At 36.2% G+C, this 72,089-nt stretch overlaps 2 long non-coding RNA genes across 3 annotated transcripts; both read left to right on the top strand.

Moving 5' to 3' along the window:
* The first annotated feature begins 32,270 nt into the window (after positions 1 to 32,270).
* LOC141378757 (uncharacterized) lies at positions 32,271 to 42,908 on the top strand. The gene is made up of 4 exons (XR_012394085.1): positions 32,271 to 32,343; positions 32,488 to 32,525; positions 40,745 to 40,883; positions 41,426 to 42,908. It is a non-coding gene; the product is annotated as an uncharacterized lncRNA (long non-coding RNA).
* A 2,454-nt stretch (positions 42,909 to 45,362) lies between these two features.
* LOC137488227 (uncharacterized) lies at positions 45,363 to 54,560 on the top strand. Of its 2 annotated transcripts, XR_012394084.1 has the most exons (4): positions 45,363 to 45,397; positions 47,795 to 47,854; positions 53,908 to 54,032; positions 54,350 to 54,560. It is a non-coding gene; the product is annotated as an uncharacterized lncRNA (long non-coding RNA). The 2 variants fall into 2 exon arrangements; XR_011007180.2 differs by lacking the exon at positions 47,795 to 47,854 and having other exon boundaries at positions 45,365 to 45,397.
* The last annotated feature ends 17,529 nt before the right edge of the window (positions 54,561 to 72,089 follow it).

The following is a 72,089-nucleotide window of genomic DNA, read 5'->3' as shown; positions in this document are numbered from 1 at the left end:
GAATGCATAAATGAATGAATAAAACAATCAATCAATCAGTTGCCTGCCACCTCTTTACTTGTTTAAAACTTTAATTCCACCTTTACTGTTTCACTGAGCAACAAGCAGAGAAAATGGAAAGTTTCTCCTAAATGCCACACATGGTGCGACTTCTTCTCTGCATGGGTTAGATTTCAGCCAGGTGACATGACAGCTCAAGAAATTACTGTCCAAAATAACAAGGTTCTTCTTTTACCTTATCTTGCAGTATAACATAAATCTGATTTAATGATGGTTTCAGGCAAGATGCTAGTTGGGAGATTTTGGGAAAGTATTTACGGAATCCGAATAAATGTGGGGAAGATAGTGACTGTGAGAAGTCTTAATATTAATTCAGTCCTCAGAATTGTGAATGATGCTCATTTGTGTCTCTGCGTCAACATGAAATTGTTTGAGGAAACAGAATGAACCATGACATAAGTCATGCATTCCAAGCAGGCAATACCTTTTGTTCTTTCTTGTACTTAAAAGTTTCTCTGCTCTGAAAAGGTATCGCAGAAGACAAAAGCGTCCCCGCTTTTTTAATGTTTGCTTATTTAAAACTTCATTCTATTTCAGACACAATGGCAAAGCAGCTTACAAAAATTGATTTGCTGAAAAAAGCTGCCTTTTGTACAATAGGTATATATATATTTATTTTATTTTTTGTAAACAGATAGCACTGACTGTTTTTCACAACCTGTTTGTTTTTAAACAACTGTATCTCATTTTATCTAAATGTACTTGCATACCAATGTTTTCTATTATTCTGCACTGTAAAATGTCACTCATGGTTTCATCATAGATGACACGGTGACTAAGGCCGTACTCACACTAGGTACAGTTGCCTCGAACCGGGCCAAAGCACGCTTGTCCCCCCTCCCGTCTCCCCCGACGGCCCGCGCTCACACCATATCGGGCCTCTGCACGCTTACGTCATCGCTGCTGCGCTGTTCAGAAGCGCTCTCTATGGCAAGCCTTTTTAGCATTTAAATCTTTGTTCTGACTCCATAAATATATTTAGAGATATCTCTAATTATATTTTGACTAGTCATAATTATAATTCGACTAGTCAGAATAACAATTAGAGATATCTGCAATTACAATTGTACTAGTACGAAATCAGATTGGAGATATCTGCAAATATATTATGACTAGTCATATTCCTCCATTGACTTTCATTGAAAAATATTTGCAGATATCTCTAAATGAGTTTTGACTAGTCACAATTGTAATAAGAGATATCTCTAACTGAGTTTTTACTAGTCATAATACATTTGGAGATGTCTTTAATTTATCATATTTAGAGATATTTACAAATATATTTGAAGATCTCTAATTAATTCACTAATAGTCGAATTACATTTGTAGATCTCTTGAATTGGATTTTTGACTAGTCAAAACTCAGTTAGAGATATCTGCAAATATTTTTTTATATTTTTTATACACAAGCGTACCGCGCCAAAGCCCAAGTGTACCGCGCTCAGGCACACCTCTTCCAACCGGGCCAGGGCCGGCCAAGTGAACCGTGCTTGAGCGCGATTCAGCGCACTCACACTTCTCAAACGATCCGGGAAACGGGCCTGGGCACGGTACGGATGGCATAGTGTGAGTAGGCCCTAAGTGGTTAGCACGGTTGTCTCACAGCAAGACGGTCGCTGCTTTAAGTCCTGATGGAACCAAGAAGCTTTTCTGTGTGGAGTTTACACGTTCTCCCCATGTCTTTGTGGGTTTCCTCCGGGTGTTCCTTTTGCCCACCGACCAGTCCGAGACATGAAGTATAATAGTATAATTTAATTGGATGAACTAAACTGGCCATTGGGGCAACGCAGTGGCGCAGTAGGTAGTGCTGTTGCTTCACAGCAAGAAGGTCACTGGTTCGAGCCTCGGCTGGTTCAGTTGGAGGTTCTGTGGGGAGTTTGCATGTTCTCCCTGAGTTTGCGTGGGTTTCCTCTGTGTGCTCCGGTTTCCCCCACAGTCCAAAGACATGTGGTTCAGGTGAATTGGGTAGGCTAAATTGTCAGTAGTGTATGTGTGTTAATGAGTGTGAATGAATGTGTATGGATGTTTCCCAGAGATGGGTTGCAGCTGGAAGGGCATCCGTTGCTTAAAATATGTGCCGGATAAATTAGCGGTTCATTCCACTGTGGTGACACCAGATTAATAAAGGCACTAAGCCAAAAAGAAAATGAATGAATGAATGAATGAATGAATGAATGAATGAATGAATGAATGAATGAATGAATGAAATTGGCCATTCTGTGTGAATGTTCAGTGTGCGGGTTTTTCTCAGCACTCAAAATTGTACTCTCAGTGCTGAGTTGTGGCTGAAAGGGCATCCGCTGTTAAAACATATGCCAGAGTAATTGACAGTTGATTCTGCTGTTGAGACCCCTAATAAAACAGGGAAAAACTTGAGGGAAGGTGAGTGAGTGAGTGGATTTCAGCAAAGTGTTTGATTCTATTTTGATGACCTGCTTACATCATCTTTTAAAAGGGACTGGTACGTATCCAGCGGCTGCATTTACACTGCTTACAGCAAAGGCGCAATGACCCAGCAAACAAAGAGCAGGAGCTGATTCACAGCTGTGATAATAACAGAGTGTTCATTTCTCCATTTTGTTTTTAATGTTTGCAGAGTGTAATTATGATTATTTTCTTTCTGACAAATAGTTTTTTAACATGTTTAAATACTTGTGCTACATGCCAACATAAACTCTTTTTTGTCCTTGTATAAGTGATTGAAGGTTTGAGACTGTTCTGAAATGAAAGTGTCAATGTTTGTGAAATTTGTTGTGTGACACATTGAGAGGTGAAGATTCGTCTACCAGCTTACACTGCATACACGAATGGAAGTTTCTGATTCATATCAGATACATTTCCACATATGAACGAGGCCTGAATCTGATTTGAGTTTTATTCCTGCTTACACGTACATGGGCCATATCCAATCTGTGCCACATGGAAGGAGAAAAAAATGGAATTGGGTCACTTGAACCATGCAGTGTAAATGCAGCCTTTGTTACACTGGTGTCAGTATGTGAGTGAGGATTATTTGAAAGCCAGGAGATCTTTATCTTTATCTTTATTTGTTTCACATCTCCAACATGTTCAATGTGTGATTAGTTACAAAGTAAATACAGTAGCTACTGCAGTTAAATGTCATTTTATTATGGATTACTTTTCAATTTTAGGTATTTAACTTCAGTAATGCATAAATTTACTTCACTTAAGTGCTGTAAAACCATAAATAAATGCAGAGAAGCAGAATAATTGAATTTTTGTTTTCCAGAATAAATGTATTTCTAGACTAAGGAGGTTATGATCATCACAATGATTGCACATGCTTAAGAAACAATCCATTAGGTAAGAAGTTAGTAATGTATGAAATATGGTGGAATGTTTTGAAATGTTTCATATACAGTAAATACAATATACCATTTAATGACTTTATTTATCTTATAAACTATTTACTATTCATTCATTCATTGATTTTCTTTTCAGCTTAGTCCCTTTATTAATCTGACGTCGCCACAGTGGAATGAACCCCTAACTTATCCAGCATATGTTTTATGAGCGAAGGCCCTTCCAGCTGTAACCCATCTCTAGGAAACATTCATACACACTCATTCAAACTCATACACTGCAGAAAATTTTGCCTACCCATTTCCCCTATACCCCATGTCTTTGGACCAACCCGGGTTCATTGTGGAAACGTAGTCCCGCGGACGTTTCTGGAGACCGCGGAATACATCCCAGCGGGTACGTACAGCTGCAGTTTTTGTTTTTGCGAATCAGCGAGAGTCCTCTGTAATGGCACTTTTTCGCACCTCAGACGCCTCTCGCGAGTGCGGTTCACGCCTGCGCTGTTCTCTCGTGAACCCACCAGAGGCCGCTGTCCGACTGACCGGATGATTGACTGCGCGACCGGCTAATCGGCCGACCCGCCCTCCTCCTTCCCTGAACCCAACCAATTTTACCGATCGACCCGCCCGCCCTGATTGCTGGAACCGCTCTTCCCCGGACTCGATAGCAGACGCCGTAGTCGACTCCTCTCTGCATCTCAAGCCTGCCGACGTACACGGTGAGCTGAGTGGACAAACAGGTTGCAGCGGGGAAACCCTCCACAAGGAGGTAAGGCAGGCGCGAAAGGTAACAGCGTCACACCGCCCCGCAGCGTTCGCTTGAAAAAAATAAACGCAGCCATACGTACCCTCAGGGACGTATTCCGCTGTCTCCAGAGGGACTACGTTTTCAGAATGAGCTTGGGTTGCTTTGGACTGTGAAGGAAACTGGAGCACCCAGAGGAAACCCCAAGAATGCAGGGAGAACATGCAAACTCCACACAAAAATGCCAACTGACCCAGCCGAGGCTCAAACCAGCGACCTTCTTGCTGTGAGGCGACAGCACTACCTACTGCTACTAAAAAACTATCTTTTATTAAATTTATCATATTTTTGCTGACTATTGCTAACTAAATAATGTCATGTTTGTTATTCTTATGCTCAAGTATAAAATTTTGTAATAAAATTTGCTGTTAAATTTAACGTTAAATCCTTTAATTCATACAGTTTATGTAATTTATAGAGATTTTGAGTAGTGCTGCATCAATTAATGAAACTTTTTATTGAGTAATAAAATTACTTTCCAGACAGAATTTTGAAAAAGAAAAATCTAAATACTTATTTAATTATGTTATTAGTAATTTGTTATTATACATTCATTAATTTTCCTTTGGCTCGGTCCCTTTATTCATCAGCGGTCACCAAAGCAGAATGAACCGCCAACTTATCCAGCATTTGTTTTACATAGCAAATGCCCTTCCAGCTGCAAGTCAGTACTGGGAAACATCCATACACTCTCATTCACACACATACACTACGGCCACTTTAGTTTATTTAGTTCACCTACACTGCATGTGTTTTGACTGTGAAAGAAACTGGAGCACCTGGAGGAAAACAGGAAGAACATGCAAACTCCACACAGAAATGCCAACTGATTAAGCCAGAAATCAAACCAGCGACCTTCTTGCTGTGAGGCAATAGTTATCAATACTTTTTTAAATAGTCTACCCAACTTACCCTTTATAGGAGCACACATTAGCAGAGCTTTGTCTTCATTTATGTTGTTTTCTTTATCCTTTAAAAATAAAACTTAAGTTACTATTTGCTTTTGATGTTAACTTACTGTATGTGACTGACAGGTTGTGCCACCATCATGAATGTCATCAATGGAGAGGAGATATATTGTTTATATAAGAGAAAGTTATTATGATTTAAATTGACGAGGGCACATGAACACTACTAGTATCAGTAGTAATAACAAAGTCTCTTTAAGGCAGGTCATTCCACTCTGTGGCCATCTTTAATAAGCCTCTCGGGCAGTGTGTATTCTGTGGGAATGGGAAAACATCAAATTCTCCAAAACTGCTTGCCAAGTTTACGATTAAATTCCATATTATGAGTAACCAATAAAATTAAACAACAGCTGTCTATTTAATTTTTTTTTCTAAATGTTCCTATCACATAAAATCTGCAGAAACTCACAGCTGGTCTGAGCCCCTCCCCCAGAGAGTTGTCATTCTATAGCAATCTCTGATTGGCTCCTGTACTATAAGGCGGGCTTTATTCGCCATATAGCAATCGCTGATTGCCTACTGTACTAAAAGGCGGGGCTTCATTCGCAATATTGACTGTTACCCTTTTCCCGATTTAAAAGTGTACGAGTGACATGTCTTGTGTATTCTATAGTCTTTGGTAATAATAATAATGATGATAAATCATTGATAATAAATATAGCAAGAACTGTCAATTTTGACCGTGGAGACTATTTTTACCCTGAAGTGAACACCCAGATGCTTGTGATATAAAAAGTAATTGAAGGTGTTCAAATGCATGAATGATGATAGTAGTTCTCAGACAAAATCACAACAGTAATAAATCTGATAAATTCATAGGAGCAAAATCCATCATCTATCCAAATGCTGTAAATAAAGCGTTTCTATTCTGATTATCTTGCTATCAAAAATAAGCTATGAGTCATAAAAGCGCTTTGTTTCATCTGTTAGAGCTATTTCAGTCATTTGTTATCTTTCAGAATGTACCTCAGTTTCTCAGAAGTGAAGTCTAAACAACTGCAGTCGTCACGCTGCAGTGACTGTGACTGGTGATCGGTTATTAATTTTGCTTTAGTATGATGAGCAACAGAAAGAAATATGAAGAAAATGAGCTAGAGGAAATGAATAGTGTGATTCATTGTCATTCTACATGTGTCTCGCTAAAATTCCCTTTACAGCAGCACTAAGCATTGTCAGGAAAAAGTGAAGGAGATCAAAGATGCAGATGTCTCCACTTCAAACTCGCTCTATAGTTCAAAGAAAACAAAGTAAATCTGGAAAACACTGTTTGGCACCAATGTGCTTTTAATTAGTTTCCTTGTTTCTGATTCCTCGTAATGAGTTTGGCAGGTGGAGTGGTGATGTATCGTAAATGAGGAGGCTGAACTTTGGCACTAGATATTCTCACAGGTACCAAAACATGCACTTGAAAGAGAAGAAGGCACTTAAGATCCTGAAATTTCTGATTCATCAGAAACTTTGATGCTTTTAGAAATCCAAGTTTGCCTGATTCAGAGATCTTGTAAGGTAACTTAACTTAGTCAAAGGAGGTCAAAGAGTACAAGCTGTTGTTTTTCAAGGTTGTGAAAAGATGGGTTTCATTCTACTAAAAAAGGAAGACAAAACAAAGACATCATGTAATGAGATGCACTCATAAAAAGGACAAACCACCATCAAGCATACTTGATTTTTTTTTTTGTTCTAGCCTTGATGTTTTGATGCATTACAGTGTAATTCAGACATTGTAGCAGGCTATGCATTTGTTTCACCTCTCCAACTTTAAAAAAAAAAGTATTAGTTATAATATTAGTATTAGTTTTAAAAGTAAATAGTTACTGCAATAAAAATTTTTATTTTATTACGGATTACTTTTTTAATTGCAGGTAATTTAACTACATTAACACATACATTTACGTCCCTTAAATGCTTTAAAGAAAACATTCTATATAAATAAAGATAAATATAGATTATTCTTTATGGTCATTTTTGTTAAGCAAATCAAGTTTGCAGAAATAATGGTAACACTTTATTTTGATGTTCCATTTGAGTATTAGTTGACTGTCTGCTTAATATCTGCTGATACTGCTCCTTCAACAGACATTTAGCTAACTACAAGAAACTTTCTAAGTACATGTCTACTTACATTAACCCTAACCCCAAACAGTCTACTTATCAAAAGAAAATTAGTTGGCATGTCGATGCAATGTAACCTAAATTTAACAAGCGGACCATCAAAACAAAATGTGACTTTTATTTTAAATTTTTTTGTCCAATCAGTGTGTTACTCCTCTCAGTTTCTGTTAAATCTAAATTTTTTTGTCAATTTAAAATGCAGCATCTGTTAGATCAGGGGTGCTCAATCCTGTTCCTGGAGATCTACCTTCCTGCAGATTTCAGTTGCTACCCATATCAAACACACCTGAACCAATTAATTAGGACTTGAACACCAAGTGATAATTACAGGCAGGTGTGTTTGATATGGGTAGCAATTGAAATCTGCAGGAAGGTAGACCTCCAGGAACAGGACTGAGCACCCCTGTGTTAGATCATCTCAGAAAATATGTTCTTTATCTGACGATACTGTACAGTATGTCATGTGAATTGCACTTTATGGTAGTACTGTGAACTTTTAGTTACTTTCACTTCTGTGCAATAAAATGTATTAATCTGTAAATTAAGTGAAAGTTATATTGCAACTAAACTAGCCCATATAACTGAATACATGTTTTATTTAAGAAACAATTGCAGCTTCAGTTCCAACCAATGCTTATTATTGATACATTCCCCTTTATACATTTCTGGACAGCACGAAATATATCCCAGGAGGTAAATTCTTTTGTAGTTTTTGGTTTTTTTTAATCCACCATAGGCCGCTGCGTATGCTTTTTCAGATCCTGAACTTCTCTCATGAGTGCCATTCGTGCCTTCTGTTCTCACGGTAATGCACCAGAGGCCTCTGTGTACGCTTTTTCAGATCTTAAATTTCTCTCATGAGTGCCATTCGTGCCTGCTGTTTTTGCATAAATCCACTGAGGCCGCTGACAACTGACTGACTGACCAACCGACTGATTGACCCAATCATACCCAACCAAGAGTGTTTTCAAAAGTAACCCAGAAAAAGAAAAGCCCTCACTTTTTTTTTTTATATACCACGTTCTTTGATCTTACCACAATCTCACCATGTTTTTTATTTATTTTATATTTTTACCTTGTTTTTGTTTTACCTACTTTTTGGAACTGTTCTTGGCCAGACTCAAACCCCATCATTGTGGTCAACTCTTCTCTGCATCTCAAGTCCGCCAATGTAGATGGCAAGCTACTGGGCAAATTGGTAGCATCGGAAAAGCAGTCCACATGGAGGTAAATGGTCAGCTGGTCGACCAAGCAGAGCTGGTTGGACCAAGCAAAGACTGCAAAATCATTTGTGTCTTTGTAAAACTTTCACTGCCAACTGTGTGCTGGTTTAAATTTCCGAGACTGTACACCGAGAGTAATAACTACGCACACTGAATTAACTTTGACTGAGGCACCGGATGTACCGCTCAGAGACACGACACAGCACACAAGACACGCACATTTGTATGTTATATAAAATTAAACTATTAAGATGGTGCTCTGTGGCGCGGCAGAAATATAAAGTGTCCTGAATCGTGGCTGGGCGCCACGGACAGGCGTGACACTGAGCGACGCCGAGTGCTCGCACTTTCCAGCTGCACCCAGTTAAGGTCACAGGGAGCTTCTGTGACCGCGAGAAATACAAACGGCTGAAGTTTAAGGTAGACGCAACGTAAAGTATACGTTTGCAAACCTACCTAAAGTTACAATAATTCCGATTAGAGCGATCATGTGGTGAATGTTGATCTTGTGTTGAGCCCAATGAGCCTTACATCTAAAAATAGAGCTAGGGTGTTCCTTTGGTGACATTGCTTTGACTTACACCCTGAAAATGGCGGACATGAAACAACAAACTGAGGATATGGTGATGCGCACCTGTCAATCAATATGTGGGCGGGAGGACCGCACTCCTACATCAAGTTGCGGTCGATCTAAAAACCGCTCCAATTGGTCCATCGTTTTTATGTTGTTAAATTAAAAAAAAAAGGACTGGGTGTGTTTATATCATCCCAATATGACGGTCTACATGCTATACCTACACACATGTCTGTCCAAACAGCTTGAAAAGTAGATTTTTCACCATAGGTGCCCTATAAAGACAAAATGCAGCCATATGTTGCTCTGGCTACATAATTCATGCTTTCCTGGAATGTATATGGGGTACGTTTTCACAATAAGCCTGTTGTTCAGTTCTCTTTAAGAAAATGTACATCACTTTTTCCAAATCATTTTTGTTAAATTGGGTTGTAAATCCTTTGTGGGCCTATAACTTTGTTGCTTTGTTACTACTTGCTATGTTGCTTTACTTTAAATGAGTAAACCCATTGTCTTAAAAGCAACAAGTTGACTTTTGCTTAAAAAAAGTAAGTAAACCTTTTGTAATCTAGAACTGTTAAGTTAAAAACTTGTTTTTTATCATTACGCACATTGTTAATTTACTAGTTTTTTTTTTTTTACTTTTTATTTTTTACTCACACATTGTTTTAAAAGCAACACATTTACTCAGTTTTTAATGCAACTAATTGCTTTTTACAGTTTAGAAATTTACAATTTAGATAGTTTGACTAATCATACTAAAAGTAATACAACAATAGCCTTTCTTTGTGATCTCTTCTCCTGATTTATTGCATTTCTTGCATGCTGTCTATTTTTGTGCAAGCTCTTGTATTGAGTCTGGTCAGGAATTTCAGTCTTACAAGGAATGTAATCATATCTAATTAAATTTAATTGGCTTCTTATTGCTGCTTTCTTGGAAGTCAGTGTGTACCGCTGCTAGTATCTTTTCACACCATTCACATCACATTCACTACTGTTTCTGAAAGGATCTTGTACTTTGTTCTAACTTTTGGCCGAATGTATGTTGGTTGTGGTATTGGGTTACTTTGATACTTTGAAAGTCAGCGAGATGACTGGCTCTGGCTAGAGGAGATTGTGGCCTACAGGCATTATTAGAGGTGAAGCACTCACCTCTCCAATTCTTTTGTTGAAAAGCCCTTCTGAGTGAACCTAAGATTGCAGAGGGTACCGACATGAATCAGGCTGAAGTGCAGCAACTCACACAGGTCTCATATTGCCATCGAGGGAACAAAAGTTACAGAGTAACCTCCAAGAAATGAGAATAGCAGGCCTCTTAATGTTGTTTCAGAACTGATCCCAGGTTTTTTTTCTTCGTTACTGTCTCTGAAGTGCACTATAATGTGGGAAGTATTTCAAAATGGCACACCGGTGATGAGTCCAGTAGATGTCAAGCACATTAGAAAATGTTCATCGGAGCGATTCTAAGTCTATTCTTAGGGGGCCAGTTTTTGTAAAGATAAATCACAGTTGGAGAAAATTCGCTGTATACAGTGACTGTGTATCTCCCTTGGTGATGGTCAATAGGGCAATCGATGAATCACCAGATCTTCCTGTAAACCATGAACCATAAAGCTGCAGAATGATGAGGTGATACACAGGTTTTATGACCACCATTGGTACTGATAAAATGACACACAATAAGCAGGAGCAACAAAAGCACAGGATAATCTGTGCGCTATGAGCTCCACGAGTCTGTCTTAAAGAGGATAATGCTGGTACTTTGGAAAAGCTTTGTCTGTGATGTTAGCAGTACAAAAACTCTGAGGTTTTCGGTTCAGAAGAGGATTAGAGCTCAGAGATTCTGCCAGGGATGGTCTGTATTTTACTCGTAATTGTCAAGAGAAATAAAAAGCACTACAAGCCTGTCATCTGGGAAAAGAAAGTCTTTCTTTGTTCGTCTCATTGCAATTCCATCAACCCTTACCCTTTGGGAATTTAGTCTGTTGCTATAGAAATGTAAAGATGCAAAGATGTTTTGAGCTTGTTCTAAATTTTACTGGACTGCAATATTTTAAAATATCATTAGCACAATATTAAACTATATTGTGTAATTTATATTAATTCAGATTAATTGAGCTGAAGTACAGTACTATAGTTTCAGACAGGTCTTGATAGCAATACAACTCCATAGTCTTAACCAAATTATTCAATTCATTTTAAAACATTAACACAGTTGAGAAATGTACATATTCAGAAAATGAGCACATTTACTAAAGGGGCCATACAATTTGCTGATACGTTATTAAAATTAGTTCTCTGATGACTAAATTGATGTGGCTTAGGTAAGAGCAAATATTATCCAAAAATCAATTAGATGCCCAATTACAATTACTAATACAGTAATAATATCAGACTCATACAGTATGAGATTATTCATCGGTGATGGTAAATTGCTTACAATATAAATGTTTGTCAGCATGTTTTTCAACTGTTTGATATTGACTCCTAAGTAACCTGAGAATAAAACTAACAAAACTTGTCATAAATCAGTCATAAACATGACAGCCATGAGGACATTATAATTGTGTCATTATTTTCTGATAATTTTTTCAGTTTTTTTTTTTTTTTTTTTTCAGCTGTATTTGTCATAAAAATTAGTCATTAAAAGTGTCATTAATATTTAATGACATTTAACACCAGGTTGTAACACTGTAGTTGAGGTCAAGGAAAATATATAATTATTATGCTGTTATAAAATTCATGATATGATTTTAATGGCTTCATGACAATTATGTTTACGACATATTTATGACACGTTTTTTGTCTTGGTAATATCAAATTGTGACGACAAAGAGAAAAACCAACCCAGACTCATTATTGATACATACCCCAATATACATTTCTGGAGATTACGAAATACATCCCAGGAGGTACATTTTAATGTAGTTTTTTGTTTTCTTAAATCCACCAGAGGCCGCTGTGTATGCTTTTTGAGATCCAAATTTTATTCATGCCTGCCGTTCTCTGATAAATCCACCAAAGGCCACTCTCGACTGACTAACACATCCTCCTCCTTCCCTAAACCCAGCCAATAGTGTTTTTAACAGCACCAAAACCGACAGTTTTTAAAAGCAATCAAAAAAACAAAAGGCCTTGCCACATTTTCTCCCTGTTATTTACTTTTTTTATTTTATTTTTTGGCTTTTGTTTTTGTCTTACCTGCTTTCTGGAACCGTTCTTCACCAGACTTGAATCCAAACTGGTAACAGTGGAAAAGCTATCCACACAAAAACGATCAGGTGGTATTACAAAAAAAAAAAAAAAGTAATCTGTCTCATATATATGGTGTTCGTTTTAAAGACAAAATGCAGCTAAACGTAGCTCTGGGTACATGATAAAGGGGCACGTTTTCAGAATGAGCCTGTGTTAAAAAACAGGTTGTGAGTTTAAAATGTCTCTTGCCTTTAAAATGCCACAACTGAGCAATTAACACACAATGACAATTTGTCACCTTGGAAATATAAGGTTCTATTTGCATTCTGAATGATTTTGAGATATTGAGCTTTAAAGTTTTCGCAGTTCATTCATAACATTTGTTTTTTGTTTTTTTCCAAAATAAAAAAAGTCTTAAACTGTAAACAACTTTTTTAAAATTCCCATAATGTAAATAAGTTGTCAATTAATAAGAATATGTCAATAACTCAATTTTGACAAAAATGTCAGATCTAAACGTACAATTCTAAGGTGACTAATTCTTATAAGCATGCATAAAATCTCATTCATGTTCATAACATATGTCAGTCTTATGAACACCCCTTCAAGTAAAGTGTGAAACTGTTTCTAAAATAGAAATTTCGTGCATCAACATCACGTGTTGTTAGGACACAGTTATATCATATGATGGGCCTGTTGGGCCTTATTCTATGAGGAAAAACTAGCTACTGTAAATTTACAATATCATTTACTTAACATAACTGAAAATTTCATGACTGATCAATCTGAATCAAATATTCCAGAGGGCTGTGTAATAGATAGTAGTGACTTTGTACAGTAGATTTATTTCTGAGTCTTTACTCAGTCTTTGTTTGCCCAGGAGTTACAAACAAGTGTTGAGACTCAAGGGGCACAATCCAGTCTGCTCTCAGTGGAGAAAACGACACACACTCTCTCTGCTGTTACACTCATTATGTCCTCATCTTCACCTAATTGCTGCAAATGAACAGCATGAGACCAAACAAGCAAGCCAGAAGATGTTCAAAAAATACTTTCATGAAAACATTGCATTATTTTAATCCGGGAATTATATTCAGTTCAATAATAATCTTACTTTACTACAGATACATTACACAAAATAAAAGAATAAAATGTTTGAGTATTAGTAAACTGTCTGCTTGATATCTGTATACTGCTCCTTCAACAGACATTTAACTGACTATATGAAACTTTGCTAGTACATGTGAACTTACTAACCCTAACCCCAAGCCCAACCTAACAGTCTACTTATAATCTAATGAAAAGTTGTTGGTATGTAAAAATGTAATTTAAATTCAATAAACAAACCATCAAGATAAAGTGTGACTCATATGACTACTTAACTTTTTTCACAGGCTTTCACACATAATAAATCACTGGGAATATTCTAAGTCTGATAGGTGAAATTACCCACTGCTTGTACCTTTTTTTTCAATAAATTTAAGTTAAGTTGAGTTAACCATTTAGTTGAACAATTTCTTACTTGAAATCAAATTAATACTAACAAAAAAGTTAAAAGTAAATCAAAATATTACTTTATTACTGTTATTATTTATTGTTATTATTTATTATTGTTATTATTTACTGTTATTACTTATTATTTTTTCATTACACTTATTTTAACAAATGTTTAAATAGATTAATTTAAAACTAAAATAGATCAATCTAAAATAAACTCAAAAATAAATGTAATTACCAAAATGGGCATTTGCGAAAATATTTTAAAAATTAAACAAGAAAAAGAAGGGCAATATTTTTTTCTTAAGTACTAATTCATATTAACTACCGGTGACGGTGTACAAACATTTTCTGTTCTCTCCAGAGATGTTCAATATGATTTAGGTCTGGGCTCTGGCTGGGCCACTCAAGGACATTTACCGAGTTGTTGTAAAGCCACTATATTGATATTTTGGCCCCAGTCAGGTCAAGAGCAATCTGAAGCAGATTTTCATTCAGGATGTCTTTGTACATTGCTGCTTTCCTCATTCCCTCTATCCTGACTAGTCTTCCAGTTCCTGCTGCTGAAAAACATGCCCACAGCATGATGCTACCACCGTTATGCTTCACTGTAGGGATGTTATTAGCCTGGTGATGAGCGGTGGCTGGTTTTCACCAAACATAACGCCTGGCGTTCACTCTATAGAGTTAAATTTTAGTCTCATTAGACCAGAGAATTTAGTTTCTTATGGTCTGAGAGTCTTTCAGATGCCTTTTGGCAAATTCCAGGTGGGGATTTACTTTCGTCTGACATCTCTATCATACATGCCTGATTGGTGGATTGCTGCACAGATGGTTGTCCTTCTGTAAGGTTCTCCTCTTTCCACAGAAGAACGCTGGAGCTCAGACAGAGTGACCATTATTGATCATCTCTGTGACTAAGGCCCTTCTCCCAGATCACTTAGCTTAGATGGCTGGCCAGCTCTAGGAAGAGTCCTAGAGGTTCCAAACATCTTCCACTTATGGAACTTTCAGAGCAGCACATTTTTTTTCTGTAATCTTTTTCAGCCTTGTGCCTCGAGACAATTCTGTCTCAGAGGTCTACAGACAATTCCTTTGTCTTCATGGTTGGTTTGTGCTTTGACATGCACTGTCAACCCTGGGATCTTGTATAGACAGGTGTATGCCTTTTCAAATCATGCCCAATCAACTGAATTTACCACAGGTGAACTCCAATTAAGCTGCTGAAACATCTTAAGAGTGATCAGTGGAAACAAAATGTACCTGAGCTAAATTTAGAGCTTCACGGCAAAGGCTGTGAATATTTTTGTACATATATAGATGTTTCAGGTTTTGTACTTTTAATAAATTTGCAACAATTTCAAAAAATAATTTCCGCATTGTCATTATGGGGTGTTGTGTGTAGGATTTTAAGGAAAAAATTTATTTAATCCATTTTGGAATGAGGATGTAATATAAAAAAATGTGAAAAAAGTGAAGCGCTATGAAAACTCTCCGGATGCACTGATTAAAGTATGAACTTATTCTATATTTCAATACATAAACCTGACTACCTAACTATTAATAGTAAACTAATGAGCTAATTTTAGCTAATGGTTTATTATAGTGAGAATTGTACCTTAAGATAAAGTGTGCCAAAAACAGACAAAACTAATTAGGAATATGCATAACAAATTACTAAAGCTTATATTAAAATTAAATGACATCATATAAACTTAAACTTAAAACCTAATTCAAACTGTTGTTCACATTACACAATACTAGAATATTACTTTTGCAGACTGGATGAGATAAAAATATATATATATATATATATATAAGTCATAAAATTCTGTTGTACATCCTGGTGTTTTTAAAACTACAAACTGCATATAAAAGTGATTTTCAATTAAATGGAAGGACTGCAGTTTATGGTAATCCATTGATTTATATTTCAAATAATTATATCCTTTAGAGCATGCAAATAAACTATGCAAATAAACAGAGTCAGCCAGGATGTAAATACATTCTCTCGCAGAGCTGAACCAACAAATGCTGTAAAATCTTTATGCCATTGGAAATGGCTGGACGCTATTACATGATGCAAGTCAATAAAACCATTTGACATCTGTCTGTAGAGCCTAGCAGCGATCTTTCTATAAAAGTACTGGGCAGTTTTATTAGTTAAATGGTTCTCTTTGTACATTGTTTGAGTGTAATGTTACACCAAGTCATGTACCAAAGCATAATCATTTTTATACTTGTTTGCAATGCTCCTGAAACAACAGGTCATAAACTTCTCAGATAGCCCAGTTCAAAAAGGCAGCAAATGATCCTCTTGCACACAATGGCTTACAGGGGACACACCAGGATTGGTAATGGAAACAAATTCTGCGCAAACATACACAAAACAAGCTACATTGCCGATCTCATTTGTCCAAATGGAACTCCCCCCTTCCCTCAGCCAATTACCGGGAAATGATAAGCCTGGCATTTCTTCAGAGGTCACTGGGCAGAGAAGAGAGCTCATCAGAAAAGCAGGATGTGCTGGTGTTATGTATGAACCAGCACTGTTTTTTATTAGGGAACCAGCAACTCAATCACATCGGGTGCCCTCGAGGCAGAGGTTTGGCCCTAAATGACTTCCGAAGGAACATGAAAGTTGGATTGAAGTGTCTGACAGACAGAGATAATGACATTTTGTGTGCACAATGTGAAATGTACAAAATTAAGAAACCATACTAGGTTTCAAGAGGCCAGGCTCTGAGTGAGCTTTGCATGTTATTTTGGGCAAAACATACCGCAATTGAGAGGGCGTAAATTGAGGTTTTTAGACAAGGGCAAGCTTGATTGCCTTGCGGATTAATTCTGTTTTGCAGCTCATTTGCACGTTTAACACTAGATGACCTTACTTGGCTCCTCAAAATAATCCTTTGGCAACAGTCTAAAAGAGATTTTTTTCCCATCAGCCACTCTCTGTGTGGCTGCTCACCACCCATTTGAACTGATGACAGGTCTAATCTTCGAAAAGATTAAAGGAATTGTCTTGAATTTGCCTGGATCACCTTGTCAGAGCAGAACTAATTAGAGCTACTTGCTGAAGCTTAGATTTCAGAGTCTGCAACACCTTTATAATGCCACAAACTTCAGCATGTTTTTTTTTTAATGAAACCTTTATGGAAGACCGAGGAGCAAGTTCAGGTGGCAAAAAGACAAATTTTAAAAAAGTAATGAAATAAGACCTTTCCAGATGTATTTTCTCTGCAGAAAGCACTTTCTTGGTCACTGTAATTGGTGTATGATTAAATGACCTATATGTTTGAATACTTCAATGCGCGATCAGGTTTTTCAAAATTGACCTACCCCAACTTCTTACAGCCAAGTATACAAAAAAAACAAAACATGTATTTTCTCATTATATACTATTTTTATACTATATTTAAAATAAGCTTTAAGCCAAAATAAGCTAATTTCTAAATGAATCTCAAAACAATTCAACAGGCTCTATATAGTACATTTCTAGAGATTAGAAAATATGTAGCCAGAAGAACGTATGGCTGCATTTTGTCTTTAAAACTAATGCTACCGGGCGGTATGACACCATTCCTTTTTGTGCTTACCAGCAGACCGCTTACCTTCATATGGACGGCTTTCCCGCTGTTACCAGTTTGCTCAGTAGCTCGCCATGTACATCTGCAGACTTGAGACACAGAAAGGAGTTGATCATGACTAAGGGGTTCAAGTCTGGCAAAGAAAAATTGCAAAAAACTTACCTCCTGTGAAGTATTTGGCGCTCTCCAGAAATGTATATAGAGGTACGTTTACAGAATGAGCCAATGTTGAAAGAATTATTGGATTAATTTTAAGCCTCTTTTTTTATCCACTCCTTTCTGAGAAGCATGCTCTTTCCTAATTGGTTTTAGATTTTGATTGGTCTACCTCTTATAATGTACAGGAAATGAAAGGGCCATTGCTATATCTGACAGGTGTCTTACTTTCCTCAGCAATAGTAATCACTGCACAAAGCATAATTTTAAATATTAATATTAATATTGTATTATAAAATTACATAAAAAATGTAATTTAACTGTTTATTTCTGGCAGCAGGGGTTTAAAAAAGTTAAATAACGGCTATTAAATTACAGAAATTTACCGTAAAATAATAGACATTAAATTACAGAAACTTCCTTAAATTTGAATTTCTGGTAAATTTCTGTAATTCAACCTCTGTTATTTTACAGTAAATGTCTGTAATTTAATGGTCGTTCTTTTACGTTTTCCCGGCACTAGGAAATAAACCGTATAATTGTGGATTTTTTTTACAGTGTACATAAATCCAAGCCTGTGTCTGAAGATGAACCATTGGAACAACTAGCTTATCAACCAAAATCACCGTCACAAGATCTACATGAGCAGGACATTTCAACTGGTATGTTTTTAGAGGTAAATTTTAAGAAGTTTGTTTTACCTCTTAAGTCTTATGTGTAATAGGTGTATGTAAGCAAAGAGTTTGGATTTATGCTTGAACATGTTACAGATGTAAGTAGATGGTTTGTATGCAAGCACATGAAACATTGTGTATCAGTCTGCGCACATTTTTCTATGTTTTTGTTTGAGCATTCAGTAGTTTAACCATGTATCTACATAACATATGCATGTAAGTACCCCATGAATGTGAGAGGTTGAAGGCATACATACTTACAAATCCAGTAATCATAAACAGCAAGTTGCAGACATGATTCATGCATGATATTACCTTATATCAGTAATGAAAGCATGGTGTCCATTTTGAGATAAAACAAAGGCAATGGTATATTTTATGTTTCTTTCAATTGAAAAAGGGTAAATATGTTTTTCAAATGCAAAACCTAAACCCACAATTTTGACAACAGGGGGTGTCACGGTGGCACCGTGGGAAGCACAATCGCCTCACAGCAATATCCTCAAGGTGCTCCAGATTCTCCCACAAGTCCAAAGACATGCAATATAGATGAATTGGGCTAAATTGTCCGTGGTGTATGTGTGTGATTGTGTATAATGTTTCCAGTGATGGCATCCACTGCGTAAAACTAATGCTGGATAAGTTGGTGGTTCATTCCTCTGTGGTGACCCCAGATTAATAAAGGTACTAAGTCAAAAAGAAAATTAATTAATTAGTTTTCTCAACAACAACAACAACAAAAATTTGATTGTCACTGGCATGAGATTAATCTTGGGAGGGTTTGGGCTGTAAAGGATCCATTGGTTGAATCCGTCATTGAACGATGCAATTGGAGGCCCAATTTAAAGGTGCCTTTAAATAGAGACAGTGATGCAATCTGCCTTTTTAATGCATCCTTTGAAGGATGCAGCCTCTAAATATGGACACTGAATACATGTGCACATGTCAGCAATATGTTGCTGTTTGTAGTTGCTGTTTGTAGTTCACTTAATGGCCACTACTGTCACAAGGACTTCTGAATTCTACTTGCAACCCTTAAAGGTTCATGAAACCCCCCTGTTTCAGCAGGGTTTTTTCACACCTCTACTTTGGAAAAAGTCAGGAAAGAAGCAGTGTCCAGCTCTGTTTAGGGGGTAGTGTCAAAGGAGGGAAAGACGGAAGGTCCGTAAAAATTTGCATAAAAATGAGAGTGTCGGTTTGGGCATGCGTTGATTTTTACAGAGGCAAAACAAACACACAGACGCAGGAGAGAAAGACAGTGAGTGTCTTTTTTTATAAGGAGACGAGCAGCAAATCTGGATTTCACTATTTCCAGAAGAGAAAAGCTCTCGGGTAAAAAAAAATGTTCCTTAGACACATATTTCTGTCGAGAGTCATGTGTAGATCAGTCTAGCTGCGCTTTCATAGCGGGAAAATGAAAACAAAACCTTTACTGCAGCAAATTATAAAAGCAACACTGACAACCCGTATCTCCAAACAATTCTTCTTCTCCCACTTGTTTTAGCAACACAATGTAGCGTCTCTCTCTGCTGTCTGAACACTTTAACAGGTAAAAACAGTCTTGGAAGCTATCATGCATATTAATGAAGCTGCACCACACAGACGTCCAGCTTACACGTTGGAATACACGCCAAGATCTCATGGCAGTGACGCAGCTTCAAAAATTTGTTTCTTACCGGAAGTGTGAATTTGCTCAATATAACGCAAAAACAACCAATTTTCACTTTTTAGTCTAATATATGTGTCCTAATAGTGTTTTTAGCAGCATGGGACACATATATGACTGTCAACAGCTCAAAAAATGTGTTTTGGTGTTTTGTGACCCTTTAAAGCAGGGGTGTCAAACTCAGTTGCTGGAGGGCCGAAGCCCTGCACAGTTTAGTTCGAACCCTGCTCCAACACACTTACCTATAGGTTTCAAACAAGCCTGAAGGACTCAATTAGTTTGATCAGGTGTGTTTAATTAGGGTTGGAACTAAACTGTACAGAGCTGCGGCCCTTTGGAACTGAGTTTGACACTTGTGCTTTAAAGGATAGTTCAATCAAAAAATGAGTTTACTCAATATTTACTCATCCTTAATTAGTTCAAACCTTTGTAAGTTTCTTTATTCTGTTAATCACTAAACAAAATTGAATAATGCTGAATGTCTTTAGCCATCGACTTCCATAGCAGAAAAAAATATCAAAGTCAACACAAAAAAATTAAACGGTAAGTCAATTATTATCTATCTAACTATCTCTTTAAGATGAAGTAGATGTACATTATCTGAATTAAAAGCATGGCACAAATAGAAACTAGCTCGGTGGTGAGTCTTTTGTACTTAATAGTTATTTTTAAAGTTAAGTAAGAACTTTAATATGCAAGATTTATTTTTCCAGCACACTGAAGTTGTGTCAATTATAGTTTTCTAACAACAAAACAAACCTTGTCTCTCATTTCACCACCTCATTATTTTTTCTGCTCCAGACATACATGGTGGATAGATAATCAGCAGACTGTCAGAAAGTTATCAAGGCAGCTTATTGTTTTAATTATCTCTTTTTTCATGGCTATGGTTTCCCAGAATCCATAGCAAAAGCTCCACGAGCTTGAGACTGATTCTTTGTCTGGATCATTTTCCCCTGATTTACTCTTTGTCATGCATATTATGTTGTAATTTTCTTGCAATGTGGAAATTTGATTTAAAACAATTCTCCCAGCTGAGGCTCTGTTTCAATCTTGGTTATTCACATTGTTTAATAACATACTCAGAATGTCTAGATGTGCCTGCACACAATATCACTGTCACTGGATGTCATATGGAGGATATTGAATATTTGAATGCATTTCAAAAGCTTATTCCCTCTACATTTTCTTTTCATCAGCTGGTTTGTCATATATATGAATATGAAATAGATATGTACATCCTACAATATATTTCAGATGTTTAATGATGATCCAAAACATTATGACCAGTTATGGGAGAAGCAAATATCTATTTTTTCTCTTTCTTTCCTAAACAATCCTCCTTTCCTTTTCTTGGAAGAATAAATGGTAAGCAGACAGTCAGTTTTAATAATCAATATGTTTTGATGAAGATGAAATGGACAGAAATAAAGATCTAAGGACTTGGATAAGGGACACATTATTTAATCGACACCTAATGTCTTGCTCCAAGATAACGCAGGATACCTTTTGGGGTCGTGAAGAGTTCATGCCTTAGTTGGTTTCAGCAACAGGACACAGCTCTATATGAAAAGTCCTCCATTAGATTTGTTGTTTTAGCAAAGATATAATATCCATGTACAGTTGAAGTCAGAATTATTAGCCCCCCTAAATTATAAGCCCCCCTGTTTATTTTTTCCCCAATTTCTGTTTAAGGGAGAGCAGATTTTTATTCAGCACATATCTAAACATAATAGTTTTAATAACTCATCTCTAATAACTGATTTATTTGATTTTTGCCATGATGACAGTTAACAATATTTTACTAGATGTTTTTCAAGACACTTTTATACAGCATTTAAAGGTGAGATTTAAAGGCTTAACTAGGTTAATTAGATTAACTAGGCAGGTTAGGGTAACTGGGCAAGTTATAGTATAACAATGGTCTGTTCTGTAGACAATCGGAAGAAATAAACAGCTTAAAGGAGCTAATAAGGGACCTTAAAGGACCTTAAAATGTTTTTTTTTTTTTTTTATCAAAAACTGCTTTTATTCAAGCCAAAATAAAACAAATATGACTTTCTCCAGAAGAAAAAAATATTATCAGACATACTGTGAATATTTCTTTGCTCTGTTACACATAATTTGGAAAAAAAATTAAGAAAATAAATAAATCTAAATGGGGCTAATAATTCTGACTTCAATTGTATATAATTAGCAATTGTTTCCAACTGAACAGTGAAATTATATTTCAGAGAAATACAGCTGATAAAATACTGACAGTCTTGAAATGGCCTCCAACCGGAATATTAGGCAGTATGGGGTCACATGGTCTGAAAAAGAATAAATAATTAAAAGATGCTTAAATCTAAAGACTAAGCTGAAAGATGTCTGTTTAAAGCCAAGAACATTTATGTTGTAAAATGTCCATTGTTTTAATGGTGAAAAAAGGCTACAGTAAAAATCTGTTAGCTGGTTACCAGTAAGTTTCCTTAATATATTCGGTGAATAACTATATTGATTTATCATGATACTTCACTTGTTGACATTTCTATGGTTCTTTTCAGTGTTTTCCTCAACAGTTATGTGCATTAGTGTTATATTTTCCATGCAATGTTGATAAATAAGATTTATTGCATTATTTAATGTCCTTTGTGTTAGCATGATGGTGTTTAGTACCAATAGCAGAGACACAGAGCGCCTTCTGAATGTTAACATGAATTTTAATTTATCTGCTTTTTTTCATATTTTTTGTAATCTTTTTTTTTTTTATGGTGCACTATATACTTATTCTTTGCCAGAAGAAGAAGTTTTCATTTACGTGTGTACATAAATCTGTATGGTCATTAAAACTTTGCTAAAATACCAGAGCTGATAGGGGGCTAAAACCTTTGCACAGAACTCTATTAGACAGATCATCATACTGTTTTGGCAGTTAGTAAATCTCTTTTGTGTTTATATACACTTTATTTACATAGTATATATAGATTTTTATCCTAGTTTTTGCATTTTAGTACATAGTTTACTTTCTTTTGATTTACTTTTTTTCTTGGAATCTGACATTAAAATACATTTTTAACATTCTACCTACCAAGATAACAATGATGATGTTCTTACTTATTATGCTAGCATGACTACATTTTTGTGTAAACATCTTAGGTTCCCACAAAATCTGATGTATTAGCTAGCTTGAATGACCATCCATATTTAAGTTCTGGTCTCTTTTTTTAAATTAAAAACAGAAAGCATGGGAAACATTTATATAAACTTAAAAATAATAATAAAAATCCAGAACAAAAAGGCTTATTCTGTTGGACATCACATCAGTATTTAGTGTGACAATAACTAAGCATACTCTTGGGTAGATGTCTGTCTTTCAGCACTTGACCATGTTTGCTTTAGTTGTAGTAGGCATCATTCTTTAATTCTTTATTTCCTTGTCCAGGGAATTCTAAAACGCTTTGATAATATTTAGGATTCTGTAGAGGCTATGTGATTATGGTCTGTGTTTTTTTAACATTTCAGGTGAAGACAGACCTTTACACAGGTTATCTGCAGGGTCTTAAAAAGTCTTAAAATTTCCTTAATCTCAAAGGCCTTAAAAAGTTTTAGAAGTATTGAAATATTGTGTTGTAGGTCTTAAATCTTTGTAAACATGTCTTAATTTTTTTGCTTAGCAAAATATGTCTATATTAATGTATAGCTACCCAATCTGGCCAACATTAGTCCAATAAATAAATAATAATCATTTAACTTTTTTATTTAAGAATGTGCTTTTCAACTCTATTTATCATAATGGTTTAACTATTTTCCTTACAATAACATTTGTTTAAACGTCTTCCATGTATTTACTGCTGAGGAAGCTGACCTGGACAGTCTGTTGTGCATACATTTTGTTTTTAAAATGTTTAAACCCTTTTTTAATTGTTACTTTTTTATTTTTAATAAAGGTTTTGTTGAAAAAAACTGTATTTTTACAACTGGCTCTTGATTTTTTTTGACAATATTTTAAATATTTTGCTTAGAATTAGCTAAAATATTTATTTTTTAAATTAATAAATTATTATTATTATACAATAAACTTATTAAATTATTAAAAAAATGTTTGATAGGGCAAATAATTTTTTTAATGAAAAAACTCCTTAGTGTTTAGCTCTGTATGAGTCTAGAATTTCATTGATAATGGTCTTTAAAACGTCTTAAAAAGTCTTCAATTGAACATGCTGAAACCTGCAGAAACCCTGTTTATATCATATATTGTAATTATATTATTGCTAAAATAGCAAATCTAACAGTGGCTTAAAACTTTTGGACAGTGCTATAGCTCACATATTGAATTGATTGGGGGGATTCAAAAGATATTATTTTTGCTCATGTAAAGTTTCTTTCCCGTTCTTACCAAGAGTAGTCCCGTTTTTCAATATATTCTCCAAGTCTTTCAAGTCTCCCAGACTCATAGAAGAGATCTTAAAATGTCACCCTTTTCAAAGGTCAGACATCCACTTACCCAGCAAAGACTGTAGTTTTGCCTGGTTAATTGGTTTACATCTCAGAGACTCCATGCTACACCATTGCTTGAGCTCTGAGATGTTATTTATGAAAGTCTTTGAATCTCAAACATTTTTAATGACAGAAAAATAAAAAGGTTAGCAAACTAGTGAGTAAAAGCCATTTTCTTCCAAAACTTTTTAATGAACGATACATGGATTGCCTTTGTTTACTCTAAACATATAGCCTGAAGCATCCAAATGAATTGATACAGATTGGTCCTCTTTACACTATCATTATCTCATTCATAATCAACCTAAATAATAATGTATATATATTTTTAAATAGTTTAATTATTAAATATTACTTCAGTAGAAATCATTTACCCAACATTGCTGATGATTTCAAATGTGCAAATAAGTTCAATAAGCAGACTACTTTGATTCTGTTTTTCAATCTAACAAAATTAGAAGCAGAATTAGTAATACACACATACATTTCCCATCGTTCAATCCATGTAAAGTTTATTCCTAATATTTTTAACCCTCTGTTTATTTCATGTTCGTATTAACTACGGATATGATATTTGCTGCTGTACTTTACAAGAGCCTATTCTTCATTTTCTCCGCATGCTATTTCTTCATGTTTATCAGGAACTCTCGATTCCCCTTAAAACTGTATAATGAACTCTAGCTGGTATTTAATGGTCATTTCTAATGCAGAATCTGCTCTGCTCTTTGTGCATAACTGGACAAGCCTAAAATGAAATGCATACTAATATCGCTAATGCAGTATTCACTATTATATTCTGTCTCTCTCAGATGATACATGTCTTGGATACAGACAGCTCACTCCACAAAAGCTATTCACTCAAAGACTTAATTAATGGCTCTCAATCATCGCTTCGCCGAAGACCCTTTTGAAAGAATTCTAGGATCACTGTATGTAATGCATGAGCTCCTCCATGATGTTTAAAGCTTGGTTGCTAGAATGATCATGTGCAGTTTTTGAGGTAGTGTTTTCTGGACTGATTATGAGTGTAACTCTCTTGCCTTCATTTCACAAATTATTGAAGAAAAATCATGAGTTATTATAAACCTTGGCATAAACAGATGCATCAAGGTAAGAGCTGAGTGATATTATATGATAAAATATTGTGCATGTTTATGTATTTATCACAGTTCATACACAACGGTAATTCAAAGTGCTTTACATAAACAAGAATAAAAAAATCAAGAAAATAACAACAAAATTAAACAGATCTAAAAATTATTCAAAAATAATGTTAAAAACATATCTTGAAGGAATGAAAAAGAAAACAAAGACATGATAGTGTGATCTGTGGGACCTAGAACAGTGCTCTGTGCTACACACTGTTGTGTAGTCTTGACTTGAATGTGCCTAATGCTGAAGTACATCTACATCTAGTTTCCGAAGCTGATTCCAGCAGGTGGGGGGGGGGGTATAAGAGTGGGGGGGTTTGGCTGTGGGGTGGGGGTACTGGACGAATTCATGCATAATCATGCCTTAAACACTTGTTTTAGCTGTGAACTTATTTTTTGTTTGTCGCCTAATTACCAGTGGTGCTGAAGAATACTGAAAAAAAGAGTACTGAAAAATCATACTCGAGTAAAAGTACCATTACTTGCTTAACATGTCATGCAAGTAGAGTAGAAGTATCTGTTGTAGAGATTACTCAAAGTATGAATAAATACTAGACCTTTAAAAAGTACTCAAAAGAGTGCGAAAGTGAACGTAATATTAAGGAATTTAGTTATTGCCCAGCAGGCATACAACGCCATACGATGCTAATAATAGATTAGATTTAGGTTGTGATGTCAGGTGACTAAAATTCTAATCTAGCCAGCAACAGTATTTTGATGTACAATAACGACATCAATTGACGCTGATAATTGGTTGATTTTAGGTTTTTGTTTTTGTCGAGCGAACATCCTAAACCAACATCATATTCATGTCAAATACTGACATTTATTCTTTAGTTATGGCAACCAAAATCCAAAGTCTGATAGAAGTCATAGTGGTAACGTCCACACAGTGTCACACTGTAACATAATTAGACGTTCATATTTGACTGTTTTTAGGTTGGATGTTGGACATTGACGTAGGCCTTACTGTGGGTTCTGACATCAACCTGATTTTTTATTTCCAAACAAAATGCAACGACCCCACGATGTTGAGGTACAACGTCAATCTGGCTACATGTTGACATTTTGTGCCTGCTGGAAGTTTTAGACCATTTTCATCATCATAACATTTGTCATCTTCTCATCGCTGACATGCATCTGAACAGTCTCTTTGTCATTGCGTGTAATGATTTTGGACATCTTCTTGAACACTTTTAATGCTTCCAAACAGTTTGCTGCAATTCTAAAGCGCCTATGTCTTAAGGTTGTTTATTATGATGCAAACTACCTTATATGTGTGATTTGATTGGACAGGAATCACAAAACTGATTTTTTACTCATACACTACAGACAATTTAGTTTATTCAGTTCACCTATAGTGCATGTCTTTGGGCTGTGGGGAAACACCCCGGAGTTAACCCATGCAAACATGGGAAGAACAGGCAAACTCCACACTGAAATGCCAACTCAAATCAACGACATTCTTGCTGTGAGGTGACAGTTCTAACCACTGAACCGTGCCCCCAACCCCAAATCTACATATAGCATGTAAAATATATTACTCAACTACAGTAAACAAGTACACAGATGAAGCATTCTGTAATTGTTCAGAATACAGTTTTTACTAATACTATATCATCTACACTTAAACTAGGTTAACAAGCATTAATTTATTCTTTTTATATTTTTTTGCTTAATTCCTTTATTAATCTGGGGTTGCCACAACGGAATGAACCACCAACTTGTCTAGCGTATGTTCTACGCAGCGGATGCCCTTCCAGCTGCAACCCATCACTAGGAAACTCCCATACACATAGACTGGTAACTTTGGACTTGTGGGGGAAGCCGGAGCACCTGGAAGAAAACCCACGCGAACACGGAGAAAACACGCCAATTAAGCATAGAAATGTCAACTGAACCAGCCGAGGCTCAAGCCAGCAACCTTTTTGCTGTGAGGCGATAGCGCTACCCACTGCACCACCGCGTCATCCTAACAAGCATTCTATGAATGCAATTTTGTTATACTTTATAGTAACATTTTATTCAAACAAGGGGTTGCCAAAATCTGAGCTAGTGACATCTCAAACGCAAGCAAATATCTGCTGCAGGGAAACATGTTTATGATGCATGTGGTGACTGTGAAGAGAGAGAAAATTTTTTAATCTTTTTTGCCCACATCTTGTGAAATGATATCTTGTTTTTGGTTAGTTTAGAACAGGGGTACCCAAACTTTTTCTTATGAAGGGTCAAAAACCAGACTAGACCGAGGCTAGTGGGCCAAAGGTGAATAAAGCTACCATGGGTAAATCCTAATGTGTTTAATAACATTTTTAAGTGAAGTTTATTCATAAACTAATTTCGAGAGGATCACGTGCTTATGATTTACATGGCTGGCCCCGAGTCAAGCTAATGAACGAACCACCAATCAGGCTATTCCTAACCCAGTATAAATAACCAAACACCCTACCTTTAGTCATCTTCGTTTTGAAGAATCCCCCCTTCCACCCCTTCTCCTCCTCTTTTCTACAGGGCAGCACGGCGGCCCAGTGGCTAGCACTGTGGCCTCACAGCAAAAAATGCCACCGACTTGGGTATCCACCCAACCGGTCAGCGTTTTCTTGCGGAGTTCATGTTCTCCCCGTGCTTGCCTGGGTTTTCCCCGGGTCCTCCGGTTTCCTCCCACACTCCCAAAAACATGAGACTAAGTAAATTGACTAAACCAAATTAGCACCAAATTCAATTCTGTCAGCAACAGGAGTGGGGGGGGTTCTCGAGATCTACCCGAGTCAAACTCCGCTCTCGCCCTGCAACGGGAGGGAGCTCCGGGCTTGAGGATCTTTTGAGCTCGGGGCTCTCTCTCGGGACAGCATGCCAAACTAGCTTATTACCAATCATCAGCTAAGTGTGAACTCTTGAAATAACTGTAAAACATTGCTTTGTATTAACTAAATATTTGCACATTTTATAATGAACTTATAACAGTAAAAACAATCTCGTTTATAATAGAAAGGAGTTACGCTAGCCAAGCTGCACCTGATTTTGCCTTGATTTGCTCGCAGATATCTTCTGAATTGTCTTCTATCTGACGAGTGACAGTATTTCTATTTTTACAAAGTATTTATTTACATATTTAAACATAACATTTAAATGAAATTTTTAATTTTAGTTCGCTTTTTGTGTAGCTCAATGATATAACAAATTAACTAAAAAGATTGTTTTAATCTAGAAATACCAATCTAAATCATTTATTAAAATCACTCGCCCCAACCCTGCCCATCATTCATTTTTCTTTCTAAGATGGGATGGTGGGCCAAATCAAAGGTTACAAAGGGCCAGCTTTGGCCTGTGGTCCCTAGTTTGTCTGTGTTTAGTTTAGTTGGAAGCATAAGAAGACTCATCTTTTCAGCTGATGGCAGGGATCACACATTTAAATGAACCTCACTAACAAAGCAATTTGCACAAGGGTTTGATTTAATTAAATGAAACCTGCCAAGTGTGAACACACCATGAGAAACATCTAGAGAATTATTTTTTAAATGCTTTTTGCAAACATTTATTTATTTATTAATGCTAAAAAGGAAAAACTAAGAGCCAGTAAATTTTAACATAAACAACTTTCATGAATTTTGCCCACAAAAAATTAAAGCATTTTCTGTGCAATCCACTCGTAATTACCTGCATGATTTACATTCATTCCAGCAGAAAGTTTCTTTGATGACGGTGTGATTGCATTTTTATGAGACCAAACATACAGTTTAATATTCATTAAACACTCTATTGAGAGTGTTCAGTGCCCTCAGAGGAGGTTGATGCAAGACACCAGTTCCTCCTAATGAGCTCAACATATCAATTTTACATCACCATATCAATATACATGGGCCCATAAAGCAAGGTGCATAAAACACCCAGTTAAAGGCCAGCGCATTCGTGGTCATCAGTAGGACTTGTACGGAAATTGGGCTGTGTCTCTTTTGCTGATGAGGGGAGGGAATGAGATTGAGCATGTCAGCAATCTTTAGGCCATGATAGCAGGTCATTAAGGAGGAGTCAGCACATGACTGACAAATAGATTAAAGGAAAATGTCAGCGCTAATATCCAAACCGCGCATTTATGGTCGTTCAATTGCATGTTTGTCAGAATTCATTCTCTCTAAATTGCCCCACTTCAGTTTAGACATCTAAAGAGGATACTGTATTGAATAAAGGAGCAGAGGGGATTCTCCCATCTCTTTCACAGCACATTTCACAGCATCAGGACTGCCTCGGGGCATGATATTGAAAATGGCAGATGAGAAAAGCTCTTATGGAGCTAAGAGAGCAAACCTGAGTCGAGGTGGTGCATGAATGGCATGCCAAGCAGTAATGACTTTCTCTTGACTCGCTGAAAGTATCCGGGCTGCCGGGCGAGTCCTTCGAGTGCCGTGTTTCCATTGACTGCCTGTCCCGTGTATCTCTCATGAATATTCTGCCTTTCTTTTGCTGTGTTCCACCCAGTGCTGGGAGACAACAAAGAGCGCAGGACTGAAGACAATGCTGCAATTATTAGCATGGACTGTTAGCGGCGTACCTCACATTCTGCCAATGTCATCTTATTTGAAATGTAAGAACGCATTACAGATTGATCGCATGAAAGTCTTGGACCTTCATTTGTGGAACTAATGGACTCAGGTTCAAGCCACAACAGTCGATAACGCCGTTCCCCGCATTCACTCCAAAATCAATGTGCATCTGCACTCGGGTCTTAACCTACATCAAGCCCAGAGGATCCGTCAGAAGAGTTTTGATCTGCTGTGAATCACGTATAAACTAATTATTGGCCGATCGGATCGTGCAGCAGGCCTCATCTAGCAGCTGATGGCTGACGGTGTATAAAGTAGTATTTTGCACTGGGAGCGGCGAACAATTGACGATAACAAGCGTCAGACAGCTCACTACATTCTAATAACCTCAAGTCGCCCGCTCATCCTTGTAAATTGCTCATGTATAATGAAACCCATTGTTTATTCCCTCTGCAAAACAACATAATTATGTGATTCCTTTTCTATATGGTTCACAAACGCTTTCTTGGTTCGGCAATTTGAAATAACGCAAAATCAATGAGGGAGATTTCAGCTGGAAAATGAGAATATCTAGGTGCTGTAAAGGTGAGCTCACTGTGCATCATCTCTCCCTTCATCATCACTTTAAGTAGGTCCCAGTGCACATCCTGTCTCTAATTAGCACCACTGGGGCTGTGAATCATTTGTAGCGCACGGCGTAGCAGACTCTCGGTTCAGAATGACTGGGAACTCATTTACTGCCCATAAAGCGACAGGAAAAGTTTCATGCATGAATTGATGGAAGTCGTTGCATGATGTTTTGGATTTTTTTCTTATTATTCTTCTTCCATTTCAGCAAAACTCTTGAGTGGTAAAGTTGCGACTTTGCTGAAAGTCGTTTAGTTTCTAATAATGAGTCATACCTGAGCCAGTGAGAAAATGTGCAGCTTAATTTTCCATCTCAATTCACCCTAATTGATTTTTTTAGGCATAAAAGGGGCTCATCACGAGGAAGTTCATTTTAATTCATTATGAAACCTTTTCAAAATTCTATTTAATCTCTAGATGCTCATTTCCCTGTCTTGTCTCCATGGAGCTGAAGGAATTAAAGATCTGTTTACACCAAAGACTGCAACGATAAAGAAAATAAGATTCAAAAGTAATTTCAAATGCTTTGTTGTTCTGAAAATTAGGAAACATGATTACATGATAGTCCACTTTGTTCTAACTATAAGTAGTTTTAACCATAAGAATCAGTAGAGTTGGCAAAGTGTTAAGGCTCGTACACACCGGAACGCTTTTCGTTTGCGTTTATCGTCAGCGTTTTACGAGAGGTTTTTCTGGATTTAAACCCAAGCGATTTTCACTGGCATCAAGTAAAAGAGTATGCAAAATCACTCCTTGAAGTTAGATGGCGCTACACAACTTTAAGCTTCTGACACCCCGCTTATAACACAGAAGAAGAAGAAGAGAGGAAGTTTACACGCAAAGTTACTGGTGACTCAAACAAGCATGGATGGTTCAAGTAGCAGCTCTTGCGATGAAGAAGTGATTATCGTTTACCAGTGCAATAAGCAGCTCCACGTTCATATCGCCTATTGGCATCTTTTTCAATGTGCGCTCGGATTGACAGTTTTGCGCTTGAGTGCCTTCAAAGTGCTGTTTACTATAACTTTAGTGGCTCCACCCACGTGAAGAAAAGTGCCAATCTGATTGGTGGTTGAAGGCTTTGACGTGGCACATCAAAGAAAAAAAAAAAAAAAAAAAAAAAAACGAGCATGAGGCGTTTTTTTTTTTTGTAAATGACACTTTTGTGCCTGCCATTTTGTGCATTGGTGTGCATGATCACATTGACGCCCTTTATTTAGTCACGAGGTGTTAAACGTCAACGGAAAACGCAAGCAAAAAACGTCTCGGTGTGCACGGGCATTTAGATTAGGGTTAGGTTTAAGAATTATTGAATAAGTTGACATGTCCAGGATATGTTTTCAACAGCGGATGCCCTTCCAGCTGCAACCTATCACTGGGGAACACCCATACACTCTCATTCACACATTCACCACAGACTTGCCAATTCACCTATAGCCCATTTCTTTGGACTGTAATGTCCACCTAGAAGAAAACCCACCTGAACGCGGGGAGAACATGCAAACTCCACACAGAAATGCTGACTGACCCAGCCGAGGCTTGAACCAGTTACCCTCTTACTGTAAGGCGACATTAATACTCACTGCGCCACAGTGCTATACACAGAAACTGTTTGTGTTTTAGTGAATTAAAGGCTTGAGTGAGGAGGGTGTTACAGTAGGGGGACTGAGACCAGAGCTGTGAGTATGAAAGACATTTTATTGTAAATAGATGAGAACAGGAAATACGGCAAACAGGTAAAGTCTTTATCTCGAATAGGATGAGCAGTGGACCAGGCTGGAATGGAACCGGTGACTGATGGTGGATATGAGCACAGAGGAGATAGGGAAATCACACTAGGGAAGAGGAAAGACGCAGACACTGGAGATAAACAGGACCAGACAAGTAAGTATAACTATTTGCTAATGGTATCACTGACCATGAAAGTTTGTCCTTCTCGATGCGACAATGAGAGGGATCTGGGTGACTGTGAGCAGGGGGCTTTGAGTGATTGTAAGTGGGGAGAACCTGACCTGGCTGTGACAGAGGAGGAGTGTGGAGAGAGAGAAGAGCGTTTCGGTTACACTTTACAATGAGGGTGCTTTAGTTAACATTAGTTAATGCATTAATCAACATGAACTAACAATGACTAACGCATCTATTAAGCATTCCTTAACATCTGTTAACTAAACATGTATTTATGTGTTAGCTATTGCATTAGTAAACATGATCTAACCATAAACAATTACTTTGTTTAGCATTACTTGATCTTTGTTTATAGGATTTTCATAATAACAATAATAATACCTTTTATTTATAGGTGCCTTACAAAGCACTCGAGGACAGTGTGTCACAGGCACAATACAAAAACAAGACAGAAAAGTAATAAACATAATATTAATCCAGAAAGTCATTAAAAGCAATCCTGAACAGAAAGGTTTTAACCTAGGATTTAAAATTGGAGATAGAGTACACCTGATGAATATCTAACGCCAGAGAACTACGCAGCTAAAAGCCCTGTCACCAAATGATTTTAATCTTAAAATTTGGAACTGATAACAGCCGCAGAAGATCTCAATGAGCCCCTTGGAGTGTACCAGTGAAGAAGTTCAGAGAGGTAATCGGGTGCTAAGTTGTCGAGCTTTGTGAGTTAATAAAATTGTTTAAAATTGTACACGATAAAGAACAGGAAGCCAATGCAAGCAAAAGAGAATTGGAGTTTTGTTCAGAAGCATGCAAGCGGGTGACTACCCTAGTTGCTGAGTCCTGGATTAACTGTAATCTGTGAAGTTGGTTAAGAGGGATACCAGATAGGAGGGAATAGCAATAATCAATCCTTGATGTAACCAGAGCATGTACAAGCACTTCAGTACTTTGTTGGGATAGTGAAGGGCGAAGCCTTGCAATGTTACACAAGTGAAAAAAGGCAGATTGTGAAATATTACTAATATGTGCATTAATCGAAAGCATACCATCTAGTATAACCCCAAGACCTTTAGCATGAGTTGTAAAATTTACTGGAGAATTATTGATAGATAGAGTATAGGATTAAGCGTTGAAAAAGAACAGATTTAAAGCCAACCCGAAGGGCTTCAGTTTTACTGGCATTTAATTTTAAAAAGCTACTGGTCATGCACATATTAATATCTCGCAAACATTTAGTACGATCGGAGGGGGTTGAGATGGAGCATTTTTAGTAGACATATAAACTTTCATATCATCAGCATAAAAATAAACAAAATGGGTGGTCCACTATGATATCATATTTTAAACTTTAGTTGATGCGTAATGTAGCTGTGTGAACATAAACAACATCTCTGACCGTAAAAAGTTCTAAGTTCAATGCAAAGGGAGACCTAGGTTTTTACAGAGTTAGCTTAGCAAAGCCTACAATGAACGAATTTTGGGGACTACAAAAAATACTTCCGCCCCCTGTGAGATCACAAAGGTTAGTTTATTGCGCATCCACACTGCGCAGGTAAGGGCCGTGGCCAGAGACGATGTAACGTTATAGCAGAGATTAAGCTAAAAATGCATCCAAACACTGCTGTTTCCATAGAGCTTCGTCTGTTTCTCTATTTGGGCTTCTAAAGGACATGACACAGAGACAGAAGTGCTTACAGTTCAAAATTAATTACGTTCCAGATAATTATTAAATACATAGCAAGCATGATTTGACAAAACAGCTTCCAGAATCTCTCCAGGTTCAGTACTGGATTTAGCTAAACGTGGTCAGCGTGACGTGGAGCCGATCCACGAATCGCAGCACATTGTGACGATGACCAGTCAGAGTCACTTAAATGCTGGCCTTTCAGAGGAATTAGCTGAGTAGCTGTGTATAATCAAAGTATAATCATTTAATCTTTTGACACCTGGAACTGCAAACATGTACAGCAGTGTGTATTCAGAAAAAATATTGTACAGTTTTCTTTTTTAGCTACTTTAGCTATTTCATTACAGATATCATATCCTCGCCTTAGTAATGGAGAAAAAAAATGCAAACAAACTTTTGTCATCCTAGACACTGCTATTGAGTTATGCAATATGAAGCTAATTAAAGCTTGTTTGGTTTTAAAATTTTGTTTTAGTTTTCCCCTATTCATCTCAAGGAAAAACAAAATGTTAATACTTTAGTTTAAGTACCAATTATCACTATTTACAATTGGCTTATTATCTGCCTATTAATAAGATATTGGCTGTTTCTAGTACTTGTAAAATATTTATTCAGCTTGATCTTATTCCAGGGCATCACGGTGGTGCAGTGGGTAGCACAACCGCCTCACAGCAAGAAGGTAGCTGGTTCGAGCCCCAGCTGGGTCATATGGCATTTCTGTGTGGAGTTTGTATTTTCTTCCTGTGTTCACGTGGGTTTCCTCCGAGTGTTCCAGTTTCCCCCACAATCCAAAGACATGTGGTTTAGGTGAATTGAATGAGCTGAATTGGCTGTAGTGTATGTGCGAAAATGCAAAAGTGTATGGGTGTTTCCTAGTTTTAGATTGCGGCTGGATGGGCATCCGTTGTGTAAAACCTATGCTGGATAAATTGTCAGTTCATTCTGCTGATAAATAAACGGACAAAGCCTAAAACAAAATAATGAATGAATGATCTTATTCCATCCCTATTACTTTAATCTAACTATTACGTTCACAACTATGAATAAGCAGCAATTAGAAGTTTATTGAGGCAAAAGTCAAAGCTATTAATAATGACTAGTGTACCGTAATGTAAAGCGTGATGATACTGTGAAAAAAGTATATAAATTGTGAAGTGTTTTCAACAATATTTTTCATCTGTATCATTAATGTAAAAAATAGTAGCATGTGCTCTTGCTACAGTGATTTTTTAGAATCATTGTTATAGTTGTTGTCCTTGGTATGAATGGGCCTCACTGCTAATAATGGCAGCATTTGTGTTCACCCTACATTTTAGCACAAAAGGGATGTTTTTTACTGTATATGATCTGTAGAAAATCAATGTTGTGATGGCAAACAACCCCTAAAGATAAGAAAAGATAGGAGATAGGCTACAAATAGAAAAAATAATATTTTTTTCCTTGAAGACAGACAGGTTAATAGCCTAGTTTGGCCACATTTTGATGTATTGTGCTGGCAAGAGGGAAATCAAGAGTATAATTCAGAGGGGAAACTCCCACCTGCACTGGATCTATGTGGGACAGTCCGGCCTGAGAGACCCAGAGTACAGACAAACATTTGTCACATCACTGAATGGCCGCTAATCGAACATGTGCTGTCACAGAACTACCTACACAGCAGAATACAGAGCAGAGAAATGTCCAAGGATATAATCGTCTGTTTTCTAAACAGGGCATGACATATTTTATGCAATCTGTGCAGTCATGAACTTTTGCCTACGTGTGACAAACAGTTGCTCTCTCTTACAGCATATTATCATCATGGTGTCATTCATTTTTTAGAACACTTCTTTTTTTTTAGTGGAAATCACAGCACACTTTATGATGGATGGATCGATGGATGAATGGATGCATAGATTATAAATTAGCAGTTTTTCATATTTTTTTGACGCATTTTAATTTTTTCCCTATTTATGCTTTTGAATTGTATTATGAGACCTTGATTGTTCTTCCAACAACTTTATAAGAGCCCCTATTATTATAACACAGCACTAAGTGAATAAAAACATCCAGCTGAGGTTTACATCTAGAAGTGCATCATGTTTAAAGCTATTGATTCTTTAATAAATTGTCAACTCAGAGTCAAATGAATGAATCTAGTTGGGTTTGGATCTTTTGTTTGAACGTGTCGACGCTGATATGGTACATCACCAAATATGTAGTTCCAGATGTATAAAACATGAACGATCTTTCCATTCAGACACTAGAGGAGCGCTGAGGATCACAGGACTGATCATGATACCAAGTGACAATTACTGACAGAAGGAGATTTGGCTGCAGGAAATAAAAGGTTAAAGATCATTTTACAACAATACCACTGTATAGCCAACCTAGTGCTGTGTTTGTTCCTGTCATTTTTCTGATGATTAATACAATAACCTACGCTGCAGCACAGGACTCGTCAGCCGTTTGCTATTAGAGGAAGGAGCAGCAGAAACTATTACGTATATGACTTTGACAGGGACTTTGTTAGTAACTGTTACAGTTCATATGGACCAGTTTCATTTTCCTCGGGATCATAACATGTAAGTGTAATTGTTGCTATGTTTTGTGAAGTTTACAAAATATGTGTTTAATTGTGTGTAAATGGACTGTATCTCTCAGGTTAAATCTTTATTGGCTATTCACATGCATCCAAAACCACATTGATAATGTGACGTGTGCTTCTAACTTTAACAATTTCAATGTGTTTCTAAATTTGCGATTCTCTGCCTTAGCTATGGCCACCATCAGCTGTTCCTCACACACGCGGCACAGTCAGTTTTCAAAATATTAATACTGAATGTGTGTTGTTGTTATTACTTGGGGTTTGGGTTGAGAGTAGAGTAATATGCTGGTGTTTAACTGCATTGCTTTATTGCATTCCTACATTGGGCTCTCACATACTCTGTGTGCTACTTAGCCATGTAGTTACACATCTGTTACACATTTCTCTCCATCTCACGCTGAACGCAGTCAACCAATCACAACAGACTGGGTCATCAGACCAATCAGCGCAGATTAGGGGAACAAATGAATCACTGAATGAATCATATGAAAGTTGTTTCAGATAATTAGGTAAAAATAAATGCAGATTATAAGACAATTAAAGTGTTTTTTGACCTTGCATTCATATCAGCCTGTTGTTAGAGACCCCAAAACCAAAATATGACCATTTATAATGCAAAATAGAAGCTCTTTAAAAGTTTGAAAAACTGAATTTTATTAGCATTTTTAATAGTTCAAATTGATATATTGTCTTGGCTGGTGTTGTTTATTACAGTGCAAAACCTTACTTAACAGCCAGTACATTTTCTGTTATTTTAAAGGCAAAATATATTTGTTCTCATACAGTATATTACATTATTCCAAAGTAAAATGTCAATAAAAGTCATTTTGATCCATTTTTAACAGCCAAAGTCAACACAGATCAAGGTTGCATAATGCAGTTCACAATAGATAGTTTATTTAAACTTCAAAGGTTTTGAAGCATGTGAATATGTTTACCGCAGTTTACAGCTAAAAATCCAAAACATGGTAAACAACATGATACAAAGACATCTGTGGTATTTTAATTTTTCACACAGAATCCGCAATTCCTTTCACTTCATTCAATGTACATTACAAGCGGTGCACAGATTCCCCCTCAAATTCCACAGCAGCAAATATTCAGCGGATGAATAATAACAGGGGACTTTCATTTCCCATATCTCAATTGAATTAATGTGCTTCTGCCTGGAGGATCATTAGCATCATCCTGGAGGCCTTCCTCGCTACAGTGCACTAACCCTCATTTACACTCTCATTGTGATGGAGATACAGGTAAAACTGTAACATTTATCCACCTCTGTTCATCGTGACCCTGGGTAAGTTCATTTTTGTAAGACTAATTCCAGAGGCCTTGGGCTACTATGAGACTTTTACCTCATGAATCGTTCCTTGATGAATTGTATTGTTTTGCAGGGTGAGCAGCACAACTGAGCAATGACCTGGTAAGAATTGTATAATGAATTCTGTCGGGCTACTTCTGACTTGTGACAAGATTTCTGCATGCTCTATTTTTGGCCATGCGAAGCTGTAATTCTGGATGAGAATTTGATAACTGTCCTTACGTCAGGCAGGGTAGAGATTAGTGAAAGGATTATTGCTTTAAAATCCCAAATTCGTGATACATTATACATTAGCAAGATGTGTCAGACGTTCTTTTTTTAAAGGAATTTGATGGTTTTTGTGCCTTTAATGGGATCAGATAGTGTAGCGGTGACAGACAACGAGACGGAGAAAAGGGTAAAGGGATTTAAAATTTACATTTAGCTGACATTTTAGTCAAACTTTAGTTTGATGGTCCCGTTTAGGCTTCCTGTTGACTGGATAGTATAAGTAACTTTGGAATTCAGTCTCATACTTCATAATAAATTACTAAAGTAATAGTGCCATCCGTTGGCAATACATTTGCACACTTGAAAAGTGAATTGTAGATTATTGAAACACACATACAATGAATCTGTGGGGAATTTAATGCTGGGAATTTAGTACATGGGCATTTCTACTAAATTGAATAAGTAAAATTACAGTTAAATGAACAATTAGAAACCATACATACATATATTCAACAGCGTAATGAACCACCAACTTATTCAGCATGTTTTACACAGAGGATTCCCTTCCGCAACCCATCACTTGGAAACAATATACTCTCATTCACACACACACACAACGGACAATTTTTAGCTCACCCAATTCACCTAATGTGTATGTCATTGAACTTGTGGGGGAAACCCACACGAACATGGGGAGAACATGCAAACTCAACACAGAAATGCCAACTGATCCAGCCGAGACTCGAACCAGCGGCCTTCTTGCTGTGAGGTGACATCATTAACCACTGCGCCACTACGCCGCCCACCGAATATCTTTAGAAATAAAAAGATAATGCATTTAAATTCAAACAAAATAATGCAAAATTATTCAGTTCAACATTGCAAAAAAAATTATTTTTCTCTTAATCTTTCTTTATTTTGAATTGAACATTTTGTCATGTACTGATATTTCAACCATTATTGTAATTTTCTTTATTTATTAATTCCAGATTTGGCACAAATATAATGTTATATAATGCAATGTTCATTCATTCATTTTCTTGTCGGCTTAGTCCCTTTATTAATCCGTGGTCGCCACAGCGGAATGAACCACTAACTTATCCAGCAAGTTTTTACGCAGCAGATGCCGTTCCAGCTGCAACCCATCTCTTGGAAACACACACATTCACACTACACTACACTACGGACAATTTAGCCTACCCAATTCACCTGTACTGCATGTCTTTGGACTGTGGGGGAAACCGGAGCACCCGGAGGAAACCCACACGAACGCAGGTAGAACAGACAAACTCCACAAGCAAACGCCAACTGAGCCTAGGCTCGAACCAGCGACCCAGCGACCTTCTTGCTCTGAAGCGAGAGATAATGCAATGTTGTATAGGATATATACTGTGAGTTCAGATGCAAAGGCCTTTAAGTGCTGCCTGAAATTGTCTTCTGAAATGAACATTTTTCTCAAGATCTAGGATCAATAATTTCCCTTTTATAGTGATGAATAGGTTCTTTCCATTGCATTTAAAGTAAAACAACTGAACAAAAACATAGGAGGTGAGAAAAAAAAAATTCTCTTTAGAAGAACATTTCAGACAGCACTTAGTGGCTTTTCCATTTGAACTTTTTGTGCATTACTTCTTATGGAAAAAAGTTTGAAAGATCATAAAGTCACTGCAGAGTTTATTTTTTTTTTTACATCAAAAGGTGTGAGAGCAGAAATGAAGGTCCCATAATAAATTTTAATGTGCAAATAAACTGAAAATAAACCCATGAATCACGAGTTTCAGATGATTGTTAAATAAATTATATATTTTTATGGTTTATTTACACGAAAATTACTAAAAACTGAAAAAAAAATTCTTTGTGATTTGGAAAAGCTTAGCATACACAAGATAACCCTGTCAAAAATAATCCCTGTAAAACTATGAAAAATGCTGTTTTAGCAGGCCATAGATAACAATGTCACCTTGTACAGTAACAGTATATGCCTAAATACATACAGTATGGTTTTGTAGTCTACTTTTTTTGTTTTGTACAGAGGAGTTTCCTGCTTTAAAAAAATAATAAGATTGTTTGTGCAAGACAGCTGTTGAACTAATTGCATTTGAAATTTTAGCTGGCTAAAAATAATGACAGCATCATGTTGTAAACGATGTCATTAAGTTCTTGATGACAGATATTACAAATCAAATTGAAGGTTTGTTTAAAAAAATGGTTGTGGACTGTCCCTATTTTTTTTTTTATTCACAAAAAGCTTTGCCAAGCCATTCTGAAAACTTAGCCCTATATACAATTCTGGAGGTTGTAAATTATGTAGCCAGAAGTACATAAGGCTGCATTTCATTTTTTAAATGAATGCTACAGGGTGGTATGACACTGTTTCTTTTCACGCTTAGCAGCTGACTGCTTACCTCCCTATGGACGGCTTTCCAGTTTGTCCAGTTAGCTCACCCTGTACGTCAGTTGACTTGAGATACAGGGAGGAGCTGACCATGATGATGGGGTCCGCCTACAGTGAAAAACAGTTCCAGAAAGCAGGTAAGACAAAAACTGAAGCCAAAAAATTAAATAGACTTGTAAATAACAGGGCGAGTTTGTGGTAAAATGTGGTAAAAATCAGATGAAGGATTTTCTTTTTCTGAATTGCTTTTTAAAATACTATTGATTGGGTTTAGAGAAGGGAGAGGGTGGGTAAGTCAAACGGTCAGTCAGTGATTCAGTCAGTCAAACAGTCAGTTGACAGCAACCTGGATATGCGTGAGAAAAGCAGACACAAATGGCACTCGTGAAAGAATTTGAGATCTCAGAAACCGTACACAGCAAGATCTGGTAGATTCGCAAAAACTACAAAAAACATAGCTCCTGGGATTTATTTGACGGTATCCAGAAATGTATATAGATGTACATTTTCAAAATGAGCCTGGTTTGAATTTAGAGTGTATTGCCGAACTACTTTTACACAATGCTCTACACTCGACCTACTCAAATCTATATAAAACACACTTCATTATGTCTTATTACCAGTAGGGGCAGTAAGTTTTCATTCATTCATTCATTCATTTGTTTTCTTTTCAACTTAGTCCCTTTATTAATCTGGGGTGGCCACAGCAGAATGAACTGCCAACTTATCCAGCATAAGTTTGACGCACCGGATACCCTTCCTGCAACCCATCACTGGGAAACATCCATACACACTCATTCCCACACATACACTACAGACAATTTAGCTTACCCAATTCACCACCACATGTCTTTGGACTTTGGAGGAAACTTTGTAGGATGTACTTGAAAAAGAATAATTAGTTGAGGCTCCCTATTCGCAAACTAACAGTAAAAGGGGTGTGGTTAAAAACATTGTGCCTCAGGCTATCAAAAATAAATATCAGTTTGTGCTAGCAAAGTAAACATGGTCAATTTTGGTTTCACATCGATTTAAAAAAAAAAAAGATTTGACTATATGATTCAGAAGTTTGTATCACCCATATCCTTAGCTTGTTTTACAATGAATGTCTTTGAAAAACATTGAAAAACATTTCTCATTTTCTACCTATATTTACACTCATCAAATGAACAGCTCTTTAAAGAAGTGTTAATTCAGAGCCGAGTTACTGAGCATCAATATAACTGTCATGAGCAGGGCTCTCATCCAGCCCAGAATGATCACACTCCAGTCTGAAGCATCTCTCAGTATGACAGCGGGGCATCTTTAACCTCCACCCTCAACTCCCTCATGCAGTCTGTCAGCCGCTTCAGGTGCTGAAGTGGGATTTCCACATTTTACTTAGATAAACAAACATTAAGTTTACATACTACTTACAACTAAATTACATCCTATATTGGATGTTTGTACCATGTGGTCTATAATTTACATACTCTGAGAAACAATCTGTAAAAATACAACCCCGTTTATATTAAGTTTTCTGTATTGATTTTTTTTTCTCTCAAGTTATAACCATATTTAGAATGAATGGTAGGGTTTAAGTATTTAAAGACATGTTTCTAAACATAAACATTCTTTAAATGGGTAATTTTTCATTTTCTTTTTAGTTTTTCTTTTTTTTTTACTGTGGGAATTTCTTGTGCTGAAACAGTGAAAAGCAAAAATTGTTTCCCTAAATCGGCACTTTCGTTAAATCAGCTATTTAGTTATTAAAATAGTTTTTTTTTTAAAACTTTATGCCCATGTCTATCCTGTAGTTTATATGCAATCCCAGCCTGATCTCACGAGGAAATGTAAGTATTTTACGTTTTGTCAGTTTAGTGGCTAATTCGTACGAATTCATGCGAATACAGTCGTACGAAAATGTATGATTTTAAAAAGGAGGCGTGGCCCCCAACCCCACCCCTAACCCCAACTGTCAATGGGTGATGAGCAAATCGTACTAAACTGTATGAATTAGATTGTGCGAATTCATACGGATTAGCCACTAAATCAAAAAGTTACGAATTGCTGTGAGATTATGTTGGCAATCCATATCCAACACTTACATGTTACATGTTTAGAATGTGTCTGAAAGGTCTGCTTTACAAACATTTTAAATAATAAAAACCTCAAATAATATTAAACCCTTTGCTAAGAAAGTGTTTAATATTGCTAATACTATGATACAATGTGTTAATGCACTGAAATATGCCTGAGACTTGCTAGCAATTTGATAACATACATTTTTTAATCATACTACATGTTGGCATTGTGCTAGGCAGTAGTGGCAATGACTAATTAAAATTACGCTGGTATAAGATAAATTGTGACCGATGTTTTAAAAATGTTACATGATAATGTGAAAGCTTAGTGTTAAAACATGCTACCAACACGCTAAACCAACAGCACACAAACAATAGTAACCATGTTAAAGACATGTTAAAAATAAGTTAATTCATACAAAGTGTCAACCATGATAATGATATGTTACAAATAATCTGTTCTAACAACAAAAAATGTAACTGTGCTAATTCATACTAGCAATGTGCTAGTATATTTCATATATATTATAGTATATATATATATTATTTATTATAGTATGTATTATAGCTAGTATATTATAGTGTGCTACATATGTCAAATGTGCTATAAATTTAAGCAATATATATATATATATATATATATATATATATATATTTATATATATATATATATATATATATATATATATATATATATATATATATATATATATATATATATATATATATATTGCTATTGGAAAACTCAAAACAACAGGAACTTCTATTTGTCGCAGTTTCTATGTACCACTATAAAAGTTTACCCCACTAAAGTTATTTCTGCTTATGATGTGACAAATTCAAGTATCCATTCTGTTGTACTGTATCTGGATACCTAAATTATTGTTGACTGAAAGCTTTTCATACTGAAGGGTTTTTGTTTGCTTATTCCTTTTACTTTTTTCATGGCAACTTTCAAATCAATTACTTCCAAGCAAGGGTTCCTGCACCATCAGCCATCTGCTTTACATTATAATGTATATTTACGCACTGTTCAGCACTTCAATACTCTGCAACTACAGACATATGGGAAAATCTCTCCCCAGGAGTCATAATTAGAGAATTCATGCAATGTCTGCATTTGAATCAGCTCCACTTTATTCCCAGTCAAGTCATATGGCTAAATCAATAATACTGCTGATGCTGTGAAATTCTTTCTTTTTTTTTCTTTCTTTCTTTTTGGCATTAATAATTCTGAAATGACTCATTATTAGCCTTTTTACAACTTGGTTAGTTTTGTGGCACATCTGCAACAAACAGAATCACGTGCATGCAAATTCAAACAGGATCTCCTAGAAACAAAAGGAGGTACAGTACATGTAAAACAGTATAACACATGGCTCGTTTTGAATAACATGTCAATGAAATGCTTTTGGCAGCTGAACCAGCAAGGGTCTTGCAAACCAGCCAAACCTTGACCCCTTGATAAAACTGAAAATTTTCAAGTCATCCATTTTTAATCATTATAGATTCATCCAGATTTTAAGTATTCCTCAAGTGTGATCACTGGGCCTTCATATTGCTGAACTACTGACTACCTGCTCTGTGGCACTGTGAAAAATAAACATTATTTTACAGGTAATTGTCTGTATTTTTAACATTGGAATTTAACTGGAATTTAACTGGAATTTTCCAGTTTTTTTTTTCATTATACAGTGAAATACCTGTTGTTTTACAGATAATTTCAGTGATAAAACAATTCTAACATTAAATTTACAGTTATTGCTTGCTTTTTGGTTTTTTGTTATTTTTCTTTTGTTATTTTCTTTTTTTTTAAAGACATTTTTTTTATTTTAAAGAATTTTACATAATTATTTACAGATTATTCCTGTAAAAAAGGAAAACAAAAACTGAGTCAAATTGTTTTACGTACTTGAAGATAGTAATCATATGAGGATTAAAGCAAAATATAGCATACTGTATTTTTTGTAGGCTGCATATAAAGTATGCACTGTAAACTGTTATTTATATATATATATATATATATATATATATATATATATATATATATATATATATATATATATATATATATATATATATATATATATATTTGAACCAGCATATATATATGTATATATATATATATATATATATATATATATATATATATATATATATATATATATATATATATATACAACATATATATATGTTTGACACCCTCTTTTAATGTTTTATTTTATTATGAGTTTAGTTTTTTGTAATGATTAGAGTAAAAATTGCTCTAAAGAGCTTTTATTCCCACTCTAAAAACTGTTTATGGAAAAACAGGTTATTGTTCAAAAATCAATCAGTGGCTAACAATGTTGCTATGTTAACTGTTACAATCACCAGCGATCTACTGGCTGTGGATTGCTTGAGAACTACACACATGCTACGTTAACAAAATACAACTCCCAGCATTCACAGCACACACACCAGTTCCTGATTCTCACTGATTACACACACAGTCAGAAGATCGTTATGGACTGATTTCAAAAACTATAAACTGAGCACACACAGACACATAGAGTCTTGTTAAACTGTTTAGTGAGCATTACGCCATGGTATGTTTAACCTTTTGCTTTTTTACTTTGTTTCTTGCATTTACGCTTGGGATTATTAATGGTGGGCAAAGCGAGGCTTCATGAAACACTGAAGCAGTCAGAGCAAATGTGTCTAAGCTTTAAAATGTTTCAAAACACGTCCTACAGTGACAACTAGTAATCATTTTTATGTATCTTAAAAAGCTTAAGCGAAGAAACTTAAGTAAACTGAGATATTAAAACCCACACTGTAAAGTCGAGGTTTCAAGTGATTTAGTGAAGCGGTGAGAGTTCTAGACTAGCATGCACAGATAATGAGTTTGAGATATTAGTTTTTAAATGCTCTGTTTATGTAAAATGTTTTGTTTTAATATTGGTCTGACACCCGTACGAACACTTTGAGAATAAATATGTCTTGTTTTGGACATAAAAATATAACATTAATAAAATACATCAAGTCATATTTTTAGAGTATGTGTGCAAGGCGGGAATATTTTACTGTCTGCACACGCACAGTCCACTAGGCTACTCCACTAGGAGTTTTTTCTGACCCTGTCAGTCAAACCCAGAGTCACCAGGGGCCTCATGTATCAACATTGCGTACGCACAAAAACTTTGCGTACGCCAGGTTTCAAGTTCAGAATCGCTCTCGTTTGGATTTACTAACAATGAACTGAACATGGGAATGTGCGCACCTCCACGGCAGCTTTATGGCTGGCGTACGGACATTTTTTGTGCGTGTGTGTTTTATTTCCATTGGCGACTCCTAGAGGCAGTTGTGTTAAATTCCTCTCTACAAAGTGTCTAAGCCTTGCAATGGCAGCTGTATAAGACGGGTTCATCTAGCAGGTATATAAGGTTTCCATACCATACAGTTGACCAGCTAAACATTAAAGCACTTTTTTTGCAGCGGTCACCTGTTTTCCTAATGTAATCTGAGCTATCTACTGCACGCACATTGCTATAAAGACACTATCTGAAGATGAATTTGCATGCATGAATCAGAAACATTTCCATTCAATAAATGTGCAAATAAAATATAATGCACAAATTTATTAATGATTCCTACTTGTCTTTCTCATTATAAATAGTAGGCAAAATCTGATATGTAGCGGGGGAATAAAGAAAAAAGAGTTCATTAGACGCTGAATTCGAACCGAGTTCATGCTCGAACATGTCAAAGCATGTAGACATGCAACTTATGAGCTGCACCACTGAGATTGTTGTGAGTACTGCAACATTTTACACCTATAAATCACACTATTTCATTTTAATTCACTCAGTGCGATGTTCAGACCCAACTGTGTTAACCGCATCAGCTAAACTCTCTATTTTTTTCTTTTGTTGTTAATTCCGGAGAACAAATTTGCAAATAACACCACTTTTCTCCGGTCTACCTCCGAAAGCAGCACCTCCAATTCACATTCTGTTCAAAGTTTCTCTTTTGCTTGCTTTTGCCATTGCTTTTTCGTTGGGTTTTGCCATAAGTAGAGTCATTAGCATATTCATACGGGGGAGGAAGCAGGGAGGGGTTTTGTGCTTGTGCATGTTGCGCTCAGTTTCACGTTCATTCGAATGTACAAAAGAATATGCGTGAGATTCGGCGTATCTCACATGTATGTATTTCATACATATGAATTTTTTTCTGCGTACGCACATTTACAGCTTTGTGCGTACACAATGTTTTAGTATGATTTCCACGCAAGTCTTCGTACATGAGGCCCCAGGTCATTTCGAAACACTTGCACTTCAGGATCTTGATACTATGTCAAAACGTCAGCCATACTTATGGATTGTCAGTATGCACCAATTTTGTTCCCATTTCAACCATTGATTGCAAAATGATTCTCTTAATAAACTGCTATTTGATCCCTAACTTTGTTGTCCAGGCATCCTCACATGACACTAACCTTGTTTTTGTTTTTAAATGATGACCAAAATTGCTATTTGTAAAAAAGGAAATTAAAAAAATTATATGTATAATAATTTGTATTTTTTCGAGAAAATTGTTTTGAGCATATCCTTAAAATGATTTTGTACTTAAGCTTTTTTTAATAATTCTTTAAAAGATAAAGATGTTAAAAATGAAAAATTGATGGTATATTAGAGATTTTGTGCATACAGTAATTGCACGAATTAATCTGTATAATCACACTAATCTGTATAATTACAGTAATAATCTTTATAATCACATTAATCTGTATAATTACAGTAATAACCTGCATAATTACAATAATAATCTTTAAAATCACATTCTGTATATTTACATTAATAAATTATATATTTACAATAATAATTTGTAAAATGACAATAAAAATTTGCAGTAATGATTAGTAAAATGGCAGTAATTACCTGCATCATTTTATTCTAACAGAATTGTTTTTTTTTTTTTTTTTGTCTTTTGTTTTCTGTTTTTAGTTATTTTCTGGTGGTCCTGTTGCTTTTTTAACAGTGTAGCATGTCTGGTAAGGTACCCAGGTAAGTTATTCATGTAAACACAAAGATATTTATTAAAGCACATCTGTTTAATTGGTTCCATTTGGATAGAAACAGTAGACTGGTTTATCCTTGTTTAGTCAAGAGTTACAATATTTCTAGCCCCCAAACAATTCTTATTTTTAAGAATAATGTGCTAGATAGGATTGTGTGAGGCTATTATGATTTATCTTTTTCCCTCTTAGTTAGGAAAGGATACATTTATAGCTTAATTACAACCAGACATAATTTAAGACCAGCTTTATATTTTAAGATTTTATTTTAGCTGTAATATCTTGATTTAAGTTTGCCTATTTAAAAAAAATTGCTCAATCACACGTATACTTGTTTTTTAGTTAACAAAATACACTTCATTATCTTTTGTTACAGAAAGCTTCATTTTTAGAAACAACAAACAATTCTTTTGCATTGTTACGACCGTCAAGCCTTAATATGAATTTGATTTAATTCACACAGTAATCATGTTTTAAATTTTAATCCTTTCTCGCCTTTTAAGAGAGAATAACAATTTCCAAGAGGAATTCTCCTGTTTAGTCACTTTTAAGACCATATCACAGAAAACAAAAAAGCATACAGTTTAGAAAGATAAGAACAAGCTAATTTTAGGATAATCAGACTAAATGCACTGCTTGGAATGAGTGTTATATTACTTATTTTAAGAGATTGTTTTCTCTACTAAAGCCTAGGTAAGTTTTCTTATTTCAAGAAATCCTACCAAGTATAAATATCGTACTGCACTGGCAAATAATTTGACTTGTCTCTAGGCTGTATTTTCTTAAATCATTTATTTATCATGTTTAGAGGATGTTGTGTTTTTGCAGTGTTGACTCTTTGTCAAAAATCATTTCCTCAGTTTTCCTGTTATAAATAAAAATACATCCTATTCATCCTAAATCCATTTGAACTGAGGTACAGTAAATGTATTCCAGATTTCTATTACAGCATGTTGTGTGTGTGCGCATGTGTTGCCGCTAAGCTATCAGATATGCAACCCCACGGCTTTCAATGCTGAGATGAAAGCGCCTGAGTGGCATGTAGTGGTGTGATTGGAGACTAGGGGTTTGATCTTGAAAGGAGGTACCAGTAATGCATTCAGTAGATGTGAAGCCTCCAGAGAGGCCGCTGAAAGCAGCAGGGATTATATATCCACCGAAAAGCCCTATTGTAAAATGACACAGCCCACTCAGTATGGGAACGGCTTAGTGTAATGGTGCATATCTAGAAAAGGTCACATTGTTAGAACCATGAATTATACACAGCTGTTCTCTCTCATTGTGCGCATACATATTGCACCCTGTCTACCCTGTCGGAGTCAGTCAGATTTCCGTGTCCCCCTGGTGTTTGTGAGGCGAGATGAGCTTACTATCCGTGGCAAGTGTCAGCATTCGTCACATTAATGGTTGCATGAGCAAAACTTCTCACCTACAGCGGTCCAGTCACACTCCAGATTAACATGTGGGCAGCAGACTTTCTAAGCTTATGTTTAACAAAAGCCACTAATGTTGTAAAGGCTGCCTTTATGCAGCTTGATTGCAACTGTGAAAATATGTGTAATAAGCGCGTGCATGTGTGAGGAAAAAATGGGCTTCGTGAGTGTGAGTTGGTTTGTATTGCGGTTTGTGTGGATTGGCTTTCCACACTCCATTACCCTTTTTCATCTGCATTCTGGGCTCTAATGACCAGCATGTCAAGGTTTGGCTGGCTAGCGTGGTGTAGTTTGCCTGTTTTGGTAGATTCCATTACTACACCATTATGTTAGCAAAACCATATTTTTTCACGGACAACCACTAAAAAGTAAAAAAAAAAGAAGAAAATTACTTTTTCTAGTAAAGAAAAATCCTTATTTGATTATTTCTTCAAATCGTTGTCTCAGTATTTAAAGTTTCAGTGTGGGTGTGTGTTAGTATTATGGATTTGACTTGACTTGGTTGGATTTACATTGCCAAAAAGAAAAGAAAATGATTGATTTATTGTGTTTTGACCATTTTTTTTTTCATGTCAACATTGTTTTGGAGGCCTAAAAATGTGAAAATCTGTTTCAAAGCACAACATTTTGGAAAACAGCATCATCATTGCATCAGTGTACACAACAAAAACAAACTTTTTTGAAAATGGTGGTATCTTACACATGCATTTCATTTCAAGAGTTCACACTAAGCTGATGATCGATTATAAAACTTGTTTGGCATGCTGTTCCGGGAGAGAACTTTGAGCTCATAAGATACTTGAGCTCGGGGCGCCCTCTCGTTTGAGAGGCAAGAGGGGAGTTTGAGCTCAGGTAGATCTCAATAACTCCCCTGCTGTAGTAGTTATGAACAGATAGTAATAGCTCATAAGAGATAACTACTTACTTGGAGTATGTCTATGGTGCCGATTTGGATTAGTCGATTAACTTAAGTTGCATGTTTTTATATGGTGGGAGGAAACTGGGAAACACGCGTGAGTATGGGGAGAACGTGTAAACTCCGCACAGAAACATCAGCTGGCTTGGTAAGGACTAGAACCAGTGACGCTCTTGCTGTGAGGCAACAGTGCTAGGGGTGGAAGGGGGGGTTCTTCAAAACGAAGATAGCTATTATATGGAATTTAGGGTATTTATAGTGGCTTAGGAATTGTCTGATTAGTGAATCAAAAATTGAACAATGCGGGACCAGCCGTAAACAATTACAATCATGTGATCCTCTCGAAATTAGTTTATAAGTAAACTTCACTTATTTGGTCCCTTGCATGCGTAAGTTAGTAGGTGTGTCCCAAATCACATTCTAATGCACTATTATATGCCATTTTGTATTGTAAATAGTGTATGTAGTGTGACACACTGAAATATTTTATTCCAAAAAAAATATAAGTGCACAATAAATACCAAGCCCCGATTGGCTAATTGGGAGGACCGGGAGAACTCCCGGTGGGAAGGTCCGTTTTTTGGCCACGAGGGCCGGTGTCCCTACCTACTTGCACTCATAGCTGTCAAACTTTTTTCATTTATTTGTTTATTTGACCATAGCCTCACTCTTTTTATTCATTATTTTACTGCAGCTCCGCTTTTTAAATTTATTTTCTTGCAGCCCCGTGAGCAAAATGCAGCCTGCAGGTTAATGATGATGTAACTATCATTCGACCCCAAACAGCGGCACCTTGGTGAATATAAGAATTTGAATAATAAATATTAATGAATATTACACCTGCTCAATGAAAATCGGATGATTCACTATAATAAATCTGACATAACTTGATCAGAAATCTAAAAAGGGGAGAAAAAGATTAAGCCATCAATAGAAAGTTATACTGTGGTTAATGGTCTTGCAGAGAATAGTGCAAGACTTATTTTATAAACGCTCTGACATAACAGCGCCATTGTGATCCAGTGGTCAGCACCTTGCGCTGCTCACCCAAGTTCGAACCTGACCTGAGTAGTTTTATTTTATTTTTATTTTTTTCATTTTTAGTGTTAAGACATAATCTTTTTCTTTCGCCGCAGTTGCCACTAGCTTGCATGGTTTGGCATCGATAAAGCTATGCATCGATGGATTTGCTCTTTAGTGTTCAGGCCCACAGTAGTGATTATTAAACCACACTGAACTGAGCTAAACTGAACTAAAACACTAAAAACTGAACTACACTTTTCCAATTTACTATGATCTTTTATGTGAAGGTGCTTTGACACAATCTACGTTGTAAAAGCACTATACAAACAAAGGTGAATTGATTTGAATTGAGCATGCAGTACAGGGGAATTAGGTAGGCTAAATTGTCTGTAGTGTATGAGTGTGAATGAGTGTTTATCGATGTTACCCAGAGATGGGTTGCAGCTGGAAGGGCATCCACTGTGTAAAACTTGTGCTAGATAAGTTGGCAGTTTATTCCGCTGTGGTGACCCCTAATTAATAAAGGGACTAAGCCGAAAAGAAAATAAATGAATAATGAAACTGCGGACACTGAATGCTAAAAATGAAACGTTAAAGTGTAAGTTCACATACCCTGCCATACTGGTGCAGTTAACTGTAAAAATGGAGTTTTGCTTGTTGATGATTAATTACCCAGGCCATATAGTGCCGTTTTTTTTTTTTTGTATTGTTTTTTTTTTCTTGTCTTTGGCTAGGCAGAACCTTAGTTTTTAGCACTAAAATGTTTTAAATCTGGTAATCATGGAACATTATTTCTCGCACATGACCACACAGAACAAAATTGTTGGCATCCAAAGACTAACTTCTCTCTTGTAAAATCACTTGGGGTTTCATGAGAGATGTCTATTTCGGGCTGAATGCTTGGCCATTTTGCCTTATCCAATGTCCATTGGGAGGGTGCTATCGCAGACGGACCTTTAAGAAGAACGCCACTCACTTTAACATTAATTTTGCCAAATCACTTTGCTTATCACTGAGTGACAAGCCATTTTAATTCACTGAAAGCATTATGCAAATAATATCTATAATATGTAATCAATATAACTTATTTCTAAGACAACAACAAACTCTGTACCGCATCGGATGTCATTCCCTTGCTGTAAATCCTAGTGCTCTCGTTTTTGTTTTTTGTTTTTTCTGCAACCTCGCTGCGTGCGCATTCTGAATGTTTACAAACAGGGTAATTCGTCTAAACTGCGCATTTGCACAGTGGCCATATTCATCTATGTAAACACACCAAAACCAACATTAACATTATGCCTAACCAAACATAGTAAAAAGCCCATTCCCAGCCACTAGACTTTTCTGACAGGGTATTTGTACGTCATCAAGTGACAGAATGTTGTGCTTGTTTGTTGTAAAAATGCGTAATAATGACAAAAATACTCATTTGTGCATCTCCTTCTGGGTACAGCGATCCTATTATTGTGGCTGTTGTATTCTGGAAATTTTCTTACCCCTTGACTTCGAGTGAGTCCCTGAAAAATCTTTGTTCAAAGAGATATTTACCCCTTCCCCTTAGCCCTATGTCTTCAAGCTAAAGAGAATTGGGACACCCCTACCCCTGATTTTGCCCGTTCCACTGAAGGGGTAGGGGTGTCCCATTAAGGGGAAGGGGAAGAGTAGAATTGGGATTGGGCTATGATGTTGGTTTAAGATGTTGTCCCAGTGTTGGATTTTGGTCAATTTCCAACCAACCTAAAATCAACCAAATATCAATGTCTTTTCATGTTGTTATTAGACATGAAAATAACATTGTCCTTAGACGCTGGCAACCTAAATCTAACCTAATATTAACATCATATGATGTCGTGTGTCTGCTGGAAAGACTCAAAAAATATTCCTGGAAGGCCACAGCCTTGCACAGATAAGTTCCAACCCTACTCCAATACACATACCTGTAGGTTTCAAACAAGTCTGAATCACTCAATTAGTTTGATCAGTTGTGTTTAATTAGGGTTGGAACTAAACAGTGCAGTGCTATGAGTCCGGAGTTTGACACCCCTGCTCTAATATGTACTAACATGACCTAATAGCAGGGCTGTATGCCAACATGAAATTGTTTATGGAACTCTTTTATAACAGGAAAATCGCATCCATACTGCTGATAAATAATACATCGTGTTAATAATAGATAAATAATAAATTGTAAACTGGCAGCAGCAGGAGGTCAACCAGGTATTTTCCCCCTACTATTTTATAAATATTAGGATATACAGTACCACTCATTTTGCTTTCAGTATTCTGTCCAGTACATGAGTGCATTTATTCCGACGCTGGGATGATGAGAGAATACTAACCGAAAGCTTTCTCCAGACATCACAGACTTCCGTCTCGATGACCATCACCTGCCGTCCAGCAGTCAAACACTGTTAGTGTCATCTCCCCAGAACTTCAACTGCTGTCCAGCACAGATTAATATGAGATATCCCTAAGGAAGGCCCCTGCACACACATTAAACTTTTATCAAATGTTAAACATAACCCAACAGCTTCATGAGAATGAAAGAATTGATTGATTTCCCTTTCAGATTTAAACCACAGAGGGTGACAGCCTTGCTGAGTGTATGAAATGTTCATGTAGGGGCCGGTCTGAGTCTCTCATTTATTATCTATGTGCTCTTCACTGCAGATCACGCTGTTCCTGGAAGCATTGAAAGACTCCTGAGACCGCCGGCAAACCACAATGATCTCTTCATGCTGAAACCCCTACTTGAGATTCCAGTCTATGACTTCACGCTCCCAAAATATAAGCAGGTTAGCCTGATAGATTCACATTAATATCTGTGCAAAGACAGTAAAAAATTAAATATAATTCCACTAGCACAATTTATTAAATGTGTGTTTTTAAGATGTAAAGCACGATAATGGACATTTGAAAGGATAAAGAGCAGATTTAAATATTCAGAATCTATTTGAGTGTAAAATCATGTCTCAGTGATCTTTGAGCAAGAGGGCACCAACTGTTAAATATAGTACAGCATTAAAATGGCTTCTGCTTCAGTGTGTTTGATATTAAAAGATTCCAAAAGATATTGCTATTTGCTTGGTAATTAGATGCATGTTTCTCATAGAGGAAGACATGGCTGGAAGCAGGGAAGCATGGTGTAAGCTGAAGTGGCTTGACATTTCAGGCAGTGTGGGGTGAAGTCAATACAAGAGCCACTGGTCTGAAACAAGCCTCCACTTATGTTGCACTTGCTGGAGGGCTGTAAACAGAGAACGACAATGAAAATTCGGGGTTTAATTACAGAATTACAGTCGTGCAATAAAAATTTTATATTGGACTTGTTTATGAAATATGGGCACTTCTGGCAACGGTTAAGGCATCCATTATGAAAATAAAAGGAAATATAAAATCTAATGTATTTATTAGGGCTGTCAATGTTAACAGGTTAAATGTGATTAATCTGAACAGGTTTATGCATTATTAATTCTTTAATATAAATTAATTAGTTTGCCATCAACGCAGCCATATAACTGTGTGATTGATATATGAATTATGACATAACGTGTGCTCAACAGCAAGAAGTTTAGATTAAAATAAAGTTGTGTAAACTTATTGCAGTCATGAACTGTCCTTCCACTGGAGCACAACAAGTCTGAAGTACCATCTTCAGGGCCAAACATGTTGATGCCCGCATGTGTCAAAGAACTCTGGATGAGTCAGCAGTGCAAGCCTGTAAAAATACAACAACAAAGCAAAACTATTTCATCACTGAATGGATTGACACAAACTGCAGGACCATTCCATTTACCATTGATGGGAACTATTGTTAGGAGAATACATGAACTGTGCAATTCTGAAAGGTTAAAAAAGTGAGTCAGCTTGCAGAAGGCACTTCCATCGCACTTACTGGACACCACTGGACACAAGTAAGCACATAAAACTACCAAAACATAATAACAAAAAGTTGCCAACCTTTTCATTTATCAACGACAAATCAGATGGGAGGTTTTGAATACAAAATAAGACATTATTCAACATAATAAAGCTGAGAAAGTGGAGAGCAGACCTGAAGTCCAAACTAAAGTCTCTCTTGGACAATTCTAAAGTGTCTGTGTTCTTCACAATTTTTATATAGTTTCTTTGCCCTACCTCTAGGTGTCTTATTTTAACTTCTGACCATCCTTGGATACATTTTTACTTTTAAGTATATGTTTTAGATGGTCCTCATTTTTGTACAGTGGCTGAGAAAGCTTAATGCGCTGCAGTTTAGAAAAGCACATGCAATCACAAAAAACACCAGCAAATAAAGAAACAATCTTCATCAATTTGACAGCACATGTATTGAAAATTCTCACAACACAAATAACTTCATAAACATGAAGCAATTAGTCACAACAAAAACAACTTAAGAAATGCTATGCAATAAGTCACGAAACTTCTTATTATGTTGTGTAATCAGGATATTAAAATAAACAAAAAACAGCTCACCTTTCAAAGACCACCAGTCACTTCATGGAGCAACAGTCACACTATAACAACACATCCATATCTCAGCAGGGTCTGTAATGGTTTTGGGTCCCCTTGAAACATTTCCATTGTGTTATGCAGATATTTGCAAGTATCGCGACTAATTGCAGCGCGTTTTTTCAGTTTTTTGTGTTGTGACCAATTGCTGCATGTTTCTTAAAGCTGCGGTCAGACTAAATGTTGATAATGTAAGATTCTGAGATTTAGTCAAGTGATGCGATTTCGCAGATCAGAGTTCACCAAGCTTGAACTGTGCACTGTAGCAACCTGCGAAACTGGAGAAAAGTCCAGTGTGACCGCAGCTTAAGTTGTTTGTGTTGTGACCAATTGCTGTGCATTTCTTAAGTTGTTTGAGTTGTGACCAATTGCTGTGCGTTTCTTAAGTTTTTTGTGTTGTGACCAATTGCTGTGAATTTCTTAGGTTGTTTGTGTTGTGACCAATTGCTGTGCATTTCTTCAGTTGTGAGAATTTGCAATACATGTGCTGTCAAATTGATGAAGATCGTCTCTCAGCCCTGCAATCTCAGGTCTAAGTAAGCAATTGTTTTACACCAGGGATGTCACTTAATAGATGCTACTTCTTCTATGTGTTTAAATATATTTTCATGATGGTACCTTAACTTAATAATATGTCACTCACTCTTCTGTGTCATAAAGAAAAAAAAATAAATACATTTCAGCTAGCGATATCAAATTCCATTAAAACAATTCTTTCCTGTCAGTCCATTCTCGCATCTAGTAGTTCAGAGTTTTCCAGACAGAGTTATGGCAAACTATTTTGCAGTGTTACATGTCCTCTATGGCATAATTAATTAAAATAGAAGCAAAATAACATTTATTACATGTTTATTTTTTTTAAAAAGTACCTAAAATGTTTTGTGATTTCACCACTTTCTCAACCTTTTATTTACCTGTTTATTTTATTTGTTGGCTTTTGTTTACGTCTTACCTGCTTTCTGGAACTGTTCTTCTACAGACTCGAACCTCGTAGTCTGTCAATTCCTCCCTGCGTCTCAACTAGCTAACTGGATTAACTGGTAACAGCAGGAAAGCCGTCCATGGGGGGAGGTAAACAGTCAGGTAGTAAGCGTGAAAAAAACTGTCATACCGCCCCGTAGCGTTTATTTTAAAAACGAAATGCAGTCATACGTATTTCTGGCTACATAATTCAGGATCTCCAGAAATGTTTATAGGGCTACATATTCAGAATGAGCCTATGCTGTCAAACTGACTTCTGAGATGGACTACCACACCAAACATGGAAGCTAATGGTCAGACTTTAATTGAAGTTTATGCAAGCTAACTTTTTTACACACAGATTTTAGGAAGTTATGCAGGTAGATATTAACTTATTTTGGTAGACATTTTATCGAAATTTTAATTTGAAGTCACCATTGTGGGGATACAGTGTTAACTTTTTACAAGTTTTCTCTAGTTGCTGTTAATATTTTAACATATTATATATTAAATATAGTATAATACATCAACAAAATATATTATTCTTTTGAGAGATGACAATTTTGTCTCGGTTTCAGGAAAATGCAGGCTTTGCGTAAAATTTGATGTTAATGTCATGTTTTGATTTATATCTGTAGTGGTCTGTTTTTTCCAGATCCCCTGGTAATGTAATTTTGTATTGTGAGGAAATGTCAAAAATATACTTATAGGAACAATTGCAAGTAGGAACCTAAATTAAAGTTGAAGTGTGAGTTAAAATTACAGTGTTTGACTGATTGCATGTTTGTATCCTGGAGTCTGTAAGGTGTCATTATGTCATTAAGCGTAGGAGGCAAATGCGACTACCAACACAATAACATAAAAACTACCCTTCCTATAATTACTACAACTTACTCATAAAATCAGCCAAGACTTATTCCTGGGTCTAATTAACCTTGAGATTTTATTTATTTATATATTTTGAAACACCTACAATCTCTGTCTGCTTGTTCTGTGTTCTGGTTGTATGACAGCTGTGTAGAAACTGTGCAAAGTAAAGCACTTTAACATTAAATATAATAATAAACAATTACCTAAACAAATGAACAGCAAAGTTAACTAAAAGGAACAAAAAAGAACACAGGTAATGCCAATTGTGTCATTATTTACTCACCATTGATCGTGATTAGTCCATTATGACTCATGTTTGAAGTATAAAATAAACATAAAACATTTACAGCAGCAATGTTAGCAACAAGCCAGAAAGTAAAACGATCAGCAAGTAAACATTTCTGCCACTTATTCAGTGGAAATCATTCACCATGGTACTAAAAATATATAGTGTAAAGGTATTTTTTTATTAAAACCAATCCAAGCACATCCAAAAAATGATCAGCAATACATTTTCACTCACACTTGGGTGCTTTAAGCTTTTAAATAAGTCATAAATGCACTGAATTCACCCAAGCGGATATTAATCCTATTGTGTTCCAAAGAAGAAGAAAGATCATTCAGGTTTGGAATAATATGTGGGTGAATAAATTATGACAGGATTTCTTATTTTCAGAAAAGTATTGGTTTAAAACATGATATTAAAAAGCAATTAAGAATGATGAAGATTGTGCCAACGTGCCCAAAACCAGTGGAAATGAATGAAAGGGGGGTCAAGTCATAGCTCTGATGAAGCCAAGCAATGTTCTATAATTGTCACACAACAGTCTTTGGGTTCCAACAGAAATGGCAGTGATTCACTATTGTGTGTTTTCTGTGCATTCTGTCCAAAAATCCTGCTCTGTCTCGATATTATGGACACAGCCTTATTTCCTCTGGCATCCATGTGTTCTAGTGTCTGCCTGTTTCTATAGCGATTAGCCACTCGGCAGAGAGTCTGAACTGTCTTTTTTTAGGGCCAGATAACATTGCATTGAATTTTGTGAGTGTTGCCCAATAGGTTGTGTATTTCTGTTTTATCTTTTTTTTTAAATGAGGCTTAATCTAATTAATTTGGAAACACTTTGAAATGTAGTCTCATTAATTAATGCTGACTGAAGCCTTCACTGAAAAGGTGTGGGCTTTTTTTTTTTTTTTAAATAACGGTATCTTTGTTAAAATATAATAACACATTTAAGCACTTAGTAAAACTAATTAAAACACTTATCATTGCTAGTGTTGGGAATAGGGTTTGATTGCAGAGTTGGTTGCATTAAATACATATTTTACTATTAATACAATAGTAAGTGCATGTATAAAGGATATGAAATGTATACAAAACTATGGATGGTTGATTTAAAACTGATGTTTCAACATTGTGTTGAGATCCCAAACCTCAGATGTTTCGAAATGCTGCTGAGTTCTGGTCCCAACTTGTGGACTTTTTCAATTCCATCTACCTCTTTCTCTGAAATGTATTCCTAATATACTGCCCTGACCTAAATTATTCAAAAATGTTTGGAAAAAAAAGTAAATCTTAAAATAAAAAAAAATAAAAATGTAAAAATTGTTTGTTTTTTTGTTAACCATTTTTATAGATCTGGCAGGAGCATTTTCAGCAAATTAAACCATTAGCATCTTGTTCAAAATCTTTGATAAAGCATTTTGATAGTTTTCTTTTTATTTAAAGCTTGACACAAGCTTGTTAATAAAGCTTGTGTAATATATTACACAATATATTATAAGAGCAACAATATTAATATTATAATATTAAAAGAGCAACAGAAAATGCAAAAAAAAGTTGCTATTTTCTTACTAGTACTGGGTTGGACCCCTTTTTGGCATCAGAACTACCTAAATCCTTTGTGGCATAGATTCAACAAGGTACTGGAAATATTCCTCAGAGATTTTGGTCCATATTGACATAATAGCATCACACAGTTGCTGCAGTTGCTCCCGTTCCACCACATCCTAAAGGTGCTCTAATGGATTGAGATCTGGTGACTATGGAAGCCATTTGAGTACAGTGAACTTAATGTCATGTTCAAGAAACCAGTCTGAGGTGATTCACGCTTAATGACATGGTGCATTTTTCTGCTGGAAGTAACCATCACAAGATAGCTGGACATAAGATGGACATGGTCAGCAACAATTCTCAGGTAGGTTGTGGTGTTGACGCAATGGTCAACTGGTACCAATGAGCCCAAGGTGTGCCAATTAAAAATATCCCCCACACCATTACACCACCACCACCAGCCTGAACCACTGATAAAAAGGAAGGATGGATACATACTTTTATGTTGTTGACACCAAATTCTTACCCAACCATCTAAATGTCACAGCAGAAATCAAGACTTATCAGACAGGCAAAGTTTTTCCAATCTTCTATTGTCTAATTTTGGTGAGCCTGTATGAATTGTAGCCTCAGTTTCCTGTTCTTAGCTGACAGGAGTGGCACCCGGTGTGTTGTAGCCCATCTGCCTCAAGGTTTGACGTGCTGACCTCAATTTTAACGAGTGGTTATTCGAGTACTGTTGCCTTTCTATCAACTGGAACCATTCTGGCCATTCTCCTCTAACCTCTGGCATCAACAAGACACTTGCACCCACAGAACTAACTTGATATTTTGTCTTTATTGGAAAATACCCTGTAAACCCTAGATATAGTTGTGCTTGAAAATCCCAGTAGATCAGCAGTTTCTGAAATACTCAGACCAGCCCGGCCGGCACCATTCAAAGTCCCTTAGATCACCTTTCTACCCCATTCTGATGCTCGGTTTGAACTGCTTCACATCATCTTGACCATGTCTACAGGCCTAAATTCATTGATTTGCTGCCATGTGATTGGCTGATTAGAAATTTTGCGTTAACGAGCAGTTGGACAGGTGTACCTTATAAAGTTGCCGTTGAGTGTAAATAGTATAGTATATACACAAAGATATTACGTAGTGCCTGAAAATAGTCCCCAGCAGGGTAACAAGGCAACAGCACAGTGTAATATCGTTGCATCTGCTGCAGCAATGGTATGGCAGCAAAGTCTCTTGATTATTATGGCAGAATGTAACAGACTCTACCAGATGAGTCTACTGAAGGTAAATTGTATGAACCCAAGACCAATTTGTTCAATTAAAAGGTCTAAAATAACAAAAAACATTGTTGACTTGAATTGAACCAAAACATAAAGATTTAAACTGAATACTCGACTCCACGGTGTAACCATATGGCAACATGATACTTATGTTAATTTTCCTGTCACTGTTTCTTTAAGACCAACATTTTTATTATTATTTATTTATTTATTTTAAGAGAAGAAATCAGTGTAGCCAATGATGTGCTGTGGTTAAGTCACATAAAATGCCGTGTTTTTCTGTAGCACGATTTCTGACAGACTGCTATTTATTGTGAGTAGTTGCTAAATGCAAATGTTAATGTCAATAAAAACAAAGGATCAAATTATGTCAGATACACAAAAAAAATCTGAAACATCACCTCCAGTATGTTATGATGGCATATTCACAACTCACTTTTTTTTAAATCAAATTTCTTTTTTGTAAATCGATCAAATGTATGTGCTGCCAAATGGCAACACTGTTCAATAGTGGAACATGCAATATTTGCAATGGGTTAGCTAGCTAGCAAGGTCAGCTGTGAACTTCAAGTTGTAACAATAACAACAGGAAAGCTAGCATTATAATGTTAATTAGTCATGTGTTAATGGCATTTGCATTATGAATAAAATTAGTTAGTGGCAATACTACTTTTGAGTAGATATTAATACAGGGAGCAGTATTAGCATACCTCAATAGCAACAGTAGTCTTCTGCAATAAATTATGAACACATGAAGTATTATATTTATATACATTTATAAATACATAGTAGTTAAGCCCATATAATACAACATGGGACCGTTGTTGTTGCTACAGACTCCAATATGTAGTAATGATTAGAGAACAACAGTGTGTATTTAAGGGTTAACAGAATTCAACAAAAACAAATCAATTACCTGTCCACAAAGAAAAACTGCAGCCTTCAGATGTTTTTACTCAGATTCCTCCAGCAAGAAAATCTGTTAGAGGATTAAAAATGTTAGATCTGGCATACCTACATTTAAATATTAATACACATTCAATTATATATGAGGATGTAAACAGAATTTTATTTCAGCGGGCGATGTATAGCCACATGTTTTGAAAAACTTTACCAGACACAAATATTGTTTTTAATAATGTAATAATTACACTTTATCATTATCACATTATCATGGCTCGGAGGTTAGCACTGTCACCTCACAGCTAGAAGGTCACTGGTTTGAGTCCTGGCTGGGCCAGTTGGCATTTCTGTGTGGAGTCTGCATGTTCTTAAATTTTTGTATGGGTTTCCTCCAGATATTCCAGTTTCCCCCATAGTCATGCGATATATGTGAACTGAATAAACCAAATTGGCCATAGTATATGAGTGTGTGTGAATGCGAAAAGGTATGGGTGTTTTCCAGACTGGGGTGTGCGGCTGGAAGGGCATCCGCTTCCTAAAAAACATATACCGGAATAGTTGGCGGTTCAGTCTGCTGTGGTTACCCCTAATAAATAAGGAACTAAGAAAAGGAAATTGAATCAAATGAATGATGGTTGTGGCTGCAGTGTCATTGCATCATATACTGCAGTGAGGTGTCACATGTCAAACGGAAAGAGCACACATCTGTGGATTTACAGCCAACTGGACCACATCAATTCAAAACTGCACAATAAACCGCTATGCATGGCAGGACTGGATGTGCATGCAAGCGTGTATGTGTGTGTATCATGGGGATTTTAGCCCTCCGAGTGAGTTTTTCCATCACCTCGACTAAACAACAAAACTATAGCACAGGGTTATCAAGAGGGAAGTTTTAATGACACACAGTTAATTCCCATTGGCTGTCATCACAGAAGGGGACAAAAGAAACACTTGGACTATGCTTATCATAGTTGCTTTAGAGAGAGGATAGAACAGGCTGCTGAATTCCCTTTGCACCTGGATAACCTTTCAGAAACCTTTGTCTTCACATCACAGTATGTAGGCGCATTCATCACTCACACATAACTGTACTTGTGCCAGACATGTTCACAAGTCCCTGCGGTTCAGGTCCAGGTCAAGTCTCAAGTCATTCCGTTTTTAGCAATAGGTGTTTCAGCTAGTTACTGTAGGCTGATTAACAGTGTATGAGGTTAAAATGATTCTGAAATATTAAAACATTAATGCTTCATAGTGTCTTGTTAATTTATTTAAAACTTTCTAATAAGGCATACAAGGTTTTACTTGAATCATTTATTTATTTCGCATAGTCAAAAAACTTGAGTTAGTTTAGCACTTGAGTAAGCAAAATTCTATACCCACAATGCACATGTTTATATAAGACTGTAGCAAATTTTATTTCTGTCATGTCATATTTACATTCAATGCTTCAGTAGAGATTTTATAATTATATAATTATAATATTAAAAGCAATATTAATTTTCAAACATTGAAAGCAGCTCTCTGATTGGTGCATTATACACAATAGTGTATTATACACATTTATCACACGGCTCTCTGGAATACTTTATTCTAACTGATCAATCATCAATCATATATATATATATATATATATATATATATATATATATATATATATATATATATATATATATATATATATATATATATATATATATATATATATATATATATATATATCTGTTTCCCAGATAACACACTAATGAAATAATTCTAGCTCATCTGGTACTACAAATATCTTGAGTAACAGTCAGGCTTTTTTGTGTGACAACAGCCTAGATGTACATTATCCTTTACATCCTACATTAAGTCATTATAATATCATTTTTAATATGTTACAACATTATAATATGTTACCACATGTTTATTTACTGGTGCGAAAATATCCACTCAGAATCAGTATATGCCATTTCACAGGCAAATCTGGACAAAGTTAAGTCTAAAGTAATGTTTTGTATGGCTGAAAGCATACAATGAAAACACTTTAATACTCTAGTATTGATTTCAGACATCAATCTTTATACTTTGCGGTCCATTTGACCAGTGGCTGAACACTGATGATATCCAGCAAACTGTTCTTCAACAGTCTGGGGAAAAAGTCATTTTGAAGACTGAACACAATTATCTTGAAATTAAATTTATTTTTTTTTTATCTATTGCATGCTGGTTTATTATTGTAAGGATGTCGATTTCACATTTTCACATTTTAAAACAACATAATGAACAAAACCAACTGTCATTGGTTGCTTTACATTTTAGTCAGGGCAATGACGGCTGCTATTTCTATTCAGGCCTTCTGCAGACAATATGAACTGCATTAAGAAAAATTATGGTCAACATAAAATCTATCCACAGTAAACTGCTGTGAAATACTTAACACTTTGTTTTCATTTTCCTTTAGTTTGTTTAAACTTCGTTTGTGTCCAGCAGAAGAATGATTCATAAAGTTTTAAAACCCCATGAATGAGACTATCCCTTTAATGCTGAATGAAACTACAGAAAATCACTTAACAATTTGTGTTCACTTTTATAATAAATTTCTCTATCCATGAAAAACAGGAGAAATGTGTCAATGTCTAACTTTATTTCTACACAATAGCTCTAAATTGATTTACACATTAATATTGGATTTATCCGATTGCATATTGCAGACAAGCAGAAGGTGGAAAGAGTACGGAAAAATCATACTTAAGTAAAAGATGTAGTGCAAGTAGAGTAAAAGTATCTCTAGTAAATATTACTCAAAGTATGAGTAAAAAGTAGACATTTCAAAAGTACTCAAGTGTAGCGAGTGGGGATTATTGCATTGAAAAAACTGATGCGTTTATATGTGATGTGTCGATGTATGTAAACATAACATTCTGTTGTGAGTTTAGTTATTGCCCAGCAGGGACACAACATCATTAAGAAGTTAATATTAGGTTAGATTTAGGTTGTGATGTCAGTTAACTAAAATTCAATGTCTAGCTAGTATCCAAGAATTTAGGTTGTGTTAGAAAGTAACCAAAATGCAATATTGAGCCATCCTAAACATCTTAAACCAACATCATACTGATGTCAAATACTGAAATTTGTTCATTAGGTATGGCAACCAAAATCCAACTTCTGATAGTGGTAACGTCCACGTCAACTCTGAGCTGTAACATCATTAAACGTTGATATTTGGTTGATTTTAGATTGGACACTGCACATTGACGTCAGCCTGACGTTGGGTTCTGATGTCAACCCGATTTTCATTTAGAAACAAAATGGTTAGGGTTAGGGTTAATCTGACATCGATCTGATGTCATGTTGATGTCTTGTGCCTGCTGAGTGTTTAAGGCCATTTCGGTCATCATACAGTAAACATCTGCCATCTTCTCATCAGAGACATGCATCTAAACAGTCTCTGTCATTGCGGGTAAAGATTTTAGACGTCTTCTTGGACACTTGAAATGCTTCCAAACCGTTTGCTGCAATTATGAATCGTCCATGTATTAAGGTGTTACCACGACTGGGGTGGAGTGACAGGAGACAACAGGAGGTAAGATCCAATATGCAGTTTTATTCAAAGTCAGGCAAGCCGTGGTCATCAGGTGCTAACGGGTATATAAAGGCAGTCCAGAATCATAAACGTTAAACAGGCAAAAGGTCAAAAGGCAGGCGGCTAAACAGGATAACAAGGGTACTAGGCTAGGATCGATACACGGAGACAGGGAAACGCGTTGTAATGTTACTAGGAAGCAAACAAGACTTGGCAAACTGGTAGCGTCAATGAGTGGCTTATGAATGTACTGAAATCAGTCTGTGAACAAGGTCCAGCTGGTGTTTGCAATCAGGATAGATGACTGAACAGACTTGCGTGTTTGGGAGCAGTGCATGTATGAAAATGTGGTCCTGGGAAAAGCGGAAATGTAGTTTGGAGAGTTCGTGTGAAAACCAGCGATCCTCTGGGAAGCGATCGCTGGTTGTGTGACATAAGGTAGTTCCTTTTGATGCAATTTACCTTCTGTGTGCAATTTGCTTAAACAGGAATCACAAGACTACTCACCCAATCCCAATAAATAAAAAATAAAAGTAGTGACTGCAGTTTGAAGGTAAGTAGTGGAGTAAAAGTACACATTTTTAAAACTACTTAGTAAATTACAATTTCTGAGAAAAACTGCTCCAATACAGTAATTTGAGTATTTGTAATTTGTTACTTTACACCACTGCAGGCAAGTTACTTGCAAATTACATTTCATACAACCAATTTGCTGAGTTCATTAAAAGTTTTTAGATTCCTTCAAACTGATACCTTGAGAATATTGTTCGTGTTCGCCTACTATAGTTTCAACACAGACTCATTCTGAAAAGTAGTCCCTATATACGTTTCTGGAGACCGCAAATTATGTTGTCAGAGGTACATATGGCTGCATTTAATTTTTTTAATGAACGCTACGGAGCAATATAACCCCATTCCTTTTTGTGCTTGCCAGATGAGTGCTTACCTCCATGTGGATGACTTTCCCACTGCAACTAGTTTGTCCAGTTAGGTAGTCATGTACTTCGGCACACTTCAGACGCAGAGGAGTTGACCACGACAATGGGGTTTGAGTCTGGTGAAGAACGGTTCCAGAAAGCAGGTAAGATAAAAACAAACCCAGGCATATTTTAAAAACGTAGTCCCTGTAAATACGTCCTGGGAGGTAAGTATTTTGGGAGGTAAGTATTTTTGCAGATTTTGTATTCACAAATCCACGAGAGGCTGCTGTGTGCACTTTTTTTGTATCTCACCCACGCTGTTCTCACATTAACCCACCAGAGGCCGCTGTTTAACGACCATCTGTCTGACTGACTGAATGATTGACTAGGCGACTGGCCAATAGACTGACCCACCATCCTTTTTTCCCCTAAACCCAACTAATTTTACAGATTGACCTGCCCACCCGCTTACTTTCCTAAACCCAACCAACAATTTACAAAAGTCGTCCAGAAAAAGAAACGCCCTCGTCTAATTTTTACCATGTTTTCAAATTTTACCACATTCTCACCCTGTTATGAACTTGTTCACTTTATTTTTTGGATTCTGTTTTTGTCTGTCCTGATTTCTGGAAGCGCTCTTCCCCAGACTCGAACCCGGTCATCGTCATCAATTGATAAAATTGGTTGGGTTTAGCGAAGGAGGAGGGTGGGTCAGTCAATTGGTCAGTCAGTCAGTCAGTCAACAGTGGCCTCTGGTGAGTTTATGGGAGAACAGCAGGTCTGAGATAATTTAAGATATGAAAAAGCATACATAGCGACCTCTCGTGGATTCGCGAAAATAAAAACTGCAAAAATACTTACCTCCTGGGACGTAGTACAGGGCCTCCAGAAACGTATATAGAGGTTCGTTTTCAAAATGAGCCTGGGTTGTATAGTTTTGCACAATTTTCCATATGCAAATATTGTTTATTAGTACTTTTATCGATATCCAAGATATTTATTTCAGTTTAGGATGATCTTTGCCATTTCGTTCCCACAGATGGAGCTATCCAGAGGTGTATTTGCTTTTACATCCACGTTTCTGTTTGTGTACGTGTAATTGAATATTTTTTTTTTCAAACAAAGAGGTGTACAAAGGTTTAACACATTATCATGCTGCACACACTCAAGTCTCTGAGCAGCTGCTCTGGTTAGAGTGCATTGTGTTTCGTGTATGCAGCAGTGTACTTTCCTAAACCCAACCAACAATTTACAAAAGCCGTCCAGAAAAAGAAAAGCCCTCGTCTAATTTTTACCATGTTTTCAAATTTTACCACATTCTCACCCTGTTATGAACTTGTTCACTTTATTTTATGGATTCTGTTTTTGTCAGTCCTGATTTCTGGAAGCTCTCTTCCCCAGACTCGAACCCGGTCATCGTCATCAATTGATAAAATTGGTTGGGTTTAGCGAAGGAGGAGGGTGGGTCAGTCAATTGGTCAATCAGTCAGTCAGTCAACAGTGGCCTCTGGTGAGTTTATGGGAGAACAGAGGTCTGAGATAATTTAAGATATGAAAAAGCATACACAGCGAACTCTCGTGGATTCGCGAAAATAAAAACTGCAAAAATACATACCTCCTGGGACGTAGTACAGGGCCTCCAGAAATGTATATAGAGGTTCGTTTTCAAAATGAGCCTGGGTTGTATAGTTTTGCACAATTTTCCATATGCAAATATTGTTTATTAGTACTCTTATCGATATCCAAGATATTTATTTCAGTTTAGGAAGATCTTTGCCATTTCGTTCCCACAGATGGAGCTATCCAGAGGTGTATTTGCTTGTACATCCACGTTTCTGTTTGTGTACGTGTAATTGAATTTTATTTTTTTTTTCAAACAAAGAGGTGTACAAAGGTTTAACACATTATCATGCTGCACACACTCAAGTCTCTGAGCAGCTGCTCTGGTTAGAGTGCATTGTGTTTCGTGTATGCAGCAGTGTGGAGTCTAGGTGAAGAGCTGTTTGGAAATGAATGCCTGTATAATCAATGAAAACAAACAGTACAAGTCTCTGTGCGTGTGGGTTCATGTATGCTTGTGTACGTTTGTGTATAACCTAGACCTTATGAAAGCGGATGCTGTGTGTGTGTGTGTGTGTGTGTGTGTGTGTGTGTGTGTGTGCGAAAGAGAAAGAGAAAACATAATTGTGTTAGTCGCTGAATAGAACCTGCAGCTTACTGAATGGAAGATTTTTGTATCCTTGCTCAGTCGAGATGTCTTCATCGAGTTGGAGCTGTGCCTGGTAAGCACTCACTAAGGACTTCTTTTCGCCACAGCTCAAAAACCTCAGCTATGTGATCAAAACCAATTTCCCCATTTGAATAAGCTTGAACGCGTTTTCTTATCTCAGCTTTGCAGTCCAAGAAATCCAGGCTCAGATGATAGGTCTGTGGAACGGTGAAGAAGCAGAATTAATTTTGAGGGTAAGCACTGAGCAAAAGCATGCTTTATGATTGTACCCTTGCAGGTACTGTATAGACAGGAGCTTCAGCCCACCTTGAAAAGGTGATTTCACCTGAGCTCTTGATTTAATTGGGTCTTAAAGCTTGGGGTCGCTGCTTTGATTTAAGACCCATTTACATCAAATAAGAAATATCACATAAAAAAAAACTATTTGTGTGAAACAATGCATGACTATGATGCTATTTGACCTGCAACAAAGCCAGTTTTAATTATTTTACATGATATTTATGGCAAACAGTAACACAACAAAAACACAGCATTAATTCCATTGTTTCTGTTTCTGTTTCCACTGCACTAGATGTCATATTACAGCTTGAAGTATGACAATAACATGTAAAGTTTATGGCTAAAAATAAAATGCATGAAAGATAAAAAGAAGTTGGTGTAATGTGCAAGAAGAGGCCTGTGGTAAAGCTTAGAAAATATTTAGTGTTTTCATTATCTTTTAAAAAATAAATTATTAAAAAATATATTTTTGTTTGTTTGAAGAAATGTTTATAAGTCATGCCACCTTTATAATCATGACATGACACACCATGAATATGTATGGGATTGTATGCATGTATATGACAACTGTTAAAAAGTGTCATTACTTAAGCATTCTTTAAATTTTAAAGGTCCACACTGGCCCAATACCCCCATAAGTGGTTCAGTTCTCTCAGTAGCGACATTTTCCTATGATTACTGACATGTGCAGGAATCACCAAAATTAATTAAATCAACCTAGACCACACAGAACCAAAAAGGTACACTTTGAGTTTACAAAAAAAAAGCGCCACTTTTTTGGAGGGGTTTATTATATTACAGACAGCATATACAATTATTTCAATCACTTTCAACAGTGTTTTATGAGAATCCAAAGATTTTTCTTTAAAATGATAAGAAACTTTGGCATTTACACGTCTGCATGTGAATTTGGGTAGGCACAATCCAGGTGGAAAGCCCAAAATAGCAAACGCAATCTCATGGCAATTCCTAACTTTTTGATTTAGTGGCTAATTCATATGAATTTGTACAATTTAGTACGATTTGCTCATCACCCAATGACGGTTGGGGTTAGGGATGGGGTTGGGTGCCACACCTTTTTAAAATCGTACAGTTTTGTACGACTGAACTCATAAGAATTTGTACGAATTAACCACTAAACTGACAAAACATAAAAAAAATATATTTCCTCACGAGATCAGGCTGAAAAAGCACTTGACTTTAAGAGGTTAAATGAAAAGGTGACAATGTTTAATAACTTGACAATCAAATTTGGCGACATGTCATAAACATGTCATAAACATCATTGTCATACACTTGTCATAAACATTGTGTCATCAGGCCAAAATAAAAAATTATAATTGCAACATGATTTGTTTCAGATAATTAAAATATTCATTAAAGGTGACAATAGTCTGTGAAAAAAAAATTGTTTACAGCAATAATATGAAATGACATTTTCATGACAAATTCAGTGTCTACCACTGTAGTTAAGGTTAAGAAAAAAATATTAATGGCACTTATAAAATTGATGACAGTAATAATGGCATCATGACAGATTATAACAGATTTGTTTTGTAATGTCAAGATGTCATAACAAAAACAAGTTATTTTGTATTTGGTAATGTCAAGTTTTTTTTATGGCAAAAACATCTCAAACAATGTCACCTTTCCATTTAAAACAACTCAGGCTCATCAGAAAATGTACCGCTATATACATTTCTAGAGAGCAGCAAATACATCCCAGGAGCTACGTTTTTTAGCAGTTTTTGTTTTTGTAAATCCACCAGAGGCCGATGTGTATGCTTTTCCTAGCTGTTCTCGCATAAATCGACCAGAGGCCACTGTCGACTGACTGAATGAATGAATGAATGAATGAATGAATGAATGACCCACTCTCCTCCTTCCCTAAACCCAATCAATAGTGTTTTCAAAAGCACTGATTGACTCACACCACCCGTAGCACTTGTTTTAAAGACTAAATGTAGATATAGGTACTTCTGGCTGCATAATTTGCGATCTCCAGAAATGTATATAGGGTTACATTTTCAGAATAAGCCTGTGTTTATGTAAAATGTTATAACTGAGTAAACAACACTTAATAACAGTTACATGTTAATGACTGTCATATGACAGTCTTAAGAACCTCTTGAAGTAAAATGTTACAGAAAACCTTAGTAGTTATTTCTATTGAGGTGTGTAGCCGTTCGATTTTTTAAATCATTAGTAGAAAACATTAGTATTTGTACAGTACACAGTAAACATACACATTTGCATACAGTATATCATTTTGTCATAGTGTGTTTGAATTCAAAGTGAAGCTGCACAACTGATCGGTATGACATCAACGTAGCAAGAGATCAAAAGCATGTGTATCAGTCTGAAGTTTAATTGCTGCTTCAAATCAAACATACCTTATAGGTACATGATGAAACAACTAATAGAAAACCATAACAAGATAATTATACAATCAACTAAGGAGAACATGAAACATCAACAAAGCAAAGGGAAAACAAGGAATCACACCTTACATGAAACAAGAAACACATGACTTTGAACATGAAGGGGCTGTTTACACCTGGTAACTTCATGCATTTTTTTTTTTCTGATTGATAGCTATCAAAATGGTTTAAATGCCCTCTGAAATGCTTTCAAGATAGATGTAAATCCGATCGCTCAGACCACTTCAGGAGGTGAAACTGGACAGTAAATGCATTTGGTTATTGAAATTGCATATGTAAATTTCACTCCTCCCACAATTGGGTTTGGTTTTAATAAAGTGACAGCGCATGTGTTATGGCCCATATGGCCACCAGATATATATGCGGAAGGCCATAGGTGACAGTTTTATTTTTTTCATTTTGTTTAATTTTTGACAATTTAACTATTAATTAATTATATTAGTAATAATAGTAGTTATTATTAATATAAAATTAAATAAATTGTTAAATTAACATCAGATGGCAGCATTAACAACAGAGACGCATGAAGGGGGGCATTCAACATTACAATTACATTACATTACAGGGTGGTGGGATTGGGTGAGTGGGAATTTCATTGGTTGCTATAGGTGACCATCAACCGTTTTCTCAGAAGATGAGCTGACAAAACACTGCAGTGTTTGGGTGTTCTGTGTTTATCTGAGATAACAGTCTACCAAAAATGTGTATATTCCATACAAAGTTTAAAGCTGATCAGTCAGTTCTTGTCACGTGACTCGTGGTGCACTCATGACATTCATTCAACTGGGTGCGTCTCGAAGGCGCAAGCGTGTCATGCCATTGAAAATAACGTACTTGCTCGAACTAGAAAAGACACGGTATGCGAATGGCCCCTAAAAGGCCACCATCATTTGTGATCTCCAGCAGTTGATCTTCTTGAACTGGCCCTTTGTGGGTCTTCACTGGGCCTTTTCCCCTTCGCAAGAAATTTTTAAAGTAAATTAATAATTTCTTGTGCGGCCCGGTACCAATTGATCCACAGACCAGTACCCTTAATCTGGGGTCGC

This window comes from Danio rerio, chromosome 18 (genome assembly GCF_049306965.1).
Source record: "Danio rerio strain Tuebingen ecotype United States chromosome 18, GRCz12tu, whole genome shotgun sequence".
Lineage (NCBI taxonomy): Eukaryota > Metazoa > Chordata > Actinopteri > Cypriniformes > Danionidae > Danio > Danio rerio.
This window is presented reverse-complemented; position numbering and strand designations above follow the sequence as displayed.